This window comes from Carex rostrata, chromosome 23 (genome assembly GCF_964058835.1).
Source record: "Carex rostrata chromosome 23, lpCarRost1.2, whole genome shotgun sequence".
NCBI classification, from domain to species: Eukaryota; Viridiplantae; Streptophyta; class Magnoliopsida; order Poales; family Cyperaceae; genus Carex; species Carex rostrata.
Genome location: NC_135940.1, coordinates 3730812 through 3791759, shown reverse-complemented (window position 1 = coordinate 3791759; position 60948 = coordinate 3730812). Strand labels below are relative to the sequence as shown.

At 32.2% G+C, this 60948-nt stretch overlaps 3 protein-coding genes and 1 non-coding gene across 4 annotated transcripts in view; 3 read left to right on the top strand and 1 right to left on the bottom strand.

The window, feature by feature from the left end:
* Positions 1-1775: 1775 nt before the first annotated feature.
* Positions 1776-5391, bottom strand: LOC144575193 (NAD(P)H-quinone oxidoreductase subunit H, chloroplastic). Its single transcript, XM_078325308.1, has 2 exons — positions 5321-5391; positions 1776-3195 (listed from the first exon to the last, which is right to left on the bottom strand). The coding sequence occupies exon 2, from the start codon at positions 2625-2627 to the stop codon at positions 1776-1778; it is 852 nt and encodes a 283-aa protein (XP_078181434.1). The 5' UTR covers positions 2628-3195; positions 5321-5391.
* A 4344-nt stretch (positions 5392-9735) lies between these two features.
* Positions 9736-9807, top strand: TRNAN-GUU (transfer RNA asparagine (anticodon GUU)). The gene has a single exon. It is a non-coding gene; the product is annotated as a tRNA-Asn (tRNA).
* Positions 9808-12704: 2897 nt separating this feature from the next.
* LOC144574842 (putative LRR receptor-like serine/threonine-protein kinase At1g67720) lies at positions 12705-19181 on the top strand. Its single transcript, XM_078324921.1, has 15 exons — positions 12705-12840; positions 13289-13823; positions 14335-14840; positions 14932-15064; positions 15203-15274; positions 15554-15622; positions 15719-15790; positions 16121-16189; positions 16320-16465; positions 16700-16935; positions 17250-17376; positions 17489-17554; positions 17840-18023; positions 18130-18265; positions 18609-19181. The coding sequence occupies exons 1-15, from the start codon at positions 12765-12767 to the stop codon at positions 18924-18926; spliced, it is 2745 nt and encodes a 914-aa protein (XP_078181047.1). The 5' UTR covers positions 12705-12764; the 3' UTR covers positions 18927-19181.
* A 36246-nt stretch (positions 19182-55427) lies between these two features.
* The window catches only part of LOC144574843 (putative LRR receptor-like serine/threonine-protein kinase At1g67720), a 7374-nt gene continuing 1853 nt past the window's right edge, over positions 55428-60948 (top strand). The window contains exons 1-11 of the mRNA XM_078324923.1: positions 55428-55632; positions 56849-57383; positions 57946-58451; positions 58543-58675; positions 58814-58885; positions 59166-59234; positions 59331-59402; positions 59733-59801; positions 59931-60076; positions 60312-60547; positions 60885-60948. The exon at positions 60885-60948 is cut by the window's right edge and continues 63 nt beyond it. Of these exons, the coding sequence (XP_078181049.1) occupies positions 55557-55632; positions 56849-57383; positions 57946-58451; positions 58543-58675; positions 58814-58885; positions 59166-59234; positions 59331-59402; positions 59733-59801; positions 59931-60076; positions 60312-60547; positions 60885-60948 (1978 nt within the window). The 5' untranslated portion in view covers positions 55428-55556. The remainder of the gene's footprint in view (positions 55633-56848; positions 57384-57945; positions 58452-58542; positions 58676-58813; positions 58886-59165; positions 59235-59330; positions 59403-59732; positions 59802-59930; positions 60077-60311; positions 60548-60884) is intronic.

Here is a 60948-nt window from a genome sequence, read left to right as displayed (position 1 = left end):
AGGTCAGTAGTCAATGCCGTTCCGGTCCATATCTTGTTCTTGCATCCTTATCTCGTTGATAACATAACGCGCGTAGGACCCACCGATGAATTTATAGACTTCCAATTGGAAGCAGACCGTACGGACACAATTTTTTATTTGTATAAATAAACAATTAAATTCATACCTACGTACTTTTATAACATGTTCAAAATCTATAAAAAAATCTCCATGATTCGTTATGCGGCCATTTTTATTAATATCCTAAAATAAAAAGGTATTTTTTTAAAACTGCCTCTTTATTTGGATTTTTTTTCAAAACTGCTCCGACCGTCCGACTCACGGGCGGCCCACCCTTCTAGCAGACTGCCTGGAGCAGAAAAGGTCCACTAGGGACCAAACCGCCCCTCTGCTGGGCGATTCCCTTTTTTTTTTTTTTAGAGATCTTAATATTTTCATTTAAATAAAGTTTAGTTTTTTTGTTTGTTTATGGTGTATGTCAAAAAATAAGACATTTGATATATTTATGAGCGATGTCGTAACTTTTTTATAATTTTGATTTGATTTGTTAGTTGGATATCACAAGTCTAAACATAATACTAATTACGAACTTAGCTTTGATTCAAAAATTTTCAAACTCTGACAGCTTGTTGATATTTCAAAAATTTTAATTAAATGATGTCTTGGAGCTTTGATCTTCTTCTCTTTATTTTTGGTACTAAAACAGTAGTGTAGAGCTACTAATATACGTTCAAATCTCAAATTAGATCTCTATCCATACACAAAACACTATAGACTGACCTCTGATATGGTACCAAGTCCAAACTCAGCAGCCAAGCACTAAGCAAAATCCACTGGTATAGTGCAATGCACTAAAAACATCAAATTTGACCTTTGCAGCCAAGCACTAAGCAAAGTCTGGATTGATACAGGGACCAAACTGCTGATTACACCAACATATAGAGCATTCAAAAATACATAGAATTGACATAAATTTCAATTTATTTCGATTTTTTAGAATTAGTTGTGAATTTTCAAAGTTCGGCTTTTGAAAAAACTTTAAATAACCATAACTTTGGTTAAGAAAGTCGGATTTGCACATATGACCACTTTTCGGAAATGGGGGAACGAGACGGATCCGAATATCGCTTGGGGGTTTACCCCCAGGAATCCAAGCATCAGAATTTCAAAAAAAAATGTCGTTTAGTGTCTCAAAAATTCAGTATAAGTTTTCGTTCAACGGTAGCCGTACAACGATCGGTATTTTGTTTAGTCAAAAACCTAAGAGATTATTCAAGAATTATCCATATAATTATTTTAAAATGTATTTACTATTTATTGTGTTTGTTTGCCTATCTCTGAGCAAATGATATATATTGACAATAATCAAATAATTCAATTATTCTCTAAAAAAAAAGTTGACATCATTGAGGCAATCTAACCATATTTCCTTGTGAATAAAATAAATTATTAAGAATCAAGGTCAAGTCATTAATTAGTGTTATCTTTAAACTTATGATATCAAACTGACAAATTAAATCAAAGTTATAAATATATCACTCATAAATATTAAATCAAAGTCCTTATTTACGACATCTCACTCATAAATATATCAAATGTCTTATTTTTTGGCATACACCCTAAACAAAAAAAAATTATTTAAATGAAAAATATTAAGATCTCTAAAAAAAAATAGAGAGAGAGAACCGTCCATCAGAGGGGCGGTCTGGTCTCTAGTGGACCGCCTCTACCCTAGGCGGTTTGCTAGGAGGGTGAGCCGCCCATGGGTCGGGCGGTCAGGGCAGTTTTGAAATGGATTCCCTCATTTCACCGATTCGTACTAAATAACGAGCTAATGAATCTCCTTCTTTTTGCCATTGGATTTCCCAATCGAATTCATTGTAACACTCATAATTATCAACTTTACGAAGATCCCATTGGATTCCAGAAGCTCGTAACATTGGCCCGGATAAACCCCAATTTACTGTTTCTTCTCCACGAATAATGCCCACTCCTTCCACTCGTTCCAAAAAAATGGGATTCCGTGTAATCAGTTTTTGATATTCAACAACTCCTGTTAAGAAATAATCGCAGAAATCAAAACATTTCTCTATCCATCCATAAGGTAGATCAGCAGCTACCTCTCCGATGTGGAAATAATTATGCATCATTCGCATACTTGTGGCGGTTTCGAATAGATTGTATATCAATTCTCTCTCTCTGAAAATATAGAAGAAAGGAGTATGTGCACCGATATCTGCCATAAAAGGTCCAAGCCATAAAAAATGAGAAGCTATACGGCTCAATTCCAGCATAATAACTCGGATATAGCTAGCTCTTTGAGGTACTTGAACATTTTCCAATTTTTCTGGTGCATTTACCGTTATTGCCTCTGTGAACATAGTAGCTAAATAATCCCACTGTGTTACATAAGGTAAATATTGTATAATTGTTCGGTTTTCCGCTATTTTTTCCATTCCTCTGTGTAAATAGCCCAATATGGGTTCACAATCAATAACATCTTCACCATCGAGAGTAAGGATCAGTCGAAGAACACCATGCATTGATGGGTGGTGAGGACCCATATTGACTATCATGAGATCTTTTCTTGTAACCGGTACAGTCATATCTTTTCTTCCTGAATTCATTATTCTATGAATTCCTCAAAGTGATCATCAAAATGAAAAATCGAATACTACTAAAAAAAATTCAAACAATGAAATTAACGAGTTTGTGACTCTCGAATATTCAACTGATCAATTAATTTATTATAACGTACTCGATTTTTCTTTGACAAATAAGCCAGCAACCGTTTACGTTTTCCCAGAATTTTTCGTAGACCCCTTTCCGATAAAAAATCTTTTTTGTGTAATTCTAAATGGGAAGTAAGCCTCTGTATCTTATTGGTGAAACTGAATACTTGAAATTCAACATAACCCTTATTTTCTTCTTGTGGAATAATAGGAGTGAATGAATTTTTGACCATAAAAAACCAAATTTTTCTATCTTTTTTCTTTCTTTTTCTTGGATAATTTTTCCGATCAGGAAAAATCAAAAAATCAGGATAATGCCAGTTAAATTATTTCAATCTAGTATTAGTATACACAAAAAATAAAAAGTTGGATGGATTCATATACTACTTTCTTATTCTATCCAAATCAAATGGAGGATTTGATTTGGATAGAAGGAGATAGATCTCTTCAATCACTCTTTTATCTGCATTTGTAATATTTTATCCACATATTCTCTTATATCAGGTATGATACTATTTTGCTTCTTGTGATTTCATAAATTCTGAAGAATCGTCTGAAGCAGATGCAAGGTTTTTTCTATCTCATAGGGATCAATAGAAACCATATTCTCATCCATAGAATCCCAAGTACCCGCATCAATCAAAGATTCGATTCGATCAAAACTCTCCATTCGTAAATGATATCCACAATGTTGACAAATATATTTGTTTTTTTGCGCATATTGTTTGTAAATGGATGTCTCACAATTTTCACACATAGTCCATAAATGATCGAATGGCGCAAATACATCCTTTGGATCAACTGGCTCCTCTGGTTCCTCTGGCTCCGCTGGCTCCTCTGGCTTAAGATTCTGTTGGTATTCTAAATTTCTATTATCATAAGCACTCTGAGCAATAGAAAATTCCTTTTTTAAATCTTTTATTAAAAAATTGTAACGTTTGTCCTTTTTGTGGATTTTTTTTTTTTTTTGCTTTGTTCTTTTTTTTCGTGGATTTCCAATCTTAAAACTAGAAATGCTTTAATTAAAATAGGATATCCTATCATCAATGCAAAAATTTTGGGATAAACGGGTAGCTTCTGCCTATATTCGTTATTTAGCTTGTTATAGTTATATATATATAAATCGCTGTATGAACATAAAAGAAAAAAATGAATCAAAGAATCATAATTGTCTTTTTGAAAACATGTACGTACTATTACGGAATAGTATAACTTTTTTGACACGCTGCTATTTCTAATAATCCTCTTTAGCTTATTTGATGAAACTGAATACTTGAGAACCCTTATTTTCTTCTTGTGGAATAATAGGAGTGAATGAATTTTTGACCATAAAAAACCAAATTTTTCTATCTTTTTTCTTTCTTTTTCATGCATGATTTTTCCGATCAGGAAAAATCAAAAAATCAGGATAATGCCAGTTAAATTATTTCAATCTAGTATTAGTATACACAAAAAACAAAAAGTTGGATGGATTCATATACTACTTTCTTATTCTATCCAAATCAAATGGAGGATTTGATTTGGATAGAAAAAGAAATTTTTATAATAGATTAATGGTACCAATAATTTATTTTAATTATTGTATACTTTCTTTTAGAAGAAAATTCTTCAAAAGCGTTGTATTCCACCACCACGAAGTTCCCAATTGATATGGGTTGGTGGCGCAATTCATCGCTAAGCCTACACTCGATGATTAGTGGAACAGGCATTGGACTAAAACAGTAAAACTAGATCCGCGCCCACACGATTAGCCTCTTGGAATCTTTGTCGATCATTTCAATGCGATGGACCTTGGCGACAATCCAAGCCCGAAAAATACCGTTAATGGGAATTAACCTGGTATCAAAACCAAATCCATGAAACGGATAAGGACAGATTTTTTCCATAGAAGATACCGAATATTCATCTGCCTGGATTTCGGCATCACTTTCATCAGTGTCGGATGATTCGTCCTCTGAGGATTCTGTGTAATCCTCAGATAAACCTTCTTTTTGCGTTGAATCTTTTGATTCCTCTAATTCTAATTCTGTTGAATTTTTTGAATTTTGATTAGCATCAGAATCAAAAGTAAGGTTTTTTTGTTTACACGAACTGTAACAAACAAAACCTATCAAAACAATAAGAAGTAAACTAATAAGAACAAGAGAAAGAATTAGAGATCTTGTATAATGAAAATTAGTAAGATCCGCGAGAATATTAGTAAGACCCGCCATAATCGAATGTGATTTGAGAGTTCTCTTTTCTAGAAGAGGTGGAATAGAATAAGGGGAATGATAATACGCCTCTAATGCATTGTATGTCCCATAATAAGTTCGGGACTATTCATAATCTGAGCAAAACATAATAAAAAATAGAACAAAATGATTCCATAAATCGAATAGAAAGGAACATACCAATTCTTTTTTCATAAACCTCCTCTATTCTATTTAAATGAAAGATACCGTGGAACGCGAATAATTCACTAAGAACACCTTTGAAAAGATTACGCGGTACAATTGAATCCAATGAGCCCTTTTCCAATAAGTATTCAGCTTCCTGTACACCCTCGGGTACTTCGATCTTCATTACTTCTTCAATCACTCTTTTACCTGCAAATGCAATGGTTGCATCTGGTTCACCAATAATTATATCGCCAAGCATTCCAAAACTGGCTGTGACACCACCTGTTGTAGGTGATGTCAGAAGTGACACCACCTGTTGTAGGTGATGTCAGAAGTGACACTAAAAATAAGTTTTCATGGAATTGAAAATTCAATAAAGTCGAAGATATTTTACCCATCTGCATTAAGCTGAAACTTCCTTCTTGCATACGAGCTCCTCCAGAAGCACAACAAATGATGAGAGGTAAGGATTTTCTCGTAGCATATTGAATTAGACGGGTTATTTTTTCACCCGCTACCGATCCCATACTTCCTCCGATAAACTCAAAATCCATAACCGCAAGTGCTACAGGGATACCGCCGAGTTGACCTATTCCTGTTTGAACAGCGTCAGTCAAACCTGTTTTTCTTTGATAAGAATCGACCTTATCCATGTAAGGTATATCTTCTTCAGATTCTATTGATTCTGTTGATTCCTCTGATTCCTGTGATTCCTTAGATTCTGTTGATTTTATTGATTCCTCTGATTCTTGTGATTCCTTAGATTCTTTTGATTTTATTGATTTTTTTGAATTTTGATTAGCATCTTCATCATAAGCAAGGTTTTTTTTGTTTTCTTCTATTTCTCCTGATGATTCTATTTCTGTGAGAAGAAACAGTTGCTCTATTTAGTTTCGAGTATATTTCTTTCCAATCAATTTGTTGACTTCCTCTTCATCTGAATCGAGTTTATCTTCATTCATTTTATTCAGTTCCTCTAGATCTAGTTCTTCTTCAAGTAATTCTTTCTCGATATTTTTTTGTTTCTCTTTCATTCGCTCTCCACTTGTAATCATCTTTTTGAATTTATCTTGTTTCATCTTAGAAAAATCTTTATTATATCACTTCAGTGATATAATGGACTCTTCTTTTTATGCGTCTAAGACCAGAGTTGTATTCCAATATTACCAGATCCCCCACCAAGGGCTGGATATTCTCACGAAACAGCTCATAAGATAGATAGCATTTCAAAAAAGGTAATCTTGACTTTGTTCATAGGTATAGGTGGGGTCACTAAAAAGATTAAGAGTATCCAAGATCCTATTTTCGTCCTCTTCACGCATATTCACTACGTGATCGATAATACCAAAATTGATAGCTTCACTGGGTGATAAAATGGGCTCACGTTCCATAAAGGAGAGTAGCTCATGTTCCGAGTAGCTTGTGCTTTTGGCACAAACACTTAAAAATTTATCAACCAGTTTGCGTTTATCTCGTAAGTTTTTCAAAATTGACGAATGATTCTGAACAACTAGATCAACGAAGTTCCGAATCTTAAAAGATATCATAGAGTTCGGAAATGCAGCCCGTTTCCCCTGTGTTCCTCCTGCGAGAATAAAAGCGGCTCCTAATCCCACAGGACCTATCAGAGTGGTATATATCGGAACCGGGCTGCATTTCAAAATATTTGAAAGAACTAAAGATTCAGATGCCCCTAACATAGGGCAGTCTATAAAAACTCTAATTGGATCTTTACTTTTTGAATCGTAAAACTCTAGGAGGTCTGGCACTATTAGCTACATTAGCCTTCTAGAGTAAAGCTCGCTGTGTAGAATTATTATTCGCTCACCATAGAGCCTATTATAGACTCGAAGAAAATCATCAGGCAAGGGTCGGAGATGCTGATACCTCCTTTTATTTAAAAAATCCCACTTCATAAGTCCTCCCATTGTATTATAGGTATATGTTCATTTCCATTATGAATACCGATTGTATGGCCAACCATTGAGGGTATAATAGTTGATGCCCGAGACCAAGTGACTATTATTTCTCTCTCCTCCCCCTTTTTGATTTTCTCAAATGTTTCCGATAAATGCTTAGCTACAAATCTTTTCTTTACTACAAACCTTTTTTTGACAATCCTTCTTTTTTCACCTATCACAGCCGATTACTCCTTTTTTTGCATTGAAAAGATTGTCATTCTATGTCCAATAGAATGATCTAAGTATCGAGGTCAGAATCAATAATTCGGAATGGAAAAAAGACAAAATCGTTCCATTACGAGTTTCAATTTATTCATTTTGAATCCTTTCTATCTTCTACTTCTTTTTTTATTTCATTTTTTCCTGGATTCTTGATTTCATTTCGATTTTTCTTCTTCTATCCCATAGGGATATAAAAATATTCGAAATCTTACTATTTAGAATATCAATATCAGAGTTTATTTCAAATTTCTCACTTATCAAAAAAGTTTTTGATTATCTTGAAAATCAGGATTAGAATCAATAGAATCAAAAATCTGCGATAAAAGACTTTGAATTGAAAATCAATACGAAATCTTGATTTCCAATTCAAAAAAATGAATCGAAATACAAAAAAAACCGCTATAGATTAATTCCTTTAGCTCACCATCATTAAAGGACATTAATGTATAGGCTAGAATAAGCCCGTGAATGAGCTTAGCATATTGCTCAATTTGGTTTTCGAAATGAATATTTCGAAATTTGAACATTTTGAAAATGTATCCTATAAAATAGAGAAAAATCTCTATTACAAATTTATAGAACACATAGAAAAAAATGTACAATTCAAAATTGTTCGTGAAATAATCAAATTCCACGATATAAAATCGTGGTTCAAACCAAAATGAGCAAAACATAATAAAAAATAGAACAAAATGATTCCATAAACTGAATAGAAACGCACATAGTAATTGTAATTCTTTTTTCATTTTTTCCTCCTTTTTTCAGAAAAAGAATATTTTACTCATGTCTTGAGATTTTGTAATATTTCATCTATGGATTCTCTTATACCTGGTATAGTACTATATTGATGAAAAGATTTTTCTTATTTTTCTTTCAATTGAAATGTAGCATGTGTTATACGTGTTCCTTTTATTTCTGCAAGTAGAACTCTTCGTATGGTAGTACCTAATATATTAGTCTAACCTTCCTTAAGCGACGATATCATGAAACGACCGTAATGTAAACTACAACTGTGGCGGATAAAGGAAACAGATTTCCGTTCATGTTTCTTGGTCATAGGTTCGATTGCACTTTTTTAAGTATTTCGAAAAAAAGAAAAGTTTCATGATTGTATGGCTCAGGAATAGTAGATGCCTGAGCCCAGTGAGTATAGTATTATTTCTCTTTTTGATTTTCTCAAATGTTTCCGATAAATGATTAGCTACTAACGTTCTTTAATTTATATTCTTTTTTTATTTCTTTATTCTTTTTTTTTATTTCTTCTAATAAAGAAAAAGAGTAATAAATCGCGGAGAGTTGAAGATGGAATTCTCGTCTGTTTTTTTCAGGAATTAATGTGTCTATTTCTTCAAAATATATGAGATCTTTAAGGGTCTTTAATCCGGCTTCCGTAAGAAGCCTGTAGACATTCCATCCAAAAAATTCCGATACTTTTAACGTATCGAATTGAAAAATACGGGTCATTTGCTTTAAACGGGTGATTTTATCAATGTGAGTAATTTTAATGGAGTGTTCAATGGAGTGTTCGACCATCGATCTTTTTCCATAATCTGTTTTGTTCATAGCATCTCTCACGCTTAAAATATGTAGATGATTGTATATTGCGTGGAAACCAAAATCGAACAAACCAATATCTATTCCAGAAAACCTGAAGAATTCATATAAATTATGATAATATATAAAGTCCTCAATAGTTTCTATAGATTGGTTTTTCAGAATAACGGATATGCTCCGTGGAAAAAATGGACTCACAGTCTCTCCGATTCTATTTAACCGCAATTGCAAAATTTGAATTTCCGCTATTTTATCTAATATAGTCCAAAATTTCAAATTGTATGTGCTTTTCGAGAAGATAGGGAGATGCATGTGACCTAGTATGTCGTCGAAATTCCTGGTACCAACTACCAAAATATTGATTAATGTGGGCCAAAACAAACCTTGGATTCGGTAAGGAGCAAAATCCTCCGTCTCCAAAGTTTTTAAGTCAATTATCAGTTTAATTAGTACCGGCTGATAGATAAGACAGTTTCGTTTTTTTTTTCATTTTATTTATTAATTTTTATAAAATATGTTTGGGTTTATATAATATATTAACCATGAAAAAGAAATAAAAAATTTCTTTTTACAATTATAATATAAGATTAGAAAAACTCTTTGTCAATAGTTTTCATATATTTTACAATTATAATATAAGATTTGAAAAACTCTTTGTCAATAGTTTTCATATATTATTCATATATTGATGATATGGAAATATCATCTTGCATATATATTATAGTATAATATAAAAATATTGATGATATGAGAATACTATCTTGCATATATAAAATGAGACGACACTACGACGAAGTTCCGAGAGTTACGAAGTAAGCTTGGGACTTCTATTGTTTATTGGTTGAGAACAAAAGTTGAACTCTAAGAGGTAGAATCTGCGGTTGTTCCTCAGTAGCTCAGTGGTAGAGCGGTCGGCTGTTAACTGATTGGTCGTAGGTTCGAATCCTACTTGGGGAGATTGGATTAGTTCTTAATGAAAGAATAAAGAATTTCATTAAATAAAGGCTTTGCCTTAGCAGGAGGTAACCCCTTCCCCATCTTTGTTTCTATTGCAAAAGAGCTTCTTTTATCAAATTCTGTACTATACCCATAGAACTCTGCGTTCGCTATCTCGATCATGACTTTCTTACCCCCATAGGAAAAGTCAAGAGCCTTTCATTTTAAGGCTTTGGGCGAGGAGGGACTCGAACCCCCGACACCGTGGTTCGTAGCCACGTGCTCTAGTCCTTCTGAGCTACAGGCCCCACCCCGTCTCCACTGGATCTGTTCCCGTGAGCACCCTTCCTTAGCCATTTGATTTCGGGTTAAGGTTAAGAAGAAGGGAAAGCGCCTTTCTTCTAGATCTTATAGAATAGAAAGAAAGGCGCGTTCCAAGGTGTAAAGTGGAAGAGATAAATCCATGGTTGGCCAGAGGGAAACTTCGAAGCGCCGCTCGTCGATTTCCCTCTTAATGTAGCCGACAAAATAACCTTTTACCATATGAGTTGCGTCCTCCTATACTATATAGGTAAATTCTGATTCTATGTTAAATAGAATCAGTTCAATAGAATAATCGAATGTGATTTGAGAGTTCTCTTTTCTAGAAGAGGTGAAATAGAATAAGGGGAATGATCATACGCCTCTAATGCATTGTATGTCCCATAATAAGTTCGGGACTATTCATAATATGAGCAAAACATAATAAAAAATAGAACAAAATGATTCCATAAATCGAATAGAAAGGAACATACCAATTCTTTTTTCATAAACCTCCTCTATTCTATTTAAATGAAAGATACCGTGGAACGCGAATAATTCACTAAGAACACCTTTGAAAAGATTACGCGGTACAATTGAATCCAATGAGCCCTTTTTCAATAAGTATTCAGCTTCCTGTACACCCTCGGGTACTATTTGAAAAAAATCTTTTTTTAGGGTATTAATAAAAATGGCCCTTCGTTATGACTTAAAAAACTGAAATATAAATTATTATTTACGGCCTGTGAATCATTACAATTTTGTTAATATTGAATATTTTACGGAAATAATTTCACTAATTGATTTTTTTTTTACTTTCGTAATGTTATGAATAAAAAAATCGGCATGGTTATGATATTTAGTGGGAAAGAATGGGATATCCTTTAAAGAAGACCTTTTGTATTATTATTGTAGTTTAGTTTGTTACACCTGATGCAAAATATATTCTTCCAAGAGAAGAATAGCAAGGTTTTTATTATATACTAAAATCCTAGTCATTGCATGCCTTTGACATACTTTTTAACTTATTTTATTGACATTTTATGTTCAGAATATATGAAATATTTTATATCATTAATTTTATCAAACAAAAAGGTTAGTCTTCCCTTGAATAAAATATTTAAGCAGTAAAATTAGAAAAAGTATTGTCCTGCAAAGATATTTTGTTTAATTGAAGAAAACAATATGTACTATACAACATTAAAAATAATTAATTTTACAAACTTTTTGTATAATTTATAACTTATAATGAGCGAGGCTATTGGATGGGTTTGTACTATGATCAATGCTTTTGTTTTGAAAGTTCAAATAATCTATCTCAATCATTTGACATAATTTCCACAAGTCAGTATGACTAAATTTTACACTTTTAAAATTTAGTTACTATTTTTTTAGGTGGATAAAAAATCGCTACTTTCGAATGATCTAGAATTCTTAAACCAAGTAAATTTTTTATTTATCTAAAAAAATATAATCATATATAAGACAAAAAATATTTTTTGTTGAAAATCTATATATAAGAGAAACGATGATTAATTTTTAAGCGTAAGAAAAACATCTTAAAATTTGAAAAAAGAAAATGAAATAAACTGTCACATAATCCTGAGAAAAATAAGGTTGGTGGCATTTATTCCCTAATAAAGTAATATGGAGATATATTATTTTATATATATTTATTCGTTGTGCAGCATTATTAGTAATTACAAGATTCTTAACCACCACGTGGGAAATATATAGTTTATAGAAATAAAGAGAGAGAAAGAGGGAGAGAGTCAAGTCTTCTTCTTTTTTTATCACGGGAGAGAGTCAGTCATTGCATGCCTTTGACATACTTTTTAACTTATTTTATTGACATTTTATGTTCAGAATATTTGAAATATTTTATATCATTAATTTTATCAAACAAAAAGGTTAGTCTTCCCTTGAATAAAATATTTAAGCAGTAAAATTAGAAAAAGTATTGTCCTGCAAAGATAGTTTGTTTAATTGAAGAAAACAATATGTACTATATAACATTAAAAATAATTAATTTTACAAACTTTTTTTATAATTTATAACTTATAATGAGTGAGGCTATTGGATGGATTTGTACTATGATCAATGCTTTTGTTTTGAAAGTTCAAATAATCTATCTCAATCATTTGACATAATTTCCACAAGAAAAGTAAGTATGACTAAATTTTACATTTTTAAAATTTAGTTACTATTTTTTTAGCTGGATAAAAAATCGCTACTTTCGAATGATCTAGAATTCTTAAATCAAGTAAATTTTTTATTTATCTAAAAAAATATAATCATATATAAGAGAAAAAATATTTTTTGTTGAAAATCTATATATAAGAGAAACGATGATTAATTTTTAAGCGTAAGAAAAACATCTTAAAATTTGAAAAAAGAAAATGAAATAAACTGTCACATAATCCTGAAAATAACAAGGTTGGTGGCGTCTATTCCCTAATAAAGTAATAAGGGAATATATTATTTTATATATATTTATTCGTTGTGCAGCATTATTAGTAATTACCAGATTCTTAACCACCACGTGGGAAATATATAGTTTATAGAAATAAAGAGAGAGAAAGAGGGAGAGAGTCAGTCTTTTTTTTTTATCACGGGAGAGAGTCAGTCAGCACTCAGCAGCCCTTAGCCATTGCCATGTTTTAGAGAGAGAGGGGGGAATGGAGATTTCATCATGTCTTCTGGTTATTCTTCTACTAGTATTTCTAGTGTCGGTGACAAAAGCTCAAGTACCAGGTGCATCATCATTTATTACCTCAGAAATCTATATTTTGTTGAATAATTTTTCTTTTTGGGACATCTCTTATTTCCAAAACAGGAAGATCTCAACTCTGCACCTGTTTCTAGTGCCAATTAATTCCTTAAAGATACCTTTCTCAAATTATTCTCATATTCTCTTCTGTTGTCCAATTGCCTTTGCTTTTTTTCAAGCTCCATTTTAGTCATCCTTTCAATGTATTTCTTTTAGTTTTATTCTGTACATATACAATCTTAAATTCTTAATTAATTTATTTGTTGAATTTTGCAATTAAATTAAGCAAATCATCTTTTCTTAATAAACTCCTTTGTGAGTTAATCAGATAAATATTCACATAAAAGTACATAAAAGAACATACACTGGATGCTCTGCTCTATTTTGGTGATTTTGCACTTTATGGTGATGATATAAATATTACAAGTGTAGGTTTTGTGAATATTGATTGTGGTGGAAGCAGGGCACACACCGACGATATCGGCCTCCAATGGATTCCTGATACCAACTACCCGTTCGGGCAACGTGCCAACACTTCTTCACCGGTAAACAACAACAAAACACAGTACAACACGTTGCGTTCCTTTCCGAACGATGACAGAAAATACTGCTACACACTAAATGTAACAACACGCCTCCGGTACCTTGTCAGAGCAACCTTCCTTTATGGCAACTTTGATGGCACCAGCGTGTACCCAAAATTTGTCATTTCTTTAGACGCGACATATTGGGACACGATTGTGATTGATGATGCCACCACACCAGTGGTGAGTGAGATGGTGCTGTTGGCACCGTCTCCGTCGCTCAGTGTTTGTTTGTACAACGTTTCGTCGGGTGTGCGGTTTATATCGATGATTGAGCTTAGGCAATTCAATGGATCTATGTATAATACCATGTTTGAGGATCAGTACTTTATGTTCATGGCTGGTAGAGTAAACTTTGGGGCGCTTAGTAATGCATCAATAAGGTAACATTTTTATGTACTTGTTAATTAAGAACTGGCTGCTTCAGTACACTTTATAGGGGATGAACTTTGTAGAACAGTCGATGGCTTAATCATTAATTGTGTGTGTGTGTGTGTGGGTGGGTGGGTTGGGGGGGTATTTCATGTATATCCCTCAAAAACCTCGAAATTACATATTCCCCCTCTAAAATTCATAATGTCATATATACCCTTCTAAATTTAAAAAACTAACAAATTTATACCCAATTTATTAACTTTTATATTAAAACTCATCTTAAATTTCTAAAATACCCATTTACACTATCAAAAAAATAAAAAATGTGTACCTTGTTTAAGAGAAATATTTGGTCTTCTAATTGGTCGGTTTTTAGAATAAATGGTTCGTTTTCTTACATGTGATGTACACACAAACATATGTCTAAATGTCACTGTGTATGTAACAAGCAGAGAAATTAACTATTTGTGCAATGTCCTGTATTATCTGATAATAATTTATGCTTCTTTTTTTCTTTAGGTACCCTGACGACCCATTTGACAGGATCTGGGAATCTGATGCCATTAAAAGACCGAATTACCTAGTCGGTGTGGCAGCTGGTACGGATAAAGTTTCAACCACAAAACCAATATATGTTGATCACGGTGAGTTCCCCCCAGTGAAGGTCATGCAAACTGCGGTAGTGGGAAATAACGGGACGTTAACATACCGCATGAACCTAGATAACTTTCCAGGAAATGCATGGGCATTTACATACATGGCAGAGATTGAAAACTTGGGCCCAAATGAAACAAGACAATTTAAGGTTGTACTTCCATATGGCCCACCTGTCAATGAAGCCGTCGTGAATGTGCAGGAAAATGCAAACGGGAACTACCGGCTTTACGAGCCGGGGTTTCGGAATGTCTCCTTGCCTTACATTGCATCTCTCTTGTTTCAACAAACCAATGATTCGACACGGGGTCCAATTCTTAATGCGTTTGAAATTTTGAAGTATGTGCTGATCAATTTTGGATCTCTCGATGGTACGATATGGTACTCTTTTCATTGAGCTGAAAAGCTCCAACAGATATTTAGTTTCAAATTTTCCTGACAGTTTCTCTTTTTGAGTCTCAGCAACTGCAATGTCTAGTTTAGTAGCAAGCTACCCACAAGCTTTGTGGGCCCAAGAAGGTGGCGACCCGTGTTTACCCGCTCCATGGTCTTGGGTTCAATGCAGTTCTAATAGCCAACCCAAAATAATTTTAACGTATGATATCTTTTGTTATGAATCTTATTCTTTTCCAAATCCGACCATGGGGAGTGGCGCATATGATCTTTGTTTTAATGACTAATTTCCAAACTAACCCTCTTGTTTTACAATTTTCTATTTCCAAATTTAAAACAGAGATCTGTCTGGGAAGAATTTAACTGGAAATATTCCTCCGGAACTGACAAGCTTATCAGGCTTGGTTGAACTGTAAGACTGAAACATTTATTCTCCCTTTTTTATTCCTGTTTTTCTCCAAGTAAACATGTATGCTTAGTTATTTATATCTTTGTCTTTTGCAACAGATTGTAAAAAATTCCTTTTTATCTTTGTTATGTTTTTAGTTATTATAAGAAACTTTATTTAGTCCTTTCTCATGTCAGAGAATTACATATTTGGAACTAAATATTTATGCGCTTCAATTTTAAAATCTGCCTCGATGTATTTCTTTTTATTTTTCAGCTCACTGGATTTGAACTTTTAATGCAGATACCTTGATAACAATTCACTTACCGGTTCAATACCTGACTTCAGTGGGTGCCCAAATTTACAAATTATGTAAGAGAACAGTCATTTCAAACTTTGTTTGCAAATAAGATCATAATGGCATCTTATACTAATTTATATATACATATATTTTGTTCTCTGTTACAGTCACCTTGAAAATAATAAGCTTACTGGTTCACTGCCTTCATCTTTGGCCAACCTCCCAAATCTAAAGGAAGTGTAAGTGACTAAGTTCTCTTACTAATTAGCAACTTCAATTACTCTTCTATAACTTCTATTATGTTGCAATAGAAGGAAGTAATTAATATCTTTACTCAATACCCTTTTGTGTTTAATAAGAAAAGAACAATCTGAAAAATTAAGCAATTGAATTAATGTTTTCTCCAATAACTGGGTTGTCAAAAGGGAAGGAACAAAAAAAAAAATGAGGAAGAAGACTTTTGCTACCAATAATTAATGTTTTTAAAATAATAATTTATCCATTTTGAAATTATTTTAGCACCTTTTAAAATAGTTGTGTACAATCTCATAATACATAAACATTTGCAGGTATGTACAGAACAACAATTTGTCTGGAGTAATACCAAAGGGACTTCTTAGGAAAAATGTTGTTTTCAAGTATGCACTTCCTTTTTATTACTTGTTCATTTTGTTTTTGGTTATTTTGTTTTACCAGGAGGAGGAAAAGGAAATAAAGGAAATATGCACCTAATATTGCTAACATTTGTACTTCTCATTTATTGAATAGCTATACAGGAAACCCGGGTCTCCATCCAAGCAAGGCAAAGAGAAATTTTGTTATTATCTTCTCTATTGTTGGTGCTGTATTGCTGCTACTTTTACTTCTCGCAGCATGCTATTTGTGTAAATACAAGAAAAAGGGGAGGAAAAAAGGTATCATTTTATAGACAATGCAAAGTTCCTTTTGTTGTTTCTAGTGCTTGCTTCCAATTTTATTGTTAAATTAAAGAGAGTTAAGTCTCCAAGTCATCCTGATTATATTTATTCTTAATTAGGGTTCTTTGTAAGATTTAGTGTTATATAAATATTTTTCCTTAACTTTATATATCTTAACACTTAAGAGTTTTTTTTTAAACTCAAATGCTTCTGTTATTTAATTCATTTCAGGTAAAACTGGGCGTTTGCCGATTTCCCAGTTAAATTTACTGAGTGATTTAGATAGTGAACCAGCCCATAGATTTGAGTTGTCAGAAATTGAGGATGCAACTGATGATTTTGAGAAGATAATAGGAAAGGGTGGTTTCGGCTCGGTTTATTATGGAAAACTAAATGATGGCACTGAGATTGCAGTCAAGGTTCACAATACTGAGTCCAATCAAGGGATTCGTGAGTTCATAAATGAGGTATGTATATGTTTGAGATTGGATACCAGTTTGATTTTAACAAATACTGGTACAATGATTTTGGTAAACTGCATGGTATGGTTTAATGATATATATGAAGTAACCTTTACATTGGTATTGGATCTGATTGTCACGCAATTTTGAAACAAAAAACTTACAAGCCCAGTAAAAAGAAAAAAAAAATAGTTTAGTAATTATTAATATTTATGTCTAGGTAATGGCCAGCACAGGGTTCATCTCTCTTTTATATGATTAATAGACAGCATTACATAACTCTAATATCTGGCATGCTCTGTCTTACTCTCACTCTTAAGGTAACTTTGCTGTCAAGGATACATCATAAGAACCTGGTGAAATTTTTAGGATATAGTCAACAAGATGACAGTAATATACTTGTTTATGAATTCATGCACGAGGGAACCTTATCTGAGCACCTGCGTGGTACGTCACGTATATCATATCGATATTTTACATTTCATCCATAAATAAATACGTTTTTATAGATTATCATTCTTTTTGTTTTGATAAAATATATAATGAAAAATATTATCAGGTCCTCCAGAGAAGAAGATCTCTAGTTGGGTCAGACGAATGGAGATAGCTGAAGATGCGGCAAAAGGTTTGGTTCTCCAATTAAGTTGTTACTTTGGTGAAAATTAATTTATAACAGAAAAATAAATATTTTCATTCTCTTTGGCAATGATCTTCGATCTAGTGGCTAAAACAATACCTTTTTGTTAAAATTCGCAAGATTGAAATTCAGTTTGAAGATCTCTTGTGAATATTTAAAGTTGAAAGGCTTGATCTTTATCTTAACCTCAAATAAAAATACACACTTTAAGAAATTATGCTTTTATTTATACTTTTACATCCTTTGTAGTATTTTTTTTTTTTCTTAATTCAGGTATAGAGTACCTTCACACTGGTTGCTCGCCAGAAATTATACACAGAGATTTAAAGAGCAGCAATATATTATTAGACAAGAACATGAGAGCTAAGGTTTCTGATTTGGGTCTATCTAAACTCATGGCCGATGGTACCTATGTTTCAAGCATGATTAAAGGAACATTTGGATATATGGACCCTGAGTAAGCTTAATTAACTATCTAGTTACTTTCCACCATATAAATTTATTTGTCAGTTGAATTTTCAAATATCCATTAATGCTAAATTGTATGCTTTGAAAATGGATAGGTACTATGCTACTCAACAATTCACTGTGAAGACCGATATATTTAGTTTCGGGATTATTCTTCTTGAATTGATTTCGGGTTGTGGTCCCATATCCAGGGAGGATTTTGGTGATGATTTCCAGTATATAGCTGAATGGGTTAGTTTCTTTTATACCATTGACAACTGTCAATTATTTCCTCCTTAATTCTAGTTCTTTGGACCAATAAAATTGTTTCATAATACCAAATTTATTTTTTGTTAAATTTGTAATTAAGCAATTTCCTACCAGCAACTTTGCATAGTAATGAAATTCCTCCTTTTACTTGTTAACCAATAACCTTTTACAGAAACTACTGAATAATCCTTGGGTTCTGTACAAAAATAATATTATCAAGGTACACACTGTTATGTACCATGATCATCAAACCTAGGTCCCTTGAATAGTAAAATTCAAAATTACAAAAATAACTTGTGCTAATTGGAAAGCACTTTTTTGTCAGGCAAAAGATAATGTAGAAAACGGCAACATACACGCCATTATAGATAAGTCCCTAGAACCTACCTATGATATACAATCGATATGGAAAATCACAGAAGTTGCATTGATGTGTGTAAAACAAAGAGGAATGGAGAGGCCGTCGATTTCAGAAGTCTTGAAGGAGATCCAGGAGGCTATTCTAATCGAGCAAAAGACAGCAACGAGCAGAGTTGAATCAATTGATGTATTTGGAAGAAGTGCCTCACAAACTTCTTCGAAATTCGACATATCCAACTCTTCCTTATATACTGAATCATTTGTACAGCCTAGCCTTAGGTAGGTCTGAAATTATCAAGCTTTGCAACCTGGATACATGTGAAATTGTACCCGAAATTTCGTTTCATGTAAAGATTGCTTTTATTTTTTTTTTATACATAGTTTAAAATTTTAATTATTGCACTGAGCATAGTTAATGAAACATCAACTGTGTAATTCAGTTTTAATATATGTATTTTTTTTTTCTGATTTCTTGGCTTTTCTTACAAGTATGACTCAGGTTTCAATGCAACAATAAAAATAATTGCAACTATCAAAACAGCTACTTTTTGCTGTAATTTTTTTTTCAGAACTCAGTTAATGAAATATCAACTAAGTAGATTCATTTTATGTATGTTATTTTTTCTGATTCATTGACTTTTCTTGTTAGTATGACTCAGATTTCAATGCAATGATAAAAATAATTACCACAATTAAAAAGCTACTACTTGCCGTAATTTTGTCCAAAATACACTTTGCTGTGTATAAGGCCAGCAAGGCCCGGCCCAAACCAAGCTTCGCAAATTCTCTCGTGTTTGGGCCTACTATTTCACGCATAAAGCTTATAATGTTAAAATTACTATTCATTTTTTTTTTTTTTTTTTGCAAGTTCACAGCTTCGTTACAGCCATTTTGACCGGAGCTCTCTTTCTGGCGTAATACTTAGGGTTGCAAACGGATCGGATAGTGGTAAAACCATATCCGTATCCGCTTTCATTTTTCGGATACGGATACAAATCAGATATTTGACGGATACAGATCGGATATCGGATATCCGTAAATATATATAGAAATATTTTCATAATATATATTAAATTATATGATATATATCTAATATTCGGATACGGATAATTAAAATTCAAAATTATATCCGTATCTGCATGAATATAGATATCCGTATCTAAATTTCCGGATATGGATCCGGATATGGATCCGGATACAATTGGATATTATCCGATCCATTTATACCCCCAGTAATACCCAACTTCTATAAATTCGCAAATATTAAATTTTTTTTTTTTTTGAAATTTCAGCTAGGAAAACATCTTTAGGCAAAATAGAAAGATGGAGAGGGTTCATATGAATTTATTTTTGTGTCACCATTATATAAAACTTAAATGTGAAAATATAATTATTACATATGATCTATACCATTTTCTCTATATTCATGTGAAAGATCGTGATATTTCAACTTTGCACCAAAGTGAACAATTCTTGGGCATTGATTTATAAATTTCTTGATTCATATAAAAAAATCAAAAAGGGTATTTTTTGTGTATGTAAGGAAAATAATATAAATCATATTAGTAGTTTTATTTTAAAATATATATTTTAGAACTTTTGTTAATAGAAAAATAGAGTATAATAGAAATAAATAAAAAATAAAAAAGGATATTTGAACCCTCTTATAAAAATTATTTTATTTTATTTTATTTTATTCAAATAAATGCTTATCAATCATCTTGAAAATAGTGAACCCATAAATTCGTTGCCATCATCTTCGGCCAGCCTACCTTTTCATTGCAAAAAAATATAGCTCAAAAATTATACACTACAGATGTATAGAACCCAAAACTAACTGAAAATCTATCCACACACACAACCAATGTTCTAAATAACGCGCTATAGCGTTTTTCTCCCATAAAAGCTATGGCGCTATGTCTAAATAGCGCCGCTATTTCGCGCTATAGTGCCGCTATTTGGATATAGTGCAATTTTTTTAACCCGGCCGCTATGACTCGATAAACGCTATTTAAATCATTTCACACAACTAATAAATACATCTTAAAAGAATTTTATGTTTATTTATGCATAAATTTCTGATAGAATGCAGTTTTATCTAATGATTCTTTTTTAATAAATAAGCAGATTAATTTTGTGTTTTAAAAGAATTTGATTGTACTTGAATGAATTTATGAAAATTAAAGCTACATAAGTTAGAGCCAGTAAGTTGTGAATTTTGGATCGTTAAATATGGCCAAAATTGAAATAAACAAGAACATACACACTCAAATACATTGCAAATTCATTAATTATTAATTATAGCAGTATTTTATGCAAAATATTCGATCTATTTGTTTTTTATTTTTTCCGAATAATTTTTTGTATAAGAAAATGACACGAGTTGCAGACTATTTATATTTTTTTGGAAATAAGGCATAGAGTCCGTTCCATATAGAAACCAAGGTAACTTACATCCTACATATTTGTCCAAATAATACTGCTCAAAATAGAAAAGTTCAATCAAAATAAAGCGGACTCCATCAAACCAAAATATATCAAACCATACAGGCATACACAAAAAAGGAACTATGTTTTAGGAAGCATTAGGAATGTTTCTGTTTAAGCAGTATTGTCAGCATCACTGTCAAGGTCAACAATTTGGCTAGCAACTGCAGGGTTTCACTCTTGCAAAGGGATGTCATCCATATCAGCTGGTAGCCAAGCAGCTCTGTCTTGCTGGATTACATAATCTAATATTTATTGCTTAATAAATATTAGACTAAAATTGTACAAGTTTGGACTAATTCTGAGCAAGAGATGCGTGTACAGACTACAGAGGCTTGACTGGATTGTAACGCAATGGGCTTAAGTCAGATAAGCAGCCCAAAACTGAGATAAGGATGTACACGGGCCTGAATTAACTGGATAGGCTCCCAAGTAGGGCTGGACAAAAAATTCGTTGTTCGTGATTCGATTCGAGTTTGATTCGAGTTAATTCGATTCAAAATTAGTTCGAACTGAAAAGAATCAAACTAGGTTCGGTTCGAAATTAATTCAAACCGAATTCAAATTAGGCCTGGTTCAATCGAAATGGGTTCGCGAACTTTTATGGTTCAAATCTCATAATAATATCGGCCGTTCATTTACCTGATGAAATTAGAACCCAAGATAGAGAGTCATAATTTAACCTAGCCGACACTCTATGGCTCTCAAAACACTCAGTTCTTGTACGATTACTTGTTTTACTGCATATTTCAGTTTTTGTACTTAATCCACTTTTTATGATTATTTGTTGTGATGTATTTTTTCATGAACAATTTTTCAACTTAAAAACACTCATTTCATACTTTGATGTCACACTGAAGCTCTTTTTTTAGTACCGTAGTAGCAATTATGAGAGTTAATGTAGCAGCTATCAGTCTTGCACTTGTCTATGCTTAGTTAGCAGGATTATAGCAGCTAACAACTAATAAACTAGCCCACAATCCATTAATGTAAATTCGTGAAAAGTAAAAGAAAGCTGTGTGAATTGTCCCGCGAAAAGAAAATTAATGTATAAACTATACCAGTATAACTAGGGTTGCTAAAAATTTTTTTTGTTCGTAATTCAATTCGACTTTGATTCAAAAAATATGTAGTTCGCAATTAATTCGATTCGAAATTAGTTCGATTTCTAAATAAATCAAATCCAGTTCGGTTCGAATCTTATTCAAATCAAACTCAAACTAGAGTAGATTCGATTCGGTTTGATTTGTTACTACCCCTACTCCCAAGTCTCCACCAAATACTAAAAATATTTTGTCATATGTTGGTTAACATTGACAAACAGTACAGGTCAGGGGCGGATCTAGTTAAGCACAACCCTACCCTGAAAATTCAAAATTAATTCACAAGAATTGAGTTTCTGACCTTTGCCCTACCTGGACCGAAATTTTTATAAATATTCAAATAAAATAACAAATTACGGAATCTACCCTGTTTTGCAATGAAATTCGAAAAATACCCAATTCGGTTATCCAATAACCGGATTTGATATAAATGTCCGGTTACCCACTCCCCGGACTCAAAATGCACAAATCCGGTTAATGGTTAACCGGATTTGTGCATTTTGCCTTCTTTTTTTTTTGTGAAAACAGAATTTTTTATTTTATTTTTTGTATTAAAATATTAGAAATATTGAATATATTTCTTTGAAAATAGATAGAATACAATATAATTTAATTTATTAGAAAGACTGTAACAAATAACCCGGATCAATATTTTTCAGATCAGATTTTTCGTGGCTGTAAGAAAAATTAATATATTTCTTTATGTGTTATTGGAAAAAAATAAAAATAATTAGATTCTGAGTTATTGATCCCGGTTCAAAAGTCACTTCTAAGTAATTCAGAAAATATTGTGATCCTTCTAGTACATTTAATTTATAAAAAGTTGTATCTATTTTTGAAAAAAATTAAAACTTTAATTTATTTAATTATTGTTTTTCAAAAAGAATTCTCAAAATAGATACAACTTTTTATAACTTAAACGTACTAGAAAGGTCACAATATTGAGGGCTTGTTCTTCTCAATTTTCTTGGTCATCAGAGAAGAACAAGCCCTCAATTTTCTCTCATGACCAAGAAAATTGAGGGCTTGTTCTTCTCTGGCCAGATCAACGGGACCACCGGCTATGAAGAGGCTGTTGCTCAGGTCCTTCTCTCTTGGTGTGCTCTTGTGTGTCTGTGTGTTTTTAGGTTGTTTTAAGTCTTTTGAAGTTCAAGTCAATCCAGTTGGATATGTATCTTGGGTCAAAAAATGTTAGTATCAATTGATGGTTAGATGTTAGTATCAATTGATGGTTAGATTTTTATTGAGTTACATCAGATTATCCTAGATTATCTATGTCCTAATTGTGGAATTGTAGTTGATAAAGCCAAGGTTTCTTTGTCTCTGCAAACCTTTGAGCTCATGCAAATTGCATTCAAATTGGTATTCAGTTCAACTCAGACTTGTCCAAGATTAGATGTCACTCTTCAAACTGTGCATAGTTTGGCAAATCAAGGTAGGTAATATAGGTGGGATAGAAAGGATAATTCTTCTTCAAATTTTGAGATTAGAGAACTGATAAATTTTGAGATTAGTCTTTCTAATAAATCAAGTGGTTACAGGTCCATACCCGATAGCCTGAATGCCCAGTTTGCAAGGCTTTGGTGGAAGAAGAAAAGCTTGTTCCTCTACATGGGCGTGGTATAAGAACCCTACTGATCCATGGTCGAAACCCATACCTGGAGTCGAGATCCCACATAGGTCAACTGGTCAGAGACTGCCAACTGTAGCACAACTTGAACCGAACCAGAACCCGAACCTAAATCCGTTCCACAATGTGAATTGGGGAAGGGGTTACAGTTTTGGGTTTGGGACATTCGGGTTGTTTCCTATGTTGAGTTTTCAAGTTAACAGGTTTCCAGGTGCTGATTATGGATTCAGTGGTGGTTATAACCAGTTTGGGTATGGAACCCGAATCTAGTTCATGGTAGGCCTGAGGTATAATGCACCACATGATCAGCAGCAAGATCAAACTCTCAGTACCAGCAGGCACCACACTACATTGGTGCAGTAAATCTTTTGAATCATGCTTTTACTGTGGCATTTTAAAATCAAAGTCTTTTGTATGCTTTCAATAATTAGGATTAAGATACTATTTTGTAGGCCAAGCATACATAATTATACCTATCAAGCAGCAAAAAATATAGTTTATCAGGTCTTGAACGAGGAATAAGATATGAACCATATTAATTTAACATTTCTAAGATTTAAACAATTATATTTGAACAATTTGACATTTCTAAGATTTAAACAATTACATTTCTAGTAGCAAAAAATATAGTTTTTCATTTTGAACAATTATAATCTATTTTTCATATTTTATTTGTTCATTTTCAGAAATGTTAGATTACATGAAAGAGGATCAATGACAATGATGCTTCAAGAAGATTTTCATGTTATATTTGACCCTTTTTTTCCATTTATTGTTGTTTCATTGTTTGTTTTACTGTTATTTATTATTTGCCTTATTTTTTGTTTTTTTTTTCTTAATTCTATATGAATATCAATAAGAAAATATTTTCATATTTTATTCAATTTTATAATATGTCCCCGTCGCAACGCACGGGTACGATACTAGTATATTATTGAACAAAATATATAACTCTAACAAAGAATAATATGTCAAAAAAATACAGATAATAGAAAAGCTACAGTATAATATAAGATAAGCATTCTAATAATAGAAAAGCCACAACCATTAGAATTGAAATATCATGATATTAACGAGGCTAACACTAAATTAGGAGATATTTGATCATTCAAAACCAATAACAGAAACCTGGGACTTCAAATATTCGTTGAATTAGAAATTTTAGAAGAGACAATATTTAAGATTTCAACTTGACCCAATACATACTAGTTCGATAACTTAGCAAGAATTGAGACCTAATGAGCCTCTATCATTTTTAATTTTGTCTTGTCAACTCTTAGCTTTTCAATTATGCTCCATGAAGCCTCCATTAAATCTAACTTATCTAATACTTAACCGTAGTTCATATTTGTTTTCCTACTACAGTGTACAGCGATCAGGTCTAACAGAAATGGTACTGAAATCTGGTATGGTGACAGAAATCTGGTCGATTGACATAATAACTTGTAAGATTTCATGAGATCAATTGACATAATTCAAAATAGGTCATGAATGTGATTCACATAATAAATTTGAAACCATGCTTTCTGGATTCTAAACAATACACATTTAAACCTCTTTTTTTAAAGAACATATAAGCTGGCAAAATTCTCATCATTCTTACATTACAATTAAGGGGTTTTAGTACCTTATGTTTACAATTTTGATATTTGATGACTCTAAATAAGAAGAGTAGCGTGTATACTTAATAAAATAAAGGTACATGGTGATTTTACAGTTTACTCTGGCAAATATATAGATGGAGATGCTAATTGCTGTAAACCAAGTTTAGGGAGCCTCTAGGGTTTTAGATGAAATCCTTCTAATTATCTCAATACATATTTATGGCACTCATGTCTATCCGCATACGGCCTTCTATCACTGCCGCATATGGCCCTGTATACGGTATTGTCACTACCTCATACGGTATAAAACACCCCGCAGAGCAGAGCCGCATACCGGTACTATTATTTTCTACGGATGCTTGGGTTCGGTTCTATGCGTATTTGAAAGGTTCTCTGACTCTAAAGTCGGTTTGTGGGGACAATTCAGATTATCACATGATACAATGTAATTAAATCACTCACACTAACCTAATTAATTATATTCCCCTATTACTCGCTAAGTAATAATCCTAAACCCTTTTCATTACAAGTAATAAATAAATTCCTAATTATACTTCGAGATGCTATCTAATTTATATCCTACTAAGGGAGCTCACTGGGTTTTAACCCTAGTCTTTGAACCGCTACCAAGCCTCGTTAGTCGAAGTGTTTATAGTACTTGTATCCCCTCTCACACCGAGGTACAATGACTTAACACCTATTGGTATGTGGAGGACATTGGCATATAGTAGACAGAACTATGTATGCAATGACATATTTCAATAACATTCTAAGTATAATGAAATCTCAAATAGATATAAAAGAAAAATAAATATTATAGTAAAGAGATAATATAGAATTCATTACATCCATCCCTAGAGAGGAGGTCCATCCCTAGAGAGGAGGAGCCTAGCTACTCAAAGCCATGATAAAATGAAGAAGTAATAAAAGAAAGACATAATCTAAAACCTAGAACACCTCTTCCTTGGATGACTCATTCCGCCTTGGACTTCGAGCACCTCTTTTTCTCCAACTCCAGAAATTACACGTAATATTCTGTTCTAAACTATGAACTTACACAACTAAAACATGCACACTAATTGTTATTACATGAGGGGTTTATATAGTCTTCCTAAAGGTGTGGAGTCATGGAAATCATGGGAGAACATGGGTGGGTGTCAAATATAGCCTTTCATGCTATATTTGGAGTGTTAAAAATAGACTTCAATGCATAGCAAGGCCTGCCACATCTAGAGATTCGTCATTCTAGAAGGTTGCTGCCCAACGGCCGAGATTTCATCCAAACTAGACAGTCCACAGATTCAATCCTTGTGCCTGTACGTCATAGGCTTTATACCGTATACGGTATAGGTTATACCGCACGACACTGTACTTAGCCGAATTTCAGTGAATTTTGCCATGTTGCATGTTGTGCACTTCGTGTGAGGTAATTGCATACTTCATGTGATGCCCTATTTTGATGCTTCCTTCATAATTGACCTAAATATGACATTTTTGCTATGTTTTTTGCCTAAATTCGCAACTTTCTCCAAAACCTGCCAAAAAGCCTAAAAACATGTTTGTGGTGAATAATTCAGAAAAATAAATACTTTGCATACGCTTTTTTTGTTATTTTCCGTACTAAAAAGTAGTGATTTTTGCTATATGTTTTGGCGTTATCAATATTTAACAGTAATATATTTCTAAGTTGAAAAGCGAGAAATAGGAATATACGTGGGTGAATAAGCATGCCGTATGATGAATAAACTCTTTTATTCATCATTTAGAATTTGGTCTTTAATGCTGCCAGAAAGTTGATTTGGTGCATTTGTTGTATATCATACAGTATGAATTAAAATATATATATTTTTTCCTCTATTTAGTACTTAACAATACTTATCTTTCTTCTAAAGAATAAACCACAAGTTTTGGTGATGCTTACTGCCTTACTGGCATATGTTATAAAAATATGTTAAGTCATGCTTACTGTCAGTTTTCACTAAAAAATTTAGTCATAGTAATTGATAGAGAGAAAAACACGTATAGACTTATTACTAGACACTTTAGAGACAATCATTCACAACTCCACTACTCTCATCTAAATCTTATTTTGATTCGAGCATTTAATTCATGGAACACTTTTAGTGCATTCATCTATGCAATACAATCAACTCAAAAATTTAAGCTTTTAAAATACATGTTTTACAAATTCGAATTTAAACTAAAGGAGATTACTTATAATATTTGATGCATATTAATTCTTTAGTGATTTTGTTTTAAGCCTAGCCATTAGAAGGAGATTGAGCCTATTTGCATTTATCTAACGAGAGTGGTCTGGGGAACTCAGATTGGTTCATATCTTTCTCAGTGGGTCTTGCACTTTGGTTTGAAATTAGATACACGACATTAAATATAAGAAGATTGAAGAAGATCAAATTTAAGGAACTAGGAGAGCTAATTTCTCATTTCATTCCATCTTAGTGGGGAGACTAGGGAAGAAACGAAGAATTTTTATGCGAAATGCGAACTCTTATTTGAACTGGGGTTTATGCGATTTTGTTCAGCAAATTTTCAATACGAATCAGCCAATTAAATCGGTTCCGATCCAATTGCTCAAGCAATAATATAAAAGAACCAAACCGGACAGACCGATTCCGATTTTTTCCTGTCCAACCAACCGGTCAGATATGATTCTGATAACACTTCTCACAAGTCTCATATGAAAAAAAATAAGCACAAAGTCTCCATTCAACAACACCTTCTTTAGTTTTCTTAAGTGTTTTTTAGTTTCCTTATTAGTTACGTAATTATCTGAGAGCTGACCCAGTCCCATCATCAAATCTTGTTTTCTGACCTTAAACCCCCAGCTCCCTTTAAAGACATTAATCTCAAGTTTGAATGAAACAAAGAATAGAGTAAGAATAGAGCTAATCTCAAGTTTAAAAATAATAACTAATTCAACATTTGGTTGGATTAGTAAAATAGCGAGCCAACTCATATAAGACAAATAAAAAATAGTGAATTAGTGCTATTATTATATCCAAACATCTTATAGCTCAAAAGAATAGTGTTATTCTTGCTCCATCCAAACGCACTCTAAATAAAGGCGAGACGGGGCATTTTTGGAAAGTTAGTAACGATTGGACAAAAATGAATAAAATTTAATTCAGTGTGTGCGTTGAATCAAGGAGATGTCAATAATTAATTATCTAATTGTGAGCTTCAACTCTACTACACATATTGTGAGTACAATATGACAAAGTTTTCTTGCTCTTTATCGTGCTGATTGGCAGATCCAACTTAGGTGAAACCTGATCGTGTCGCGTGGACACCACCCGCCATGCATTTACATGTCATTCTACTGTGGTCGTCTTCTTTGATTATTTGTAAAACGAGTTGCGGGTATATGTTTATTATTATCCGTTACATTTTTGGATGTGGAAGTCTCCATCACAAAATATCTAAAACGAATTCGGATAAATTCAAGTAAAAATCTGACAAAAAAGGAAAATGGAAAGAGCAGAATCTATCCGCATCCTCAGTATTAACGCACCGTTTTGATACGATAACAAACATCTACGTGTATATACGTACCTACGTGTACGTCCTCTTAATTATAATTATGCATGTGATTTATACGTGTACGTCTATTGCTCCAATTATAATTATGCACGTGATATACATGCTTAAATTTGATAGAAAATTAACTAATCAAGCCTTATATTTTGTTTAAAATATATATAATTTCAATAAAGAAAACTCATTTATTTTAATCATCTTAACTAACAAATCTATATTAATTTCAATAAAAGTGAAAATTTAATTTCTTACAAAATTGTGAAATAGATATCAACTTAAATAGCTCAAATCGGCCATCTCAAATATTTAAAGTCAAGATTTGAACCCAAATACATAATAAATAATGATTATTTGACAAAACACTATGGCCAGCCTCATAGTCATATTTTCATCACCATCTGAACCATATTTTCTTGATGAAATGGTTCAGTCTCTTGCTAGCTAATTGTCCCTCTACTATAATATACAATGTTTTTAAATACAGCTGCATATGCGTATGTAGTCTGTTGCCGCATTCATAATATTATACAGTCATATATATGCAGATTTGATATACGGACACATAATACTACATGCGTAACATGCATGGACATATATTACTTTGTTAACTTGTCATGACTCATGACTATAAAAAATTAACTGTGGATATTTACAACTCATATTAAAATATATGTCTTCATTAAAATTCATATATGTGGTATGCAGTAATCTTTATGCATATATGAACAAAACTGCATTATAAAACATTGATTATATATATCATGCTCTTAATATCTGCTAGTTCAATATTTTAAATGTTTATTTAATTAAATTATACTTATATATCAAGGGTACAATTTATAAATCTATTATTACTTGACCAATTCAAACCAGAATAAGTTGTAAAATGATATATATATCAGGAGTGAAATCCGATACGGTATAATTAATGGGAACTGAGTACAACATAGGACCGAGGATTTTTTTTTCTGCAACATATGATCTAACTTTTGATATCATATCATGCTCCTAAAATATAATTATGATATGGCTCTAACCCATTAGGGCATTAGAGCGCTCATGCGACTTGACAAAAATTAAATATATATTGGTCCCATACAATCACTTTGGTCGTTGGACATGAGTGCGCAATTCAAAATCGGAAAAGATAATATTGGTCCCATAAAATCAATTTGATTGCTGGATACATGAGTGCTCAAAGCTGCCCTTATTGACTAATTAAAACACTTATCTAATTTTACGCAAAAAGAGAGAACCCTGGATATATACTGAGTTACTGACTGTGTTTTGCAAAGCATTAATGCTTTTTAATTAGTTTGACCTTAAATCTTGTGTTTAGATATGACCAACTAATTGAAAAAGTAAATCTTTACTTGTCATATATCTCCGTTCTTATATTATGCACGTAGTTGTCATGATCCGTCAACGGCTGATATTGAAATATGAATTTTCGAATTGAATATTAGTCATTCAATCACATAATTTATCTTCTTTTAATTAAATACATTTATTTTATGTGTAGAAGTCTAAATTTATTTAAAATATACTTGCCACATAGACTGCTACATGAGTTGTCACAATTAAAATTGAATAAATCCTTAGCGATATTTTTCCTAATTTCTCTTTACAACTATCTTTGATTCCTGCAATTAAATTATTTTCTTATTTTAACAGCAATTTTTTTGCTCCAAGCAGTGAAGATGTGAGAGAAAATTTGTATTACCATTATATCCAAGTTTCAGAAAGAAAACATATAAAGCAGTGTAGAAAAATTAGAAATAATATACTGTGGATCATTCGCATTTATTGGGTATCACCCATGTATCTTTCTAATATATTTTTGCCATTTTGAAAGATGTACAAGTTAATTTAAATGGTTGATTATTACTTATTTTACGCAATGACGCCTACGTGCTTATAAAATCTATAGTATTTTTTGACAGTATATAAAATCTACGTGATTATTTTTTGACAGTATATAAAATCTATAGTATTTTTGTATATACTATAAATTGATTATTTTAACATGGAGCACGAAATAAATTATTACTTATTTTACGCAATGACGCCTACGTGCTTATCTCCAAAAAAAAAAAAAAAAAAAATAGACCACCAATTGAATATAGCAACAAAAAATACATCAAAAAGGAAATTAAATATGATCTAAACATGTCATAACTTATATCCGTGGTAATATATTAATATAAGCATAAAATAAAAATTATTATTCCAATTAACTTTATTTCAATAATAGAACTAAAAACTTAAAAAAAAATAGAAAATTTGTTGAAATTAAGCATATAGCATTATTCTCAATGATCATACGAAGGTCTTTATTTTCAATATTCATTGTTTCATTGGTTTGAGAAGCTTCACTGTGATAGTTGTCAAAGAGAAGGATGATCAGAGTTACCAACAAATGCTTCATATTTTTGTGATAAGTTACGTACTTCAATTATGCAAATTCTTTCATCCATCTTTTTATCCTTAATTTCAAAAGGACAATTAATTCGACATGTCTCTACTATCTTTTCTCTTTAATTAAACTAAAGACAGAATCTGTGTGCATCACAATATTGACCACCTCTATCACTTTGTAAAACCACATATTTCTTTGGTTTTTAACACTGATAGATCATGTGTATCCTTTAGTCGAATAAAATGCTCTAATACTATTGAGCAAATATTCACGAGTTTCATAATATAAATTGAGTATTCAAGTTTTTCGGCCTCTTGTTCGAATGAAATTACCGATTCATCAATAAAACAAAAAATAAAGAACATTAAATTTGATGAACCATTTTCAAATATTAAAAATTGTGTTCCTTACTATTAATGTCATACTGTAATTTTATTATTAAAAAGGTTAACTTTATTTTTCAAAAGTTTTTCTAAAAAGTCAGGTGGCAGAGAAAATATTGTAAAAAAGAGATATTTAAAATGTTTTATTTTTTAAAATAAAATTGAGAATAGTCGAAAAAAGAAAGAAATATGAGTGAGTCTATGGTAATACGCATATTACAGTCCCAAGCATACTTCAAAATCTGGACCTTCGAATTTGCGTCAATGTTCGTGCTATGAAAGTGCGCTGGATTAATCGTTAACGGAGCTCCCTGTTAAATTTTTTGGAATTCCGTCTCTTCTTTTCCTGATACCTCCTACCCCGTCCCCCTCTCTCTCTCCCTCGCAGATTCGAACCGTCCCGCTGAATCTCATCGTTGCTCTTCGCCTCTCTCTCAACCCCCCTCCGCCTCTCTCGTTCGAACCCTCCCGTTGAATCTCATCGTTGCTCTTCGCCTCTCTCTCAACCCCCCTCCGCCTCTCTCACTCGAACCCTCTTTGATTCGGCTTCCTCCTCCAGTTCCCCCTCCGTAACCCTCTTTGACCCGGCCAGAGTAGTACATAAAGCCTATCCTTCAACCGTGGGCAGGTATCCTCCAGTTCCCCCTCCGTAACATCTTTTAGTCACATCCATTTTTTTCTTTCTTTTTTTTATTCCCATATGAACCCCCACAGAAGCTCAATTTCTACTGGTTCTTGTTTCCCAAGTTTTACTAACAGATAACTAAAATAATTGCAAAAAATAATTTCTACTGGTTCTTGTTTCCCATAGAAGCTTAATTTCTACTGGTATCACTCGAACCCTCTTTGATTCGGCTTCCTCCTCCAGTTCCCCCTCCGTAACTCTCTTTGACCCGGTCAGAGTAGTACAGAAAGCCTATCCTTCAACCGTGGGCAGGTATCCTCCAGTTCCCCCTCCGTAACATCTTTTAGTTACATCCATTTTTTTTATTACAGATGGCAGTTTACTTGGTTAATAGATGCAAAAAATAATCTAATTGGAATCAAATTTTATTTGATTATAGATGGTACTTGTCTCAATTTGATTACCATAGATTCACTCATAGTTTTGAATCAAATTTTGTATTGAATCCTATAGTTTGGTCTGATGTATAATTTTGATTCAACAAATGTAGTTTGATTCACTGTTGAGATGTCACTTGGAGATGCTTCAAGTAGTGTAGGCTCATTCAATGAAGCTCATTCCTTGGACTCGCCTAGAATGGATAGCCATGGCATTATAAAACTTCGGGTAATGATTTTTTTTTTATATTGAACTTAATTTGTTCCCTTCAAATATATTGATCAAGAGACTTAATTTTTTATACCAAACAGATGGATGGCAATGATCCTTATATTGGATTTGAGGAATTTCTAGCTCTTGAGTATCCCATAAATTTGGAAGGAGGAGATTTATTAGCAATAGAAGAAGAAGAAAAAGAAGAAGAAGAAAAAGAAGAAGAAGAATATTTAGGAGTTGGAGAAGGACATGGGGAGGAAGGGGAAGGTGACGAGGAACGAAAAAATGAACAACAGAGTGTAATAAAATTAGAAGATGAGGCTACTATATGGGATACTGTGCAACCTTGTGTCGGCATGGAATTTAAGTCTTCTGTTGAGGCCTACAATTTCTACAATACCTATGCTGGCCATGTTGGATTTAGTATTCGAAGAAATACACGGACTATATCAAGAAATGGTTTGTCGTCTGTTAGACTTGTTTGCTCGAAAGAAGGGTTTTCTTTGCGTAGATAGCTGAACAGAAGCGAGGGAGTGAGCGTTCAAAAAGTGTGAAGACACCTGAGAGGGAGTACGGGACTACTAGAACTGGCTGTACGGCATGTTTTAGGGTAAAGTTAGTAAAAGGAGGAGTTTGGTGCGTGACTGTTTTTATAGATGACCACAACCATGATCTGATTCAATCTCCATCTAAGGTTCGAAATCTCCGATCACAGAAATGCATCATTGCAGAAGATAAGGAAATAATCAGGGACATGAGTGCTCAAAACATTGGTACATCACAAATATTTGAGTGTATAGCTAAGAAGCGAGGGGGGAAGAGAAAGTTGACTTTTAAGAAAAAGGATGTGAATAATCAAATTGCAACCCAGAATAGGAAACTCAAAGGGGTTGATGTTGAAACCACATTGGATTACTTTCGAAAGAAACAAGAAGAAGATGCCGAGTTTTTCTATGCCATAATTGCAATCAAATTGCCATAGGAGGGTGTGATGTATCTTGATCCTCCCATGTCACAATGCAAGGGGAGAAAGAAAAGACCAGTACGTTTTAAATCTATTGTTGAGACCATTGCTAAACAAGGAGTAAATTGTAGTTATTGCCACGCGAAGGCTCATAATATTAGAACCTGTCCCAAGGTTTGTGTTGTTGCAATTTACTACTTTTTTAAACAGTAAAATTGAACAGTAATATTAGATGTTAAAAATTGAACAGTAATATTAGATGTTAAAAATTGAACATTAATGTCATTATTGTAATCACTTGATTTTAATTGTAGCGCAAAGAAGATCTTGCTAATGGAAAGATAATGCGAGAGGAAGCGAGAGTGTTCAATGAGAAAGATAGCATGATTAATTAACCCTAATTTGCTAAATGAATGTATGTGTTGTCTCAAAATAGATTGTGTGGTTTTGTTTACAATATATTTTGTTGTAATTTAAATTGCTTGTTGTCTCTTTAATTTTGTACATTTGATGGATATATATTACAAGCTATTTTGTTCATTTGTGAGGATGGTTGCTTATATTTGTTTCCAATGTGTATATTTGTTTGGGAATAAAAAAAGAAAGTAGAGCAATTAGTGCAAATGATAAAATTCTCCAATCAATTCAGAATATGGACACAAAGAATTTGGACGATGCCAACTTGGAGTCATTAAGAATATGCAAATGATAAAATTCTCCAATCAATTTTTATTTGTAAGCAATTAGTGCACTAGTGGTACAAAAGCAAACATAAGACATGCTTGCAATAATTCACATTTATCTGAAAACAAAACACTTCATACAGCGCTATCAACTATTTCCAAAATTCACATTTAACATAATGTAACAATACAAACCATGCATTAAGATCAACATGCTGACACACCACATAACATTATAACCATGCTGATGCCAACTTCTAACATTATTCAAACCAACAAAAACCTAGGTTGGCACTTAGAGATGAACCCATAAGCATGCTACACATCACATGAAAACTAACTCAAATAGATGATTATCGATTAAATCCTAACAAGGTATGATAACACATCATTCTTGATGCTATACAAATTGTCTTCTCTATCCAGAGCATCCATCAGAACAATCCTGTGGGTTAAAAAAAATATAGAAATAAAGGAAAAAATATTAGTTGCCAAATAAGGCCAAAGATGATTATGATATATATCCATCAGAACAATCATGAGTTACCAGCATTGAATGCAAGGAAAGACAACATGTGATCTTGACTGGCAAGAAAAACATCAAAAATACCCTTCTGAACAGAACTTACAAATTGGATAAATTAGACAATTTCTCAGGCCAATTCAAGATCATAGCCTTGTAGAACACTCAAAACCAAGCAGTTTAGATCCAAATTTCACATTAATTGGATTTTTCTACTATTTTTAATCGATTTTTAAAATTCACATTTTCAGTTTGCATTTTTTCTTCTGCTGTTAGTTGCATGTGTATCACTAGTCATCCTAACTGTCACTTAGAAAACCTTCTACCAGACTAAGATAAAAATTCTGAAAATTACTAGATAAATGATGCATATAGAATAGGTCTTTGTGCACATGTAAAGAAACCAAGGATCCATGGAGCCAATTTCTCTGTATAATAAAATACAAGTCAGATCTGAAAAAATTGAGATCTACTGATGCATTCTTTGCAATTATTTTAGTTACCTGTTAGTAAAACTTGGGAAACAAGAACCAGTAGAAATTGAGCTTCTATGGGGGTTCATATGGGAATAAAAAAAAGAAAGAAAAAAATGGATGTAACTAAAAGATGTTACGGAGGGGGAACTGGAGGATACCTGCCCACGGTTGAAGGATAGGCTTTCTGTACTACTCTGGCCGGGTCAAAGAGGGTTACGGAGGGGGAACTGGAGGAGGAAGCCGAATCAAAGAGAGTTCGATGAGATTCAGCGGGAGGGTTCGAACGAGAGAGGCGGAGGGGGGTTGAGAGAGAGGCGAAGAGCAACGATGAGATTCAGCGGGAGGGTTCGAATCTGCGAGGGAGAGAGAGGGGGGGATGGGGTAGGAGGTATCAGGAAAAGAAGAGACGGAATTCCAAAAAAATTAACAGGGAGCTCCGTTAACGATTAATCCAGCGCACTTTCATAGCACGAACATTGACGCAGATTCGAAGGTCCAGATTTTGAAGTATGCTTGGGACCATAATATGCGTATTACCATAGACTCACTCAAGAAATATTACATGCAATTTAAAGTGGAATTTTTTTCTCATTAGCAACTTAAGTTTTTTCATCCAAAATATCAACAACAAAAAAAAGAATGGTTGTCAATTAAAGAAAGAATATCAATTGAGTATACTCTATTAATAAAGTCTATAAAAATAGAGTAGTAAACAGTTGTTTTAAAAAAAATTCTGTCACCCCTTTGCAGCTTTGAATCAAAAGCTCGATGTTAAAATCTGCACTCCTCTTCCTCTGTAGTTTCAACAACAATAGTAAAAACAATTATATTTTTTCAAATTTTGTTTAGGGCTATTGTATCTCTGTGAATAGAAGAATAGAATATTTTGTACTGATGGAAACAATCACATATTTCCGATGTTAAGAGAAAATCAATAATATCTAGAACTTTTCGTGTAGAGAAATTTTCATTGTTAATATAATTTTCATAAAGAATATATATATATGTAGAGAAAATTCTTATTTGAATCATTTAATTATATCTTTTTCAAAAAAAAAAAAAACTGATCATTTCTCTTCTAAATCATTTAATGACTTGTCTTCCTTTTGGAGAAAATTAGATATTAAATCGCAATGATACTTCAAGAATATTTTTTTATGTTATATTTCATTTTTTTTTTCATTTTTTTCTTTTATTGTTATTTATTATTTGGATTTCTTTTATTGTTATTTATTATTTGGATTTTTGTATTTTTTACATTTTGTTTTATTGTTTTCATCTGCTAATTTTATATTATTGAAATTTTATAGTTTTTACGTTTTGTTTTCATAGTTTAAGTTGACAGTTTTACAGTTTTGAAAATTTATACTTTTTATATTTTATTTTATCGTTTTCATCTGCTAATTTTACATTGTTGAAATTTTATAGTTTATATGTTTTATTTTTACAGTTTTAAAGTATTGAAATTTTATAGTTTGTACGTTTTGTTTTATAGTTTTAATCTGTGAATTTTGAATTACTGTCATTTTATAGTTTGTATATTTTATTTTTATAGTTAAAGAGGACAATTTTACAGTATTCATTATTTTAATGATTTTTTTGTGTGTGTTGACTAAATAAAGAAGAAGAAAAATTAAAAAAAATTATTCAGAAAATTTAATTTTGCCTTTTTATCACGTGTTTTGTTGAAATAACTGCTAATGATTAACACTAAATGCCAATAACTTTCTATAACTGCAATTTTCGAAAGTACAACAAGTGGTCCCTCTGAAAGTACATTTTTTTGTCCTGTTGTGCAAGTTACAAACTATTACTAACAATCTTGGGACCACTTTGAATACTAGCTGGTTGATATTTTATTAACTGATATATTTTATGTGATATATTGACTAAATATACATAATGAAGGAAGATTTTTACAGTATTCGTGCAAGTCAAATGACAATTTTTATGTGGACAAACTGTAGACGACTAGCTGTGGACAATTAGACGCTTCCTAATTTGACTGAAATTGCACTCTGTACATCTGAAACTTATTTTCAAAATTGCTTCCCAGTTTATTTTAAGCCCAAGAAAGCCCATGGAGAAGACAACTCATTGAAACTTGTGTTACTTGTCCAACCCAATCATCTCCCTCTATGGCCTTTACAAACCCAATCATCGAAAGCTAGAGACAAGTTTGAGAAAATGTGTTTTGACTGCCACTTGCCAGTTGCGAAATTGAAGTTGAACCAAGGCAAACTATACATGTCATTAGTTGCCACTTGCCAAATCACTGAACGGCTGAACCATTCCTTCAAAATTGGACACACGCTTGCATATGACAAGTGGGACCGGTACCAGAGGCGAATTCAGAATTTCGTCATGATATGACACTAATCAGATTTAAACCCATTAACTAATCGAGTACTAAATAAAAACTTATTTTTGTATAGAAAGTTGAAAAACAATTGATAAAAAATGATTTTTTAAAAAAATATATTCCATATGCATCTATATATACTCTTGTTATGAGTAAAATTATTCATTAGTTTTTAATTTTCAAAATTTATATGAAAAAAAATAAAAAATACTAATTGAAATAAAAAAAAATGATTTACACCAATAAGGTAAAAATTAATACAATAGTTACAATACCGTTGATCTCAAAAAAAAAATATTGTTGAAAAAACAAAAAGATGTATAAATTATGAATAACAATTCAAAACAAAAAAAATGCAGATATGCAAAACAAAATGTGAAAATGGATGGTTCAATGAGTGAAGATTAGATACTTCAATTTTACAAGTGAGATCCCGTCTCATTTATCACATATTTTATCATTTGGACCTAGTACATAAAAATTCATTTACAATAGTCTTTAATGATACACATACACCAAGTCTAAATGGTAAAAGAATGAAATGAGAGCTTTCTTTCTTCTCCAACATGGTCCATCAAAATTTGACAGAAAAAATGGATCTTGGCCTTCAGAGGAAGAGAAAAAATGACGACGGAGAGAGACTCAGTTCTTGTAAATTAGATTGTTAGGTTTATTACAGATCCAGGTAGCCGAAATTTTTATAAATATCCAAATCAAATAAAAAATTACGGAATCTACCCTGTTTTGCAATGAAATTCGAAAAATATCCAATCCGGTTATCCAATAACCAGATTTGATAGAAATGTCCGGTTACCCACTCCCCGAACTCAAAATGCACAAATCCGGTTAATGGTTAACCGGATTTGTGCATTTTGCCCTTTTTTTTTTTTCTTTAAAAAAACAGAAAAAAAAAATTTAATTTTTTGTATTGAAATATTAGAAATATTGAATATATTTCTTTGAAAATAGATAGAATATAATATAATTTGATTTATTAGAAAGACTGCAACAAATAACCCGGATCAATATTTTTCAGATCGGATTTTTCGCGGCTGTAAGAAAAATTAATATATTTCTTTATGTGTTATTGGAAAAAAATAAAAATAATTAGATTCTGAGTTATTGATCCCGGTTCAAAAGTCACTTCTAGGTAATCCAGAAAATATTGTGACCTTTCTAGTACATTTAATTTATAAAAAAGTTGTATCTATTTTGAGAATTCTTTTTGAAAAACAATAATTAAATAAATTAAAGTTTTTAATTTTTTTCAAAAATAGATACAACTTTTTATAAATTAAATGTACTAGAAGGATCACAATATTTTCTGAATTACCTAGAAGTGACTTTTGAACCGGGATCAATAACTCAGAATCTAATTATTTTTATTTTTTTTCCAATAACACATAAATAAATATATTAATTTTTCTTACAGCCGCGAAAAATCCGATCTGAAAAATATTGATCCGGGTTATTTGTTGCAGTCTTTCTAATAAATCAAATTATATTGTATTCTATCTATTTTCAAAGAAATATATTCAATATTTATAATATTTTAATACAAAAAATAAAATAAAAAATTCTGTTTTCAAAAAAAAAAAAAAAAAAAAAAAGGCAAAATGCACAAATCCGGTTAACCATTAACCGGATTTGTGCATTTTGAGTCCGGGGAGTGGGTAACCGGACATTTATATCAATCCGGTTATTGGATAACCGGATTGGGTATTTTTCGAATTTCATTGCAAAACAGGGTAGATTCCGTAATTTGTTATTTTATTTGGATATTTATAAAAATTTCGGTGTGCAAGATCTATGAGGGTCAAATACATGCAGAGGTGATAGAGACATAGGTTGAAATTGCAACACTTAACCGTGTAGAATGACATTGAAGGCATACGTGAATCTCAAGATGGACACTTAATTGACAGAGCCACATTAGGACTGAGATATTTATTTCTAGATTTTAAAAATCAAGTCTCTGATATTTAAAAGTTAAATTTAGACTAATATGCATGTGGTCTATTCAAAATTCAACTTTGTACAGTCCAATCTTTTTTTTCTTTTTTTTTGCAGAGTATAGTCTTTAATTTTTACCTGCATTAATTGAATTTTTGCCTATCCTTGTATTAATTTCTGACTATGCCCTCACAACCCCTCCCTCCACAATATTTTATATTGGGTACTGAATTGATTTTTGACTACATGAGAGGATATGGATTCGAGAGTCGGAGAGGTCGGCACTGGAGCTAAATCTACTGTCAATGTGGATGCATCTTAGTTGCAGACGATGTGGGTAATTAAGCAAGTGACAGGTCAACACGCAACGACAAGTCGACAATCCCAGACCCAGAGTGAAGTCACGCAGGCTTATTTTGGAAATTCATCATTAGTTTGCAGCAATTGAGCAAAAGTGAGGGGTGTAGATTTTAACAGCAGAATTTTGACTCAAGCCAGCAAAGAAGTGAGAGAAATAATTTATTTGTACCATTTTATTCAAGTTTCAGTAAGTAAAGTAATAAAGGGGGTGTTTGCTTCTTTAATGAACACCTCATTAATTGAATATAATCAATTTTTGATTCCTTCTTTAATTGACAACCAATCCTAGTTAGTTTTTTCTAATGAAGAAAAAAAAAAGTTGCTGCTAAAAAACAAATCCTACTTTGAATTTCATGTGCTACTTTTCATTCTTCAACAGAGAATCAATTCTCAATAATCAAATCTATAAACAGATATAACTTAAAATATTGAGTCTATTTTATTTTCGAAAGTTAGATGTATACGAAAGTTGACAATATAAGTTTTAGAGATTTACAAAAAAAAAAAAAAAAAGGTTTAGCTCTTAGATAATAAATTATAGGATGACATGATAACGTACGCAAAAAAAATTGATATTTGAAAATGGTTTATAAAATTTAACTATTCTTAATATTTTGTTTTATTTATTTACATATTATTTCACTTAGATATTGATGAGTTGACAATTCATTCAAACAAGAGACTAAAAAATTTGAATTCATTAATTTCATTAATAATAATAATTATTATTTTTATGCTACTACATTATTTGCAACAACTATACTGTGTGCCTTGCTAAGTGCCGTGCTAAAATTATATTTATTTTTTCTTTTGTCATGCTCTTTTTACTATTATGGAGACCATCTCACTGCTTTTAAAGTTCAATAGCTGACCAAGCTTTTTTTTTCGAGATAAACCCATAGACATCGTTATATAAAATAAATAGAATACATAATAGATATACTTTGTTATACAATAATTAATAAAAATTAACTACCTATCACTGATTAATAATGAAAAACAGCCAAAATAATAAAATTAAGAAGAAATAACGTAATGTCTTGACTGGCTTATCCAACTTCACATTCTGTCAAAAAAAAAAAAATCGCATTCTGCCCAAGTTTGCCCAAGTTTTCAGAAAGAAAATCTTTCAATTTATTTGAAGAATTAATTGCTCGATTTTGTAGATTGTCCATTAGTGCTGCTTTATTAATTTCCTTTTTGATCCATGGACAAAATGGTCCAAATAAAAAATGTCTCTTATCTCATTGCCGTCTTGAGCCAAAATTTTACTGTTAAAATCCGCACCCAAAAGTGAGTCCAGCTGGCTTATTTTGGAATAAAGAAATGAAACCAGTGGGCGGTGGGCCGGTGGAATACTGGCACCTTGTTTTTGTTGGGAATGACGGACCCACATTGTCACTATCACCCCAAAAACGACCACCATCCCTGTCATTTCAGCTGTCCTTGCCGTCGTTGACTGCTCTACTCATTTTTTTTTTCAGCCCGTGGAAAAATTTCACGGGAAATATTTTTTAAATTGTTACTAAATTTTAGTTATTATTATTAAAATAAGTTTTGGAAGCGTCTAATTGTTCACAGCTTTTTGTCCACCATTTGTTCACAGCTTTGACTTGCGCGAATACTGTAAAATTACTTCTACATACTGTATAATCATACAATATATCACATAAAATATATCAGTTAATCACAAACATCCAGCAACTATTTGAAGTGGTCCCATGATAGTTAGAAAAAAGTTTGCAACTTGCACAACAGGACAAAATAAATGTACTTTCAAACTGTACTTTCGAAAATTACAGTTATAGGAAGTTATTGGCAGTTAGAGCTAGTTATTAGCGGTTATTGGCAGTTAGAGTTAATTATTAGCGTCCGCACTATACTGTAAAATTGAATATTGTATACTGTAAAATTGAATCTTGTATACTGTAAAATTGAATCTTGTATACTGTAAAATTGAATCTTGTATACAGTAAAATTTTCAATTGAATCTTATATACTGTAAAATTGAATCTTCTATACAGTAAAATTTACAATTGAATCTTGTATACTGTAAAATTGAATCAGCAGAACTCTAAAATTAAATCTTGTATACAGTAGAACTTTCAATTGAATCTTGTATACTGTAAAAATTAAATCTTGTATACAGTAGAATTTTCAATTGAATCTTGCATACTGTAAAATATATACTGTAAAATTGAATCTCGTATACTGTAAAATTTTCAAATAATACTATAAATTTTCAATTGAATCTTGTATATTGTAAAAAGACAGTTAGATGGGAGTGGATAAGATTGTGGACAAATGGTGGACAAAACCCAGTGGACAGAAACCTTTTCTCAAGGAAGCGTCTAATTGTCCACAGTCTTTTGTCCACCATTTGTCCACAGCTTTGACTTGCGCGAATACTGTAAAATTACTTCTACATGCTGTATAATTATACAATATATCACATAAAATATATCAGTTAATCACAAAACATTCAGCAACTATTTGAAGTGGTCCCATGATAGTTAGAAAAAGATTGCAACTTGCACAACATGACAAAATAAATGTACTTTCAAACTGTACTTTCGGATATTACAGTTATAGGAAGTTATTGACAGTTAGAGTTAATTATTAGCGTCTGCACTGGGTTGAATCTTGTATACTGTAAAATTAAATCTTGTATACTGTAAAATTGAATCTTGTATACTGGAAAATTGAATCTTGTATACAGTAAAATTTTCAATCGAATATTGTATACTATAAAATTGAATCTTGTATACCGTAAAATTTTCACATAATACTGTAAATTTTCAATTGAATCTTGTATACTGTAAAATTTCTAAAACTAAACCATAAAATAATATCATCTATACTGTAAGATAAAATGTAACAAATGCTACATTTCAGTTTAAACTACAACCTACAAAGAATTATGTATACTGTAAATTTGCAAAATATAAACCATAAAATAATACCATGTATACCATGTATACTCTAAAATTGCTAAATCTATACATACATCCATCATCACACAAAAAATATGTTCACCACAAAACAACATATGTTCACCACAAACAACATCTGTTCAACACAAGATAAAAATATTCACCGCAACATTCAGAATAGCATAATAGCAACAAAAAAACTATGGACAAATAACTTTTACATTAAAAACCTCTTGTATTCATTGTTCGGATGAGTAAGAAGCCTCTCTATCATCTCTTTCCTCCAGATTTTCACAAGATGAATACTGTAAAATTACAAGATAAAAACTGTAAAATTAACAAATCATCTCTTTCTTCTAGATTTCCACAAGATGAATACTGTAAAATGACAAGATGAATACTGTAAAATTAACAAGGCAATATTGTAAAATTAACAGATTAATGCTCCATATCGTCTCTCTATCATCTATTTCCTCCAGATTTTCACAAGATGAATACTGTAAAATGAGAAGATAAATACTGTAAAATTAACGGGGCAATACAATAAAATTAACAGATCAATACTCCATATCGCCTCTATCATCTCTTTCCTCCAGATTTCATTTGAAATGCTAGATCTGTTACTGCATACAACGAAAACAACAAATTCAACAGAAATAACTTACTCGATTTGAATTTTGCCGTGGCGACCGATCCAGATTATTCTTCCGATCCGATCCGATCATCTCTTTCTTATCCACTCTCGTTGCCGTTGCGGCCGTCGGTAGAGAGGTGAGAGAGAGGAGAAAAATACAAAAAATCATATAAATTACGATTTCGTATACATGATTCAATTGACGTACTGAGTCAGAACTAAACCTCGTGAGTAAGGAGAGCCTCGTGAGCAAATTATATCTTGTACACATATAAAAGGAGAGCCTCGTGACGCACTGAGTCAGAACGAAGCCATCCGAGAAGAAATCGATCTTGTATCCTCCAAGAAGTGAAGGCCGGATTGGTTTGAAACTGTTCACCGACCTTAATTTACTAATATAATCAATATAGTTAACTGATGTTTCCTATAAAATAACAGATATATCATATAACCTTTGACAGATGTATTCTACACAATTAACTTATTTATCCTATATAATTGCAAAATTAATCCTGAAATTTACTAATGAAACCTATAAAATCATTAAGTACGTCATGTAAAGTTAAAAATCATACCTCACTGCAGCACCATAAACTACAATCAAGGAAATGAAAGTAAATTTTCACTTGAGAGCTGCAAAAAAATAAACTTTTCTTTTTTCACCCCACAGCAATGAGCAATTATGATAAGTTTCCACAACAATTCAGAACTAGGCTTTACTCAATCTGACAAAATGATTGCCGTAAAGTTCAAAATTGTCTGAACTTTTTAACTTATATCATATTTCAAATATCAGCAAGTCACGATGGTTAACTTTAGGAAGAAATTGATGGCCGACCAAATTGAAGAGTGGGAAAGGTATGTTTTTCTCAAGTCGCAGATGCCACTGGTGGAGGTACTTCCCTGTTGATATTGAACCAGACTTTTTGTTTGAAAATTCGAGTAGGTCAGAATCAGAGAAGAAGAGATCAATAACTAGGATTGTGAGATTTTGTACCTGACATCGACGATCGCCACGCGAGGACCTCCGACCGGTAAGTGAAATTAGGTCACAAGAGAGTAGATAGCTGGAGGCAACATCCGAGCCGATCGATGGCCTGATCTGTCTTCCTGATCACGAATCCAACGGAGTAGATCACTTTGCCAAGACTCATTATGTCTCCGGCGGTAGACAACGAAAGTTTGACAGTGCACATCGAGAGGAGGTAGAATTTGGGGACGAGGTTTGTTCGATCGAGGGAGATCGAGATGGAGAACAACGAAGAGAAGAGCGATCCTATCTGTTTGGGGATCGGACCATGGTAGCTCGATAATCATATCCGCCATTAAAGATAGCTTGAGCGAGGATTGAGAAAGAGAGAGCTCTGATTTAGAATCTTGCTAACAGGAGAGAGAGAAAGCAAATATAGAAAGAGGAGACGATTTAGAAAGTCGTTAGGAATTTGACGATTAAATCGCCTTAATGAAGAAAGGGAGGTTTATTAAGTAGTTGTCGGACCGTTAAAATCCGTTAGAATTGGATAAAATTCATTAGTTGTGGACAGATGGTGGACAAAAGGCAGTGGACAAAAACCTTTTCTCATTTTTTAATGAGGTAAAAATAAAAATGTCGGCATGTATGATGTATGTCCGATTTTTTTAAAAATACTAAAAAAAAAATTATTTTATTAAAAATAACCATGCTTTAAGTGAAATTTTAAAATACTCAGGCTGCAGATTTTTTCTGTGCTCCGGAATTTTTATTCCGCGCAGCAGAAAAAATTTGCGCCCTGAATTTTTGTTTTTTAGAATTTTTTATTCCGAGCGCAGATTTTTTCTGCGGCCCGAATTTTTTTTTTTAATAGAGTTTGGAGAAAGAAAATATCCATGGTTTGATTTTTTTTTATAAACTCCTTTTTTTAATAATATATGTGTATGTATATATAATATAATATATGTATATGTATATATGTGTATATAATATATGTATAACTCATTTTTTTTATAATATATGTATATGTATAGATATGTATATGTATATAATATTTATGTATATGTGTATACATAAATATTATATACATATACATATCTATACATATACATATACATATACATATACATCATATACATATACATATACATATATTATACATATATTATATTATATATACATACACATATATTATTAAAAAAATGAGTTTATAAAAAAAAATCAAACCAATGATATTTTCTTTCTCCAAACTCTAAAAAAAACAAATTAAAAAAAATAATATACATATACATATACGTATACATAAACATAAATATTATATACATATACATAAATATTATATACATATATATGTATATTTATATATACATATACATAAATATTATATACATATACATATATATACATATACATATATTATAAAAAAGAGAGTTATACATATATTATATACACATATATACATATACATATATTATATATACATATACATATATTATATATACATATACATATACAGAGATGGGCTATGGTGCATTGCAATGCATGAACCCTTTTATGCATTGCACTCTAAATCATGGATTTAAAGTCCAAACGACCAATCCGAACCGTTCATCTTGTTCTTCATATTAATATGTGCTTGGGGACCAAATTTTACATTTTTTGGAATTTTTTTACTATTTATTAAGCAATTTTGAAAGTCGCTGATCTGATGGTCCAGAAAATTTTACTGTTTTTTACTGTTCACAGCAAAACAGCAATTTTCAAAAATGCTTCATAAATAGTAAAAAAATTCCAAAAAATGTAAAATTTGGTCTCCAAGCACATTTCTATATGGATTAAACATCTAACGGTTCGGATCGGTCGTTTGGACTTTAAATCCATGATTATAGTGCAATGCATAAGGGAGTTCATGCATTGCAATGCACCATAGCCCATCTCTACATATACATATACATATACATATATTATACATATATTATATGAGGAGGGATCGAGTTACAACACTCTTGAGTTACAACAAAGTTACAACATCTATTTTTTTCATTTTCAAAGTCCAAATCATCGATCCAAATCGTTAGATATTCAATCTATATTAAAATGTGCTTGGAGACCAAATTTTACATTTTTTGGAATTTTTTTGCTATTTATTAAGATGGGTACAAAATCGCTGTTTTTATTAAAATTCTGCACCATTAAAAAACAGCGATTTTGTACCCATCTTAATAAATAGCAAAAAATTTCCAAAAAAATGTAAAATTCGGTCTCCAAGCACATTTTAATATAGATTGAATATCTAACGGTTTGGATCGATGATTTGGACTTTGAAAATGAAAAAAATAGATGTTGTAACTTTGTTGTAACTCAAGAGTGTTGTAACTCGATCCCTCCTCATATTATATTATATATACATACACATATATTATTAAAACAAATGAGTTTATAAAAAAAAATCAAACCATCGATATTTTTTTCTCCAAACTCCAAACTCTTAAAAAAAAAAAATCCGGGCCGTAGAAAAAATCTGCACTCGGAATAAAAAATTCTAAAAAAAAAAAAAAATTCGGGGCGCAAATTTTTTATGCGGCCCAGAATAAAAATTCCGGAGCGCAGAAAAAATCTGCGGCCTCGGTATTTTTAAAATTCCACTCAAAACCTGGTTATTTTTAATAAAATATTTTTTTTTGGTATTTTTAAAAAAATCGGGATGTATGTAGTGGCAACTAGCAAGGGCACAACAATACTTCCACAAAATTTGAATTCAGTTGATGTCAAAATGAACTGAATCAAGTTGAGTTGTTCAAATTTTTAGCCAAGTCAGCTTGTTAACATCTCATTTATGTTGCGAGTCGCTTCCAGCACATTAACATCAAAGATTTTTATCAATTCGATATTGTAAACCATGCATAAATGATGAGCTAGAAAAATAAAATGATATTTAATTTTTCTTGTTACAAAGATTCATCTCATGGTGGACATAAAGATAATTAAATAGTGAATTAAAGTACATGTCGGAGAAAAACTCTTTATTTCTCTTCCAACAAACTGAGAAATAAGTCAAGTCAGTATGAGATGAGTTGAATCAAACATAAACTCGCTCATGACAAATTAAGCTTGAATCGAACGAGCTTGTAACAAATTTTTTTAACGACTTTGTAACAAACTTTTTCAATTTAAATTTCTTGTACACTGTATTAAATAAATCTTCCATGCATGAGAAAAAAGAATAAAATATTCTTATAAAGTGGATGTGGCATGTCATCAGTGTATATCTTTACTAGGCGATCTTGTAATATAAACAGTTGTTCAGTGAATGACTACGGATCGACTTGTCTGCCAACAAAAAAAAAAGTTGGTGAATTGAATCATCTAAGAGACTAAGACAGATCCGTATTCTCTCATATACCGGACTCAACACAATTGAAGAAGGACGGTTCAGATTTAATTTCAACCAGGTCTTGCTCAAAATGTCTAAGGGGGCAGTATTATTTGTGCTTTGAAATTCGTGCCAAGTTAAAAATAACAATTTTGGACCATTCGATTCAATTGTACTTGGTCCGGTATCCTGAGAGGATGTGAATTCATCTAAGAAATGGGGTCTTCTTTCAGACTTCCACATCAAATTGGCAACTTGGGATTATTGGTGGAATTCTATTTCTCTTTGTTTTTGGCGGTTCCACTGTGTGGACCTCACTTTATGTGAATCCTTTGATTTGTTTCTAACTCTATATATATATACATTAATCATAAAAAAAAAAAAAACTCTATATATATACAATATATTTGAGGTCCAGCCCGCGAGATTCGGTCTTAGTTGGTTTCATATATTAAACAATATTTGTATTTAATTTTATTTGGTGTGGGGTCCGGATTCTCTAAAGTAACTCAATTTTTGGGTTTTAAATCGAGACCATTCAATTTGAATCCGTCGTTTGAGATCGTTTTAGAATTCAAATTTATTGTTCGGAATGTGTGTGATCCACTTCAAATAGATTATCATGAATTCGAATCACACAGTCTTCATTTAAAATTAAAAAAATTAAGTTACTTCAGATCTCAACCCCCGGAGAGGTCAGTAGTCAATACCGTTCCGTCCATATCTTGTTCTTGCATCCTTATCTCGTTCATAACCAGTGTTTTAAAATGCGGTTTTGTTCATGCATGCGGAAGGCCACTGCATACTGTTGTTCTAGCAATAATCTTTTTAGTCTATTTGACTAATTTGCAAAAACATACAACTATTGAATTTTAAGATTTTTTTCTATTTTAGAATTATGCAGGTTTATAACGTTTTTAGAAAACGTTGTAACGTTTTAGCTCAATTTGCTCTTTCTGAAGCTGTCTCTATAAATAGAACAGTGGGGTCTCTTCCCCACTTAACCCTAGCCGTCCCTAATTGCAAAAGAGGCGATTTTCTGTGAGCTTGGTTCCACCATTGTTGATTGAGCTTAAAACTTCAATATCTCTCAATCAATCTCAAACAACCTCAAACCCACTTCACTAATCTCTAATTAGATTAGGTTAGAGTGATCTATTGAGTGTTTCTCTTGTTCTTTAGTTGCTCGTGTGACTTCCCTTGGTTGTAAGGGCTCGCCGGCACTCATCTCTCGTTGGCCGTGACTTCCCATTTTGTAAGGGCTCACGGTTCACAATTGTAATCCTTTCATATTGGGTAATAGAAAGGCGCACCTAGAAAGAGGTTGCGACGCCCCGGAGACGTAGGCCTTTGTTTTGCCGAACTCCGTTATCATCCCGCGTGTCAATTTCTCTAAACTCATCTATTTACTTTTAATCGCATTTATTTTCAGTTTTTGAGCTAATTAGCGGTGCCCCTTAGTACAACACATACTGCATATGCGGATTTTCATGCGGATTTTAAAATAAAAATTCACGTATATATTGTTATGCTTATGTATGTGGGCCTGATTTTAGGAATATGCGGGGGGGTGGCAGGGGGGCGGCAGCCCCCTGCGAGCGGTGTCTGAGGTTGCTCTGTTCAGCCCGGAGAAAATTATTTCTGAGAAGGAAATTGCATGTAAATCCTTTTAATCAACGGCCCAGATTAGTCAAGTTACCCATCAAGATGTACAGTCCAGATTAGTCCTTTTTCACATAAATTTTAATTAAAATACAATCAAATTATCAAAACCGCATGGAAGGACTGCATGGCCGCATATTTGGACCGCATATGCGGCCGCATGGTCAAAACCACATGGAAAAACTGTTAGTTTGTAATAATCTAGAAGTCAATAATACGATAAATTATCATAAAGCTTTGTTCATGAATTGAATGTTTATTTATATATCATTTTGTTGCCTTGAGTATTATTGAATTTATGGATCATTTCGAGTTCATGACTGAAATTGTGAAACTCCATAATATAGATGATATATACTCTTAAAAGGTCACTGACCAAGGTAATTAGCAGGAACACTAATTACCGCGATAAGGTTAGTATGTGGAATAAAAGATGGTTAAGTTTTACAAACCACCTGACACGAGATGTCATTTTAATCACATAGATACATGTTCTAGGAACATGGTATTTGACAGACCCCGAATGAAACATTAAATAGAATTGTGTTCGTGTCATTTATGTTTTCATTCAGTGTCAAGTTCTACAGTATAAGGTATTCATCTTTCCTACTAAGAAATGTATATGTGTGATTGTTATCAAACGCTGTCGGTAAAATGCAGTTATAACAGTAGCTCTTCGGTATACATGGCTTAGCTGAGGTAGTGATGGTTTACCAAAAGTATTATTGTCCCTCATATCTCTATACGAGCTATAGCATCACTGGGCCCCTTGATAGAGTAAGATTATCTGCTAGTAGTATAATTACAAGAGTAATTATATTTGATAATCTGCTCAAGATCAAGAAAAGATTCAGTTAGCAAGGATGACACACATCTACCTTGAAACTAATCTGATAGCTATGAGACAGAAGAACAGACACAAGTAAATTGTTTACTGGATCGTGATATTGTACAGTACAGCATCATCTGTGTAATTGGATGGTCATGATGTGTTGCCAGATACCGCTCATGATTATAGAAGTTAAAACAATTTTAACTCTATTTACCAACATAACACAGATCCTATTGGGTCACACCATATAGGAGTTAATCGGAGAATCTTATTGTGATTGATTATAAATTGGTTATGATCAATAGTAAGATGGTTATAATTAATTATACGTGTTATAATTAAATTATAAATGTTATGTAAAAATAACAAGCAAAAATATTGGTTAATTTATAAACGTGTGTGACACGTTGTATAAAAGTTAACCGGTTAATTTATAAATGTGCAGGACACGTTGTATAAATTACCGAAACAACAACCGCAAGAAAAATATATATAATTGTTCAGAATAATTATACGAATATTATTTGTATTCGGGCCGAGGGCATTCAAGTCTTTTCAGATTCATCCTTATCCGCATGACATGTCATTGATCCTATCCAGATGACACATCATCGATACCGAAACAAACAACCGCAAGAAAAATATATATAATTGTTCAGAATAATTATACGAACATTATTTGTGTTCGGGCCGAGGGCATTCGGGTCTTTTCAGATTCGTCCTTATCCGCATGACATGTCATCGATCCTATCCAGATGACACGTCATCGATCTTATCCACATGACATGTCATCCTTATCCATTCAATGACATATCTTGTAAATAGGCCGAACTTGGAGGGCATTTTGGTCTTTTGGCAACCGACCCTAAACCCTATAAATAGGGGTGGAGAGGTAGAGAGAAAAATCGCTAATTCACTCAAACCGTTTCGTGTCGAAACGGATCGGTATTTTCTCTCTTTCTCGGTTTCTCTCCCAAATAGTGTTTCGGTTGAGAAAAGAAAGTTATACGTAGTTGACGTATAATCTTGCGAGTTGTTGTGAGGTATATTTACGGGATCGATGAATAGTGTTTTATCGAATTTTGCGGTATGTCAATTTTGCATATTGATGAAACTGAGCAACGAAAAATTCGTGTTTACGGGTTTTCGTCTTTTTCCCGTGAATAGTGTTTTTGCATAATTCTGCGGTTTACGGTATTTTTGGCAGAAGAAATAAATCGCTCTCCGGTTAGTCCTAGTGGATAACCGATAGAGGTATCACACGTGTGATACTCCGAGTCGATTCCTTCCCTGGTGAGGCTCTACTCGCTCGGTCTGCATTCCAACTGTGATTTGGAAACAAGGTATAAATATGCTATATTAATCTATTTAATTGGTAAGTAGATTAAAGTTTTAGAAATCAATCATGGAGTAGATATGTAAAAGGATTAAATTGGGTTTTGATGCCAAAGGAATACTGAAGGTCGACCGCCTTGGAAAGTTTCCTGACATACCCCGTTTAATCCTGAGCTTAAGTTGGCCGTAGAAATTTTTGTTCTACGGTAATTCCGCAACTTAAGCCTAACAATTGGAAGCAGACCGTACGGACACAATTTTTTGTTCGTATAAATAAACAATTAAATTCATACATACTTTTTTATAACATGTTCAAAATCTATAAAAAAATCTCCATGATTCGTTATGATCAAGGTTCTAAATAGCGCGTCATAGTGTCGTTATGATCAAGGTTCTAAATAGCGCGCCATAGTGTCGTTATGATCAAGGTTCTAAATAGCGCGCCATAGTGTCGTTATAGTGCCGCTATAGCAATTTCGGACCATAAAAGCTATGGCACTATTAGCACTATAGCACGCTATTTCGCGCTATAGCGGCATTATATGATCATAGCGCCGTTTTTTTAAACATGTCGCTATGACGCGATAAATGTTATTTAAACCTTTGGTTATGACTTAAAAAACTGAAATATAAATTATTATTTACAGCATGTGCCGATTTTTTTTAAACTACCAAAAAAAAATTATTTTATTAAAAATAACCATGTTTTGAGTGAAATTTTAAAAATACCTAGGCCGCAGATTTTTTCTGCGCTCTGAAATTTTTATTCTGGGCCGCAGAAAAAATTTGCGCCCCGAAATTTATTATTTATTTTTTTAAAATTTTTTATTCCGAGCGCAGATTTTTTCTGCGGCCCGGATTTTTTTTTTTTTTTTAGAGTTTGGAGTTTGGAGAAAAAAAAAATATCCATGGTTTGATTTTTTTTATAAACTCATTTTTTTAATAATATATGTGTATGTATATATAATATAATATATGTATAATATATGTATATGTATCTGTATATGTATATATATGTACATGTATATATAATATGAGGAGGGTTCAAGTTACAATATTTTTTGAGTTACAACAAGTTACAACAAGCATTTTCTACATTTTGAAAGTCCAAATCGTCGATCCAAACCGTTAGATGTGATCTCTACAATAAAATGTGCTTGGAGACCAAATTTTACATTTTTTGGAATTTTTAAAAAAAAGTAGAATCCCAGACCGCCCCAGCCAGGGGCGGTTCATTTTTTTTTTTTTTTGAAAGTTTTTTTTTTAAACAGAAATTTTTTTATTTTTTGTATTGAAATATTAGAAATGTTGAATATATTTCTTTAAAAATAGATGTAATACAATATAATTTGATTTATTAGAAAGACTGCAACAAATAACCCGGATCAATATTTTTCAGGCCGGATTTTTCGCGGCTGTAAGAAAAATTAATATATTTCTTTATGTGTTATTGGACAAAAATAAAAATGCTTAGATTCCGAGTTATTGATCCCGGTTCAAAAGTCACTTCTATGTAATCTAGAAAATATTATGATCCTTCTAGAACATTTAATTTATGAAAAGTTGTATCTATTTTAAAAAAAAAATAAAAACTTTAAGTTATTTAATAATTGTTATTCAAAAAGAATTCTCAAAATAGATACAACTTTTTATAAATTAAATGTCCTAGAAGGATTATAATATTTTCTAGATTACATAGAAGTGACTTTTGAACCGGGATCAATAACTCGGAATCTAAGCATTTTTATTTTTGTCCAATAACACATAAAGAAATATATTAATTTTTCTTACAGCCGCGAAAAATCCGGCCTGAAAAATATTGATCCGAATTATTTGTTGTAGTCTTTCTAATAAATCAAATTATATTGTATTCCATCTATTTTTAAAGAAATATATTCAACATTTCTAATATTTCAATACAAAAAATAAAAAAAATAAAAAAATTTCTGTTTAAAAAAAAAAAACTTTCAAAAAAAAAAAAGTGGACCGCCCACTATATGGGCGGTTTGGTAATGGCATGAAGCGCCCATAAAATGGGCGGTTTGCTAAAATTTTGGCCCACCCCGTATCCAGGCGGTCAGGGCATATATAAAAAAAACCCAAAACAGAGGTTATTTTTATATATATTTTTTTTTTTGGGTATTAAAAAAAATGGCCGGGGATATCCTTTAAACAAGACCTTTTGTAATATTATTGTGGTTTAGTTTGTTGCACCTGATGCAAAATATATTCTTCCAAGCGAAGAATAGCAAGGTTTTTATTATATACTAAAATCCTAGTCATTGCATGCCTTTGACATACTTTTTAATTTATTTTATTGACATTTTATATTCAGAATATTTGAAATATTTTATATCATTAATTATATCAAACAAAAAGGTTAGTCTTCCCTTGAATAAAATATTTAAGCAGTAAAATTAGAAAAAGTATTGTCCTGCAAAGATACTTTGTTTAATTGAAGAAAACAATATGTACTGTACAGCATTAAAAATAATTAATTTTACAAACTTTATTTTATAATTTATAACTTATAATGAGCGAGGCTATTGGATGGATATGTACTATGGATCAATGCTTTTGTTTTGAAAGTTCATTCATTTGACATAATTTTCATAAGAAAAGCCAGTATACTAAATTTTACATTTTTAAAATTTAGTTACTATTTTTTTAGCTGGATAAAAAATCGCTACTTTCTAATGATCTAGAATTCTTAAATCAAGTAAATTTTTTATTTATCTAAAAAAAATATAATCATATATAAGAGAAAAAATATTTTTTGTTGAAAATCTATATATAAGAGAAACGATGATTAATTTTTAAGCGTAAGAAAAAAAATCTTAAAATTTGAAAACAGAAAATGAAATAAACTGTCACATAATATCCTGAAAAAAAATAAGGTTGGTGGCGTCTATTCCCTAATAAAGTAATATGGGGATATATTATTTTATATATATTTATTCATTGTGCAGAAGTATATAGTCAGGGCGGAACTAGAAAATGTAAATAGGGGGGCTAATCTATAAAATGTAATATATGAAAAAAAATTAAAAAAAATATGGCTAGTGGGAATTGAACCCATGACCTCACACATAACAACTAGAACTCAAACCACTTGACTACTAACAAACATTTGTTATTTCATGAGGGGTGCTAGATTATATAAAAGTTCAAAAAACTCAAAAGTTTAATATACATAATTAAGAATTTTAAAATCATAGAGTGACTTAGCACCCCCCTGATCTATACATAAATCCGCCCCTGTATATAGTTTATAGAAATAAAGAGAGATAAAAAGGGAGAGAGTCAGTCTTTTTTTTTTTATCACGGGAGAGAGTCAGTCAGCACTCAGCAGCCCTTAGCCATTGCCATGTTTTAGAGAGAGAGGGGGGAATGGAGAGTTCATCATGTCTTCTGGTTATTCTTCTACTAGTATTTCTAGTGTCGGTGACAAAAGCTCAAGTACCAGGTGCATCATCATTTATTACCTCAGAAATCTATATTTTGTTGTATAATTTTTCTTTTTGGGACATCTCTTATTTCCAAAACAGGAAGATCTCACCTCTGCACCTGTTTCTAGTGCCAATTAATTCCTTAAAGATACCTTTCTCAAATTATTCTCATATTCTCTTCTGTTGTCTAATTGCCTTTGCTTTTTTTCAAGCTCCATTTTAGTCATCCTTTCAATGTATTTCTTTTAGTTTTATTCTGTACATATACAATCTTAAATTCTTAATTAATTTATTTGTTGAATTTTGCAATTAAATTAAACAAATCATCTTTTCTTAAGAAACTCCTTTGTGAGTTAATCAGATAAATATTCACATAAAAGTACATAAAAGAACACTAGTATCATACCCGTGCGTTGCAACGGAGACATACTATAAGAAAAAAAATATCAATGAAAATAATAATAATTATTCAAAAATTAAGACACATGTTAATAGCTCGATTCGAATCTAATATCAAATATCGTACAACAATTCAATATCGACATATAATATGATATCAAAAAACATAAATAAAAAGTGTTATCGTGTGTATGTATATGATATATACAAACACATATTATAAGAGAAATATATATTCACACACACATTCCAATTTATATTTTTCTTTGTTTCCAATTTATATTCCTCTTTTTCTTTGTTTTCAATTTAGAATACACACACACACATTGATATATTATATATTGGAAATATATTCTAAACTGCCCACAACAATATGTATAGAAACGAAGAAAAAGAAATAAGAAAATAAATAAAAAATAATTTCCATTGTGATTCGTATAGAAACGAAGAAGAAGTAAGGAAACAAAAATATAAGAAAATAGAAGGTGAAGTCTTCTCAATTAAAGAGGAGAAATATGGAAACAAAGAAATATATAGCTAAATTTCAGAATTTGTTCAATTTTAATTGTAACGTATCATGTAGCAGCACATGTGGTGAGTATGTTTTTAACTAAATTTAGACTTCTATACATAAAACCGATGCATTTAATCAAAAGAAGAACAATTATGTAACTGGAGGGTTGAGATCAAATCCGAAGTTTCATCTTTCAATCGTAGCCGTTAGCGGATTGGACACCCAACGTGCTTAATAATAGAATGAAGATACACTGGATGCTCTGCTCTATTTTGGTGATTTTGCACTTCACGGTGATGATATAAATATTACAAGTGTAGGTTTTGTGAATATTGATTGTGGTGGAAGCAGGGCACACACCGACGATATCGGTCTCCAATGGATTCCTGATACCAACTACCCGTTCGGGCAACGTGCCAACACTTCTTCACCGGTAAACAACAACAAAACACAGTACAACACGTTGCGTTTCTTTCCGAATGATGACAGGAAATACTGCTACACACTAAATGTAACAACACGCCTCCGGTACCTTGTCAGAGCAACCTTCCTTTATGGCAACTTTGATGGCACCAGCGTGTACCCAAAATTTGTCATTTCTTTAGACGCGACATATTGGGACACGATTGTGATTGATGATGCCACCACACCAGTGGTGAGTGAGATGGTGCTGTTGGCACCGTCTCCGTCTCTCAGTGTTTGTTTGTACAACGTTTCGTCGGGTGTGCGGTTTATATCGACGATTGAGCTTAGGCAATTCAATGGATCTATGTATAATACCATGTTTGAGGATCAGTACTTTATGTTCATGGCTGGTAGAGTAAACTTTGGGGCGCTTAGTAATGCATCAATAAGGTAACATTTTTTATGTACTTGTTAATTAAGAACTGGCTGCTTCAGTACACTTTATAGGGGATGACCTTTGTAGGACAGTCGATGGCTTAATCATTAGGGCGTGTTCGGCCGAATCACTATTCACGTGGGAAAAAAAAAAATTCAGTTCAACTGAATTTTTTTTTTCCCACGGGAACAGTGATTTTCAGTTCAATTCCCGTGTCCGTGCCCATTCTCATTTGTCGGCCGAACATGCCCTAATTGTGTGTGTGGGGGGGTTGGGGGGTATTTCTTGTATATCCCTCAAAAACCTCGAAATTACACATTCTCCCTCTGAAATTCATAATATCATATATACCCTTCTAAATTTAAAAAACTAAATAAAAAATGTGTACCTTGTTTAAGAGAAATATTTGGTCTTCTAATTGGTCGGTTTTTAGAATAAATGGTTCGTTTTCTTACCTGCGATGTACACACAAACATATGTCTAAATGTCACTATGTATGTAACAAGTAGAGAAATTAACTATTTGTGCAATGTCCTGTATTATCTGATAATAATTTATGCTTCTTTTTGTCTTTAGGTACCCTGACGACCCATTTGACAGGATCTGGGAATCTGATGCCATTAAAAGACCGAATTACCTAGTCGATGTGGCAGCTGGTACGGAGAAAGTTTCAACCACAAAACCAATATATGTTGATCACGGTGAGTTCCCCCCAGTGAAGGTCATGCAAACTGCAGTAGTGGGAAATAACGGGACGTTAACATACCGCCTGAACCTAGATAACTTTCCAGGAAATGCATGGGCATTTACATACATGGCAGAGATTGAAAACTTGGGCCCAAATGAAACAAGACAATTTAAGGTTGTACTTCCATATGGCCCACCCGTTAATGAAGCCGTCGTGAATGTGCAGGAAAATGCAAACGGGAACTACCGGCTTTACGAGCCGGGGTTTTGGAATGTCTCCTTGCCTTACATTGCATCTCTCTTGTTTCGACAAACCAATGATTCGACACGGGGTCCAATTCTTAATGCGTTTGAAATTTTGAAGTATGTGCTGATCAATTTTGGATCTCTCGATGGTACGATATGGTACTCTTTTCATTGAGCTGAAAAGCTCCAACAGATATTTAGTTTCAAATTTTTCTGATAGTTTCTCTTTTTGAGTCTCAGCAACTGCAATGTCTAGTTTAGTAGCAAGCTACCCACAAGCTTTGTGGGCCCAAGAAGGTGGTGACCCGTGTTTACCCGCTCCATGGTCTTGGGTTCAATGCAGTTCTAATAGCCAGCCCAAAATAATTTTAACGTATGATATCTTTTGTTATGAATCTTATTCTTTTCCCAATCCGACCATGGGGAGTGGCGCATATGATCTTTGTTTTAATGACTAATTTCCAAACTAACCCTCTTGTTTTTCAATTTTCTATTTCCAAATTTAAAACAGAGATCTGTCTCGGAAGAATTTAACTGGAAATATTCCTCCGGAACTGACAACCTTAGCAGGCTTGGTTGAACTGTAAGACTGAAACATTTATTCTCCCTTTTTTATTCCTGTTTTTCTCTAAGTAAACATGTATGCTTAGTTATTTATATCTTTGTCTTTTGCAACAGATTGTAAAAAAATTCCTTTTTATCTTTGTTATGTTTTTAGTTATTATAAGAAACTTTATTTGGTCCTTTTTCATGTTAGAGAATTACATATTTGGAACTAAATATTTATGCGCTTCAATTTTAAAATCTGCCTCGATGTATTTCTTTTTATTTTTCAGCTCACTGGATTTGAACTTTTAATGCAGATACCTTGATAACAATACACTTACCGGTTCAATACCTGACTTCAGTGGGTGCCCAAATTTACAAATCATGTAAGAGAACAGTCATTTCAAACTTTGTTTGCAAATAAGATCATAATGGCATCTTATACTAATTTATATATACATATATTTTGTTCTCTGTTACAGACACCTTGAAAATAATAAGCTTACTGGTTCACTGCCTTCATCTTTGGCCAACCTCCCAAATCTAAAGGAAGTGTAAGTGACTAAGTTCTCTTACTAATTAGCAACTTCAATTACTCTTCTATAACTTCTATTATGTTGCAATAGAAGGAAGTAATTAATATCTTTACTCAATACCCTTTTGTGTTTAATAAGAAAAGAACAATCTGAAAAATTAAGCAATTGAATTAATGTTTTCTCCAATAACTGGGTTGTCAAAAGGGTAGGAACAAAAAAAAAAAAGAGGAAGAAGACTTTTGCTACCAATAATTAATGTTTTTAAAATAATAATTTATCCATTTTGAAATTATTTTAGCACCTTTTAAAATAGTTGTGTACAATCTCATAATACATAAACATTTGCAGGTATGTACAGAACAACAATTTGTCTGGAGTAATACCAAAGGGACTTCTTAGGAAAAATGTTGTTTTCAAGTATGCACTTCCTTTTTATTACTTGTTCATTTTGTTTTTGGTTATTTTGTTTTACCAGAAGAGGAAAAGGAAATAAAGGAAATATGCACCTAATATTGCTAACATTTGTACTTCTCATTTATTGAATAGCTATACAGGAAACCCGGGTCTCCATCCAAGCAAGGCAAAGAGAAATTTTGTTATTATCTTCTCTATTGTTGGTGCTGTATTGCTGCTACTTTTACTTCTCGCAGCATGCTATTTGTGTAAATACAAGAAAAAGGGGAGGAAAAAAGGTATCATTTTATAGACAATGCAAAGTTCCTTTTGTTGTTTCTAGTGCTTGCTTCCAATTTTATTGTTAAATTAAAGAGAGTTAAGTCTCCAAGTCATCATGATTATATTTATTCTTAATTAGGGTTCTTTGTAAGATTTAGTGTTATATAAATATTTTTCCTGAACTTTATATATCTTAACACTTAAGAGTTGTTTTTTTAAACTCAAATGCTTCTGTTATTTAATTCATTTCAGGTAAAACTGGGCGTTTGCCGATTTCCCAGTTAAATTTACTGAGTGATTTAGATAGTGAACCAGCACATAGATTTGAGTTGTCAGAAATTGAGGATGCAACTGATGATTTTGAGAAGATAATAGGAAAGGGTGGTTTCGGCTCGGTTTATTATGGAAAACTAAATGGTGGCACTGAGATTGCAGTCAAGGTTCACAATACTGAGTCCAATCAAGGGATTCGTGAGTTCATAAATGAGGTATGTATATGTTTGAGATTGAATACCAGTTTGATTTTAACAAATACTGGTACAATGATTTTGGTAAACTGCATGGTACGGTTTAATGATATATATGAAGTAACCTTTACATTGGTATTGGATCTTATTGTCACGCAATTTTGAAACAAAAAACTTACAAGCCCAGTAAAAAGAAAAAGAAAAAAGTCTAGTAATTATTAATATTTATGTCTAGGTAATGGCCAGCACAGGGTTCATCTCTCTTTTATCTGAATTAAACATGCTAGTCAATATGATTAATAGACAGCATTACATAACTCTAATACCTGGCATGCTCTGTCTTACTCTCACTCTTAAGGTAACTTTGCTGTCAAGGATACATCATAAGAACCTGGTGAAATTTTTAGGATATAGTCAACAAG

Excerpts from the sequence above, each read along its gene's own strand:
- LOC144575193 (XM_078325308.1), bottom strand. The coding sequence starts at position 2,627 with ATGAATTCAGGAAGAAAAGATATGACTGTACCGGTTACAAGAAAAGAT.
- LOC144574842 (XM_078324921.1), top strand. The coding sequence starts at position 12,765 with ATGGAGATTTCATCATGTCTTCTGGTTATTCTTCTACTAGTATTTCTA. Across the intron at positions 15,791-16,120 it reads CTCCCAAATCTAAAGGAAGT|GTATGTACAGAACAACAATT; the intron begins GTAAGTGACTAA and ends AAACATTTGCAG. Across the intron at positions 18,024-18,129 it reads TTTGGATATATGGACCCTGA|GTACTATGCTACTCAACAAT; the intron begins GTAAGCTTAATT and ends GAAAATGGATAG.